The following is a 72,089-nucleotide window of genomic DNA, read 5'->3' on the forward strand; positions in this document are numbered from 1 at the left end:
TACATTTTCCTCACTTGCTATTGACATCTCTTATCAGTATCTCATACATTCATCTAACCTTTCGCTCGCTTCCTCTTTAGTCTTTAACAAGACTTAATCTCTTGTCTTCTTTATTTCTTAAGATTTGACTTCAATCATCATATTATTCATCTTAACACTCCACATGTTAATTTATTTTTATGTAGCCATCTTAAAAATTCTCTAACTTTTCTTTCTCTTACATGCCAATATATATAAGGCAATAATAAAAAAATAAAAAAAAAAACTTTGCAATTTCACTCATCATCTTTATCTTAATACCTCCCAATGCACTTAAGACTCCAAACAACAAAGCTTAGCATGAAAACCAATGATCATTCTTCAACTCGTGTGTTTCATCTTCATGCCACTCTCAATTTGCTCTGCTTTCTAGCCATTAGGGGTTCTTAACGTGACAGCGTTTGATAGTCAGTACTGTGGCGTTGCAACGGTTTGAATTCACTTTATCTTAGCAACTCTTCCACCTTTAAAGCTACTACCTCAATTATTCACAATCGTGTGGCTTCCCTTCGAGTCTATACCACAATTAGCAAGACTAACTTTCTATCACAAGTGTGAAATCAAAACATTGATTTAACGTTTTTTTTTTTTTTTTTTTTTGCCACTAGCATTCATATATCTTTACCATAACATTTAATACGAGTTTGTTTAAGCAAAGATCTCCAAATTTATTCATAGCCACATGTATCTCAAATTGCTCATCACTTATCATCAGTCAATAAATCCCACTCGAAAATACCCTTTCCATATTGTATAGTGATTTCACCATATAGCATCACTGCACGATGTTCCTCCATTCTACTATCATGGATACTCCATAGAAATTAATTAAAAGATTTACGTACCCTAACTAATGCTAATTCCATTTAATCATATCTTAAATACTTCAAACTTGTAAATTACAACTCCAAATGTATGTCCATATATTGATAATCTTTATATATTTCATGATCATGAAAACTACAACTTACAAACTAGCTTTCTATCATACGTACTTTATTAGAGCACTAATTTCAACTTATTTAATCTACCCTTGGTGGTATGTCAAAATCATCCCTGTCTCGGTTGCAATCCAGAGGAATCTCTCCTCTGTATATCCGTATGAGCTGGTGGAGATGGAGCAGCTACCGTAGCCCGTCCTAACTGTGGACAATCTCTCCTAATGTGACCCAGTTGATCACAATGAAAACATCGTGCAGGCCCTCTGCACGGCCCATCATGATAATTCCCACAATTTCTGCATCTACGTGAACTTCCTGAAACAGAAGAGTTTTTGCCCCTGTTTGGTGGCTGACTAGAAGATACACTTAGATTTCTCCTTTTTGCTAACTCAGCTCGCAGACTCTTATTTTCATTCGCAAGCTTCTCGGCTCTTAAAGCCATTCGCACCACCTCTTTAGCCACGGTTGCGTCCGACTCACCCATAAAAGAAACACAACTATGTTGCCTAGCCTCTTTAAGCTTCTTAGAATCAGAAACATCCAGCACCGGTGGTGGGACAGGAGGTGGGGATGGTGGTACTGAAGGAGCAGCCAGAGGAACTGTAGGAAGAGCTTGACCAGCCTGAGCCTAGCCAGCAATAGCAGTAAAGAAGGTTGCTAATGCCTGAACTGCCTCAAGAGGCATAGCAAGAATACTAGTAAGTGGCAGAGGAGGTGGACGAGTCTCGGTTTGTTCAGCAGCAGGTGCTGCCCGAATGGTGGATGCAGTCGATTCCTCCTCTATTGCACCTAACTGACGACGTTGAAAATAACCTCTTCCCCTCCCAGCTGATCTAGTGAAAGGTGGTTGTTTGCGTCGAGGAGACATAATAATCTATAAGAGGGAACAAAGTAAGTTTAGGCAACCTCAGGCTCTATATGCTTATGCATGTATTTTATTCAACCTAACCTAACTTAACTCGGGGCCACACTGACACTGTAAATTTTTAAAACAGCTTTAAAATAACTTTAAACCCTAAAACTCTAATCTTTAAAACAAAAAGCTCTGATACCAACTTAATTGTCACGACCCGGAACTCCCATCGAGCCCGTGACAACCGCCGCGACGTCTCAATTTACATTCATTACCCGGAATGTCAACCGAGACCCCGCAAGGCTTTAATATCAGCTTCTCATTTCCCCTGTGGGTAACTGTTTCCAAATACCACATTTTAAAAGATTTTAAACTGTTTCCAACTTAAACAAATGAAATAATAATTTTCGTCTCACAGGGGTATTTTTGTCATTTATCCCAAAAATCTCAAAAATCATCTAAAAATATAGTATGTAAGTGGAAAACACATATTTCTTAATCAAAAATAATTTTGGATGTCTAAAACATTCGTTTAAAATGGAATTATGACTGTTATAATAAAATAAAAATATTCAATAAAATATTCAATTTTCACATAAAACGATATTTTAAGAACACTGCATAAATAATTTTTATAGCGTAAAAGCAAAATAAATTCTTACATACCGTAATACAGATAACCAAAGTATAGAATTTAATTTACAGTGACACGTGGGCCCCCGAATGACCAAAAGTATAAAAAGAAATGAACCTACAGTCTTTGGATGTGGCAAGTTCAACTGTAATCCTCGCCGATATCAGTTATCTACAATCTATTCTGAACCTGAAATGGGTGGAAATGAGGGTGGTGAGATTATAAAATCCCAGTGAGTAAACAAACATCACTCAAAATATCTAAAGTCGAGTAAAAGGAGACTATTAAAATATTTTCATCAAACTGTAATTTATCATCTTTCAACTTATTTCAACCAAATGAAATCAATTTATTTAAAGCAAGTAATCAGTATGGCTTATGAATTTCTTAAAAAGCTTGGCTCATGCCAAAAATTATTATCATACTCAGTTATTTTGGATACCTTGGCCGAGGGCTATCCCAACTGAGTCCGCCAAGGCTATTAGAAAGTCATGTTTTTATTTTGAAAACATAGCCATTCCTTGACGTTGGCCGAGTTCCCCTTCACGAGGTGGTTTGGCGTGAAGTGAACTCTAAAAATTATACCTCAGGAGTTACCCTACTCGCCTCTCCAACCGAGGTAAAAATATAACAGGATTCCGTGCCCCTCTAATAGGCTAGTCCACAGAATCCAGCCCACTGCAGCAGGTCAAACCCACCATACAATAAAATTTTGACAGCATGACAGGGCTAATATATTACTACCCAGCCTGCAAGGGTAAAATAAAGCAATTCATATAATTCATAAAAACATAGCCCAGCCAGTCATGCCAATACAATAACATAAGCCATTAATTCAATTTTAAATTTACAACATATCAGTGGTCTCCAATTACTCTATTTTCAAAATCGTTATTTCGTTTCAAGACAATTTATAAAATATTTTCATTTAAACTCATTTTGTTTACAAAACATAAAAATTTACCATTTGAACTCATTTTCATAAAATTCACCAAAACCGAATAAAAACATACTTTAGATAATTAAAATGATGGTAAGGTTACTCACCGTGTCTAGAGTGAGGATTTTCGAAATACTCAGACTATTGGTCCTCGGGTGCAATTCCCTTGCCTTTATTAGAGGACTCACCACCTTGACACAGTACAAAATCGAGAAATTCATCACATTGGTACTAAATTGAAATTAAACTAATTTAGACTACTAATGCTTGATATGGAATGCAAAAATGTCTAAATTTTTGCCTAAATGCGGTGTTAGCCTATTTCGGTCTTTTACCCGATAAATTGATATACGCGTCCGTTTAAACTCCAAATTAATTTTTTTCAGTTTCTATACCTCAATTGCACCCAAATTGACTTAATGTCCCTCAGTGTGGTGCAAATTATCAGTCCCGATAATAAATTACGAAAATACCCCTAGTGGGTAAAAATTTGTATTTTTGCTCCGAAAATTTCCATTATTTTTCTAGGCTCATAATTCATCATTATTCATCATAATTCCTCAAATAACCATCAAGATCAGCAGCCAATATTCCCCTAGAAAATTCAGCATAATGGGTTTCAATGGGAGAAAATTATATTTCTAGCTTATTTTTGCTATATTTCAATATAACTTAACTAAAATCACTTAATTCAATTAAAATCAACCAAAAATCAAGCTCAAAACTCATCCATGGAGGTTTGGCCAGCATGGGTGTCCATACCCACTTTGTAATTTTGCATGGAAATGAGAAAAAAAATGCATGGGTAGTGAAAATCACAAGGAAAATCAATGAAATTTACCTTTTTAATGCTTGATTTCTTGATTTCTCTTGATTTTCCCCAAATTTTTCAGGTTGGATTCTTGTTTTTTTTTTCCCTTTTCTCCCCTGGTTTGGACAGCTGAAGAAGATGAGAATTCCGGAATTTTTACCTTTTTAAAGGCTAAAATAATATAATATTATTTTATTCATTTTTTTAATGTTTTATTAATTCCTTAAATTCTAGCCATCCATTTGTTTCCAAATTTTCACCATACACTTGTCCCACATATCCATAGCTTAGGTAAAATTCTCAGACTTATCCAAAGTCTTGGTGGAGTAATTTTTGAAATTTACACTTTTACCCCCGTAAAAGTCAAAAATTACATTTTTGCCCCAAAAATTGAAAAATTGCCCATAGACATATTTTTCATCCCTTATACTCATACCATTCTCCAATTTGTCAAATTTGATCTAAATTCTCTCAAAATCTCAAATTTTGTCCGCGGGTGGCAAAATTACGATTTTGCCCCTACACTCTAGAAATCACTGGAATTAAACTTTTTCACTGCCAAACCCTCAAATTATACTCCAATACTCAAATCATACTCCAATAAGTCAAATGGGGCTAAAAAAATTCTTTTCTAAAAATTCCCATTGTGTCCTTGGGTGGCAAATGACCATTTTGCCCCTGAACAGTAAAAATTCTAGTTTGACTTCAAATTGATCCTCGAACTCCAAATCACCATATTAAACCATTCTGGGACTTTAATATTCTTAATTTCATTTTAAATTCTCTATTTGATCTAGTTCGAGACTTAAATTAACTTAATTGTACCATTTGGTACATTGTCGTCTTTTAACGATTTTTCTTTCAGGGCTTTCCAAGTATGCAAGCATATTGTCAATCATATGAATGACATGGAAAGTATTTTATAAGATCGGGCTTGACAACACTATCCCCCTTAAAATAAAATTTTGACCTCAAAATTTTATGTACTGAACTCAGAGAAAATGTGGGGGTATTGTTTTCTCATATAATGCTCGACTTCTTATGTCCTCCCCTTTATAGGGAATTTCGATTTGTTCACCTCATTTACCTCCAATTCAACTCAAGTACGTCGTTTATGTCTATTATTATCCTTTAAAATCATATCAATAATAACCTTCGCAATTATGATCTCTTATATTGAGACATTAAGCATGCTTCTATTACTATCATTAAGCTTGAACCATAACTCCATCTCAATCATACCAATTTCGATCGCATTTTATTCTTATTTAGGTATACCAATCACTATCTTATTACTTCATTCCATATCAAACTTCTCGACTTTCATTCATTCATCCTATCCTCATACACTATTGTGTAGTTTACAACATCATTAACACGCCATACTCATTCCTGTACATATCCTCAGCGTTCAGGAAAATTAATGGCTTTAATTATTTCTACTTATTTCATGTTTACTTTGCATTTAGGAAATTTCAATCTTCTTAATCCTATTAATCCATCTCATATGGCTTAATCGTACTATAGATTATATTCCCTTAACTATTTCTCCAAAATTCCTTAGGTCACCATAAATCGTCTTCTGATAAGATTCTTAATCGTTACATTATCTATACAACTCATCACATATATTGAGTTCAAATCTTGAACCACTAAAACCATTATTCATTTAGTTGGGTACATCACTACTCCACACATACATATACATATACATTCAAATGTCTATATTCCTCATTATGTATACGAGTCTCTGTTTTCAAATGCCTTCAGACTAATTTCTCTTAATTCATTCCCATCCACAATCAAGATTCAATAGAATAAGCTTCATAATTCATACAAATTCTCATCATGCCTGTGTATAGTTCCTCATCATTTATATACTTATATTCTCTTCTTATCGTTTCCAATTATATGCTTAAGTTTCCTTGCACTGTATATCATTGCATCACAATGTCATCTCCATTGAATTATAATCTATTATGCGTGTATGTTTTATAATCCCATTGGTATCTCAAAAATTTATCTTGACTTGATCATTGCATCTTATGCAATACTACAATTCCTAAAAGTCATCCTTATTCCTCGATTATCCTTCATGTCTCCTATATATTGTATCCTTATTGCATTTCGATATTGATTTGTCACTTAAAACTCAGATTCATTTGAATCATGTATGCCTCACGCATTTTCGAATTCCAATTCCCATAATATATTAAGAAAGTTTCATTATCTGACTTCATTATCAAGGTTAACTTCTATCATCCTTTATTCCACTCTTTCATATGAATATAACATCATTCTTCCTTAACTAATTTACAAATTGTACTTGAAATTACAAGACTTGAAACTAAATTCTCCTCAAGTACTTTTTAATGTTAATACTTATACCACTCTCAGCTTATAGCTTCCTTTTTATAACTACATAACTTAGTGCTTGCTTTCACAAGATCCATGGCAGAACTTCTCTTGAGTATTTCCTTAGGGATATTTATTTTAAATTTATGTCTCACAACATATGATCATTTAACCCATAACTTAGCCATTTGGCTCCTTAGCAAGTTTCAAAGTCACGCATCTTATGCCCATCATGTATAACTTATAATTCTTTCTCAAGGGCGTTTAAACATTCTTGAAACACTTAATCACTTATTTACTCTTTTATACACCAAGTATATCATTTCCATAAAGGCATGCCCAACTACTCATGCTTCAATTTATCTCCATGGGTTTCTAGCATGTCACCTAGTTTACTTGTGTTGTTACTAATCCTTTCCTTTCAACAAGGTCAAGACAAGATCAGTATATTCTCATAACAATATTCTATATAAACTCATTTGCTATATCATTATTGAAATCTTTATTTACATTTTCCTCACTTGCTATTGACATCTCTTATCAGTATCTCATACATTCATCTAACCTTTCGCTCGCTTCCTCTTTAGTCTTTAACAAGACTTAATCTCTTGTCTTCTTTATTTCTTAAGATTTGACTTCAATCATCATATTATTCATCTTAACACTCCACATGTTAATTTATTTTTATGTAGCCATCTTAAAAATTCTCTAACTTTTCTTTCTCTTACATGCCAATATATATAAGGCAATAATAAAAAAATAAAAAAAAAAACTTTGCAATTTCACTCATCATCTTTATCTTAATACCTCCCAATGCACTTAAGACTCCAAACAACAAAGCTTAGCATGAAAACCAATGATCATTCTTCAACTCGTGTGTTTCATCTTCATGCCACTCTCAATTTGCTCTGCTTTCTAGCCATTAGGGGTTCTTAACGTGACAGCGTTTGATAGTCAGTACTGTGGCGTTGCAACGGTTTGAATTCACTTTATCTTAGCAACTCTTCCACCTTTAAAGCTACTACCTCAATTATTCACAATCGTGTGGCTTCCCTTCGAGTCTATACCACAATTAGCAAGACTAACTTTCTATCACAAGTGTGAAATCAAAACATTGATTTAACGTTTTTTTTTTTTTTTTTTTTGCCACTAGCATTCATATATCTTTACCATAACATTTAATACGAGTTTGTTTAAGCAAAGATCTCCAAATTTATTCATAGCCACATGTATCTCAAATTGCTCATCACTTATCATCAGTCAATAAATCCCACTCGAAAATACCCTTTCCATATTGTATAGTGATTTCACCATATAGCATCACTGCACGATGTTCCTCCATTCTACTATCATGGATACTCCATAGAAATTAATTAAAAGATTTACGTACCCTAACTAATGCTAATTCCATTTAATCATATCTTAAATACTTCAAACTTGTAAATTACAACTCCAAATGTATGTCCATATATTGATAATCTTTATATATTTCATGATCATGAAAACTACAACTTACAAACTAGCTTTCTATCATACGTACTTTATTAGAGCACTAATTTCAACTTATTTAATCTACCCTTGGTGGTATGTCAAAATCATCCCTGTCTCGGTTGCAATCCAGAGGAATCTCTCCTCTGTATATCCGTATGAGCTGGTGGAGATGGAGCAGCTACCGTAGCCCGTCCTAACTGTGGACAATCTCTCCTAATGTGACCCAGTTGATCACAATGAAAACATCGTGCAGGCCCTCTGCACGGCCCATCATGATAATTCCCACAATTTCTGCATCTACGTGAACTTCCTGAAACAGAAGAGTTTTTGCCCCTGTTTGGTGGCTGACTAGAAGATACACTTAGATTTCTCCTTTTTGCTAACTCAGCTCGCAGACTCTTATTTTCATTCGCAAGCTTCTCGGCTCTTAAAGCCATTCGCACCACCTCTTTAGCCACGGTTGCGTCCGACTCACCCATAAAAGAAACACAACTATGTTGCCTAGCCTCTTTAAGCTTCTTAGAATCAGAAACATCCAGCACCGGTGGTGGGACAGGAGGTGGGGATGGTGGTACTGAAGGAGCAGCCAGAGGAACTGTAGGAAGAGCTTGACCAGCCTGAGCCTAGCCAGCAATAGCAGTAAAGAAGGTTGCTAATGCCTGAACTGCCTCAAGAGGCATAGCAAGAATACTAGTAAGTGGCAGAGGAGGTGGACGAGTCTCGGTTTGTTCAGCAGCAGGTGCTGCCCGAATGGTGGATGCAGTCGATTCCTCCTCTATTGCACCTAACTGACGACGTTGAAAATAACCTCTTCCCCTCCCAGCTGATCTAGTGAAAGGTGGTTGTTTGCGTCGAGGAGACATAATAATCTATAAGAGGGAACAAAGTAAGTTTAGGCAACCTCAGGCTCTATATGCTTATGCATGTATTTTATTCAACCTAACCTAACTTAACTCGGGGCCACACTGACACTGTAAATTTTTAAAACAGCTTTAAAATAACTTTAAACCCTAAAACTCTAATCTTTAAAACAAAAAGCTCTGATACCAACTTAATTGTCACGACCCGGAACTCCCATCGAGCCCGTGACAACCGCCGCGACGTCTCAATTTACATTCATTACCCGGAATGTCAACCGAGACCCCGCAAGGCTTTAATATCAGCTTCTCATTTCCCCTGTGGGTAACTGTTTCCAAATACCACATTTTAAAAGATTTTAAACTGTTTCCAACTTAAACAAATGAAATAATAATTTTCGTCTCACAGGGGTATTTTTGTCATTTATCCCAAAAATCTCAAAAATCATCTAAAAATATAGTATGTAAGTGGAAAACACATATTTCTTAATCAAAAATAATTTTGGATGTCTAAAACATTCGTTTAAAATGGAATTATGACTGTTATAATAAAATAAAAATATTCAATAAAATATTCAATTTTCACATAAAACGATATTTTAAGAACACTGCATAAATAATTTTTATAGCGTAAAAGCAAAATAAATTCTTACATACCGTAATACAGATAACCAAAGTATAGAATTTAATTTACAGTGACACGTGGGCCCCCGAATGACCAAAAGTATAAAAAGAAATGAACCTACAGTCTTTGGATGTGGCAAGTTCAACTGTAATCCTCGCCGATATCAGTTATCTACAATCTATTCTGAACCTGAAATGGGTGGAAATGAGGGTGGTGAGATTATAAAATCCCAGTGAGTAAACAAACATCACTCAAAATATCTAAAGTCGAGTAAAAGGAGACTATTAAAATATTTTCATCAAACTGTAATTTATCATCTTTCAACTTATTTCAACCAAATGAAATCAATTTATTTAAAGCAAGTAATCAGTATGGCTTATGAATTTCTTAAAAAGCTTGGCTCATGCCAAAAATTATTATCATACTCAGTTATTTTGGATACCTTGGCCGAGGGCTATCCCAACTGAGTCCGCCAAGGCTATTAGAAAGTCATGTTTTTATTTTGAAAACATAGCCATTCCTTGACGTTGGCCGAGTTCCCCTTCACGAGGTGGTTTGGCGTGAAGTGAACTCTAAAAATTATACCTCAGGAGTTACCCTACTCGCCTCTCCAACCGAGGTAAAAATATAACAGGATTCCGTGCCCCTCTAATAGGCTAGTCCACAGAATCCAGCCCACTGCAGCAGGTCAAACCCACCATACAATAAAATTTTGACAGCATGACAGGGCTAATATATTACTACCCAGCCTGCAAGGGTAAAATAAAGCAATTCATATAATTCATAAAAACATAGCCCAGCCAGTCATGCCAATACAATAACATAAGCCATTAATTCAATTTTAAATTTACAACATATCAGTGGTCTCCAATTACTCTATTTTCAAAATCGTTATTTCGTTTCAAGACAATTTATAAAATATTTTCATTTAAACTCATTTTGTTTACAAAACATAAAAATTTACCATTTGAACTCATTTTCATAAAATTCACCAAAACCGAATAAAAACATACTTTAGATAATTAAAATGATGGTAAGGTTACTCACCGTGTCTAGAGTGAGGATTTTCGAAATACTCAGACTATTGGTCCTCGGGTGCAATTCCCTTGCCTTTATTAGAGGACTCACCACCTTGACACAGTACAAAATCGAGAAATTCATCACATTGGTACTAAATTGAAATTAAACTAATTTAGACTACTAATGCTTGATATGGAATGCAAAAATGTCTAAATTTTTGCCTAAATGCGGTGTTAGCCTATTTCGGTCTTTTACCCGATAAATTGATATACGCGTCCGTTTAAACTCCAAATTAATTTTTTTCAGTTTCTATACCTCAATTGCACCCAAATTGACTTAATGTCCCTCAGTGTGGTGCAAATTATCAGTCCCGATAATAAATTACGAAAATACCCCTAGTGGGTAAAAATTTGTATTTTTGCTCCGAAAATTTCCATTATTTTTCTAGGCTCATAATTCATCATTATTCATCATAATTCCTCAAATAACCATCAAGATCAGCAGCCAATATTCCCCTAGAAAATTCAGCATAATGGGTTTCAATGGGAGAAAATTATATTTCTAGCTTATTTTTGCTATATTTCAATATAACTTAACTAAAATCACTTAATTCAATTAAAATCAACCAAAAATCAAGCTCAAAACTCATCCATGGAGGTTTGGCCAGCATGGGTGTCCATACCCACTTTGTAATTTTGCATGGAAATGAGAAAAAAAATGCATGGGTAGTGAAAATCACAAGGAAAATCAATGAAATTTACCTTTTTAATGCTTGATTTCTTGATTTCTCTTGATTTTCCCCAAATTTTTCAGGTTGGATTCTTGTTTTTTTTTTCCCTTTTCTCCCCTGGTTTGGACAGCTGAAGAAGATGAGAATTCCGGAATTTTTACCTTTTTAAAGGCTAAAATAATATAATATTATTTTATTCATTTTTTTAATGTTTTATTAATTCCTTAAATTCTAGCCATCCATTTGTTTCCAAATTTTCACCATACACTTGTCCCACATATCCATAGCTTAGGTAAAATTCTCAGACTTATCCAAAGTCTTGGTGGAGTAATTTTTGAAATTTACACTTTTACCCCCGTAAAAGTCAAAAATTACATTTTTGCCCCAAAAATTGAAAAATTGCCCATAGACATATTTTTCATCCCTTATACTCATACCATTCTCCAATTTGTCAAATTTGATCTAAATTCTCTCAAAATCTCAAATTTTGTCCGCGGGTGGCAAAATTACGATTTTGCCCCTACACTCTAGAAATCACTGGAATTAAACTTTTTCACTGCCAAACCCTCAAATTATACTCCAATACTCAAATCATACTCCAATAAGTCAAATGGGGCTAAAAAAATTCTTTTCTAAAAATTCCCATTGTGTCCTTGGGTGGCAAATGACCATTTTGCCCCTGAACAGTAAAAATTCTAGTTTGACTTCAAATTGATCCTCGAACTCCAAATCACCATATTAAACCATTCTGGGACTTTAATATTCTTAATTTCATTTTAAATTCTCTATTTGATCTAGTTCGAGACTTAAATTAACTTAATTGTACCATTTGGTACATTGTCGTCTTTTAACGATTTTTCTTTCAGGGCTTTCCAAGTATGCAAGCATATTGTCAATCATATGAATGACATGGAAAGTATTTTATAAGATCGGGCTTGACAACACTATCCCCCTTAAAATAAAATTTTGACCTCAAAATTTTATGTACTGAACTCAGAGAAAATGTGGGGGTATTGTTTTCTCATATAATGCTCGACTTCTTATGTCCTCCCCTTTATAGGGAATTTCGATTTGTTCACCTCATTTACCTCCAATTCAACTCAAGTACGTCGTTTATGTCTATTATTATCCTTTAAAATCATATCAATAATAACCTTCGCAATTATGATCTCTTATATTGAGACATTAAGCATGCTTCTATTACTATCATTAAGCTTGAACCATAACTCCATCTCAATCATACCAATTTCGATCGCATTTTATTCTTATTTAGGTATACCAATCACTATCTTATTACTTCATTCCATATCAAACTTCTCGACTTTCATTCATTCATCCTATCCTCATACACTATTGTGTAGTTTACAACATCATTAACACGCCATACTCATTCCTGTACATATCCTCAGCGTTCAGGAAAATTAATGGCTTTAATTATTTCTACTTATTTCATGTTTACTTTGCATTTAGGAAATTTCAATCTTCTTAATCCTATTAATCCATCTCATATGGCTTAATCGTACTATAGATTATATTCCCTTAACTATTTCTCCAAAATTCCTTAGGTCACCATAAATCGTCTTCTGATAAGATTCTTAATCGTTACATTATCTATACAACTCATCACATATATTGAGTTCAAATCTTGAACCACTAAAACCATTATTCATTTAGTTGGGTACATCACTACTCCACACATACATATACATATACATTCAAATGTCTATATTCCTCATTATGTATACGAGTCTCTGTTTTCAAATGCCTTCAGACTAATTTCTCTTAATTCATTCCCATCCACAATCAAGATTCAATAGAATAAGCTTCATAATTCATACAAATTCTCATCATGCCTGTGTATAGTTCCTCATCATTTATATACTTATATTCTCTTCTTATCGTTTCCAATTATATGCTTAAGTTTCCTTGCACTGTATATCATTGCATCACAATGTCATCTCCATTGAATTATAATCTATTATGCGTGTATGTTTTATAATCCCATTGGTATCTCAAAAATTTATCTTGACTTGATCATTGCATCTTATGCAATACTACAATTCCTAAAAGTCATCCTTATTCCTCGATTATCCTTCATGTCTCCTATATATTGTATCCTTATTGCATTTCGATATTGATTTGTCACTTAAAACTCAGATTCATTTGAATCATGTATGCCTCACGCATTTTCGAATTCCAATTCCCATAATATATTAAGAAAGTTTCATTATCTGACTTCATTATCAAGGTTAACTTCTATCATCCTTTATTCCACTCTTTCATATGAATATAACATCATTCTTCCTTAACTAATTTACAAATTGTACTTGAAATTACAAGACTTGAAACTAAATTCTCCTCAAGTACTTTTTAATGTTAATACTTATACCACTCTCAGCTTATAGCTTCCTTTTTATAACTACATAACTTAGTGCTTGCTTTCACAAGATCCATGGCAGAACTTCTCTTGAGTATTTCCTTAGGGATATTTATTTTAAATTTATGTCTCACAACATATGATCATTTAACCCATAACTTAGCCATTTGGCTCCTTAGCAAGTTTCAAAGTCACGCATCTTATGCCCATCATGTATAACTTATAATTCTTTCTCAAGGGCGTTTAAACATTCTTGAAACACTTAATCACTTATTTACTCTTTTATACACCAAGTATATCATTTCCATAAAGGCATGCCCAACTACTCATGCTTCAATTTATCTCCATGGGTTTCTAGCATGTCACCTAGTTTACTTGTGTTGTTACTAATCCTTTCCTTTCAACAAGGTCAAGACAAGATCAGTATATTCTCATAACAATATTCTATATAAACTCATTTGCTATATCATTATTGAAATCTTTATTTACATTTTCCTCACTTGCTATTGACATCTCTTATCAGTATCTCATACATTCATCTAACCTTTCGCTCGCTTCCTCTTTAGTCTTTAACAAGACTTAATCTCTTGTCTTCTTTATTTCTTAAGATTTGACTTCAATCATCATATTATTCATCTTAACACTCCACATGTTAATTTATTTTTATGTAGCCATCTTAAAAATTCTCTAACTTTTCTTTCTCTTACATGCCAATATATATAAGGCAATAATAAAAAAATAAAAAAAAAAACTTTGCAATTTCACTCATCATCTTTATCTTAATACCTCCCAATGCACTTAAGACTCCAAACAACAAAGCTTAGCATGAAAACCAATGATCATTCTTCAACTCGTGTGTTTCATCTTCATGCCACTCTCAATTTGCTCTGCTTTCTAGCCATTAGGGGTTCTTAACGTGACAGCGTTTGATAGTCAGTACTGTGGCGTTGCAACGGTTTGAATTCACTTTATCTTAGCAACTCTTCCACCTTTAAAGCTACTACCTCAATTATTCACAATCGTGTGGCTTCCCTTCGAGTCTATACCACAATTAGCAAGACTAACTTTCTATCACAAGTGTGAAATCAAAACATTGATTTAACGTTTTTTTTTTTTTTTTTTTTTGCCACTAGCATTCATATATCTTTACCATAACATTTAATACGAGTTTGTTTAAGCAAAGATCTCCAAATTTATTCATAGCCACATGTATCTCAAATTGCTCATCACTTATCATCAGTCAATAAATCCCACTCGAAAATACCCTTTCCATATTGTATAGTGATTTCACCATATAGCATCACTACACGATGTTCCTCCATTCTACTATCATGGATACTCCATAGAAATTAATTAAAAGATTTACGTACCCTAACTAATGCTAATTCCATTTAATCATATCTTAAATACTTCAAACTTGTAAATTACAACTCCAAATGTATGTCCATATATTGATAATCTTTATATATTTCATGATCATGAAAACTACAACTTACAAACTAGCTTTCTATCATACGTACTTTATTAGAGCACTAATTTCAACTTATTTAATCTACCCTTGGTGGTATGTCAAAATCATCCCTGTCTCGGTTGCAATCCAGAGGAATCTCTCCTCTGTATATCCGTATGAGCTGGTGGAGATGGAGCAGCTACCGTAGCCCGTCCTAACTGTGGACAATCTCTCCTAATGTGACCCAGTTGATCACAATGAAAACATCGTGCAGGCCCTCTGCACGGCCCATCATGATAATTCCCACAATTTCTGCATCTACGTGAACTTCCTGAAACAGAAGAGTTTTTGCCCCTGTTTGGTGGCTGACTAGAAGATACACTTAGATTTCTCCTTTTTGCTAACTCAGCTCGCAGACTCTTATTTTCATTCGCAAGCTTCTCGGCTCTTAAAGCCATTCGCACCACCTCTTTAGCCACGGTTGCGTCCGACTCACCCATAAAAGAAACACAACTATGTTGCCTAGCCTCTTTAAGCTTCTTAGAATCAGAAACATCCAGCACCGGTGGTGGGACAGGAGGTGGGGATGGTGGTACTGAAGGAGCAGCCAGAGGAACTGTAGGAAGAGCTTGACCAGCCTGAGCCTAGCCAGCAATAGCAGTAAAGAAGGTTGCTAATGCCTGAACTGCCTCAAGAGGCATAGCAAGAATACTAGTAAGTGGCAGAGGAGGTGGACGAGTCTCGGTTTGTTCAGCAGCAGGTGCTGCCCGAATGGTGGATGCAGTCGATTCCTCCTCTATTGCACCTAACTGACGACGTTGAAAATAACCTCTTCCCCTCCCAGCTGATCTAGTGAAAGGTGGTTGTTTGCGTCGAGGAGACATAATAATCTATAAGAGGGAACAAAGTAAGTTTAGGCAACCTCAGGCTCTATATGCTTATGCATGTATTTTATTCAACCTAACCTAACTTAACTCGGGGCCACACTGACACTGTAAATTTTTAAAACAGCTTTAAAATAACTTTAAACCCTAAAACTCTAATCTTTAAAACAAAAAGCTCTGATACCAACTTAATTGTCACGACCCGGAACTCCCATCGAGCCCGTGACAACCGCCGCGACGTCTCAATTTACATTCATTACCCGGAATGTCAACCGAGACCCCGCAAGGCTTTAATATCAGCTTCTCATTTCCCCTGTGGGTAACTGTTTCCAAATACCACATTTTAAAAGATTTTAAACTGTTTCCAACTTAAACAAATGAAATAATAATTTTCGTCTCACAGGGGTATTTTTGTCATTTATCCCAAAAATCTCAAAAATCATCTAAAAATATAGTATGTAAGTGGAAAACACATATTTCTTAATCAAAAATAATTTTGGATGTCTAAAACATTCGTTTAAAATGGAATTATGACTGTTATAATAAAATAAAAATATTCAATAAAATATTCAATTTTCACATAAAACGATATTTTAAGAACACTGCATAAATAATTTTCATAGCGTAAAAGCAAAATAAATTCTTACATACCGTAATACAGATAACCAAAGTATAGAATTTAATTTACAGTGACACGTGGGCCCCCGAATGACCAAAAGTATAAAAAGAAATGAACCTACAGTCTTTGGATGTGGCAAGTTCAACTGTAATCCTCGCCGATATCAGTTATCTACAATCTATTCTGAACCTGAAATGGGTGGAAATGAGGGTGGTGAGATTATAAAATCCCAGTGAGTAAACAAACATCACTCAAAATATCTAAAGTCGAGTAAAAGGAGACTATTAAAATATTTTCATCAAACTGTAATTTATCATCTTTCAACTTATTTCAACCAAATGAAATCAATTTATTTAAAGCAAGTAATCAGTATGGCTTATGAATTTCTTAAAAAGCTTGGCTCATGCCAAAAATTATTATCATACTCAGTTATTTTGGATACCTTGGCCGAGGGCTATCCCAACTGAGTCCGCCAAGGCTATTAGAAAGTCATGTTTTTATTTTGAAAACATAGTCATTCCTTGACGTTGGCCGAGTTCCCCTTCACGAGGTGGTTTGGCGTGAAGTGAACTCTAAAAATTATACCTCAGGAGTTACCCTACTCGCCTCTCCAACCGAGGTAAAAATATAACAGGATTCCGTGCCCCTCTAATAGGCTAGTCCACAGAATCCAGCCCACTGCAGCAGGTCAAACCCACCATACAATAAAATTTTGACAGCATGACAGGGCTAATATATTACTACCCAGCCTGCAAGGGTAAAATAAAGCAATTCATATAATTCATAAAAACATAGCCCAGCCAGTCATGCCAATACAATAACATAAGCCATTAATTCAATTTTAAATTTACAACATATCAGTGGTCTCCAATTACTCTATTTTCAAAATCGTTATTTCGTTTCAAGACAATTTATAAAATATTTTCATTTAAACTCATTTTGTTTACAAAACATAAAAATTTACCATTTGAACTCATTTTCATAAAATTCACCAAAACCGAATAAAAACATACTTTAGATAATTAAAATGATGGTAAGGTTACTCACCGTGTCTAGAGTGAGGATTTTCGAAATACTCAGACTATTGGTCCTCGGGTGCAATTCCCTTGCCTTTATTAGAGGACTCACCACCTTGACACAGTACAAAATCGAGAAATTCATCACATTGGTACTAAATTGAAATTAAACTAATTTAGACTACTAATGCTTGATATGGAATGCAAAAATGTCTAAATTTTTGCCTAAATGCGGTGTTAGCCTATTTCGGTCTTTTACCCGATAAATTGATATACGCGTCCGTTTAAACTCCAAATTAATTTTTTTCAGTTTCTATACCTCAATTGCACCCAAATTGACTTAATGTCCCTCAGTGTGGTGCAAATTATCAGTCCCGATAATAAATTACGAAAATACCCCTAGTGGGTAAAAATTTGTATTTTTGCTCCGAAAATTTCCATTATTTTTCTAGGCTCATAATTCATCATTATTCATCATAATTCCTCAAATAACCATCAAGATCAGCAGCCAATATTCCCCTAGAAAATTCAGCATAATGGGTTTCAATGGGAGAAAATTATATTTCTAGCTTATTTTTGCTATATTTCAATATAACTTAACTAAAATCACTTAATTCAATTAAAATCAACCAAAAATCAAGCTCAAAACTCATCCATGGAGGTTTGGCCAGCATGGGTGTCCATACCCACTTTGTAATTTTGCATGGAAATGAGAAAAAAAATGCATGGGTAGTGAAAATCACAAGGAAAATCAATGAAATTTACCTTTTTAATGCTTGATTTCTTGATTTCTCTTGATTTTCCCCAAATTTTTCAGGTTGGATTCTTGTTTTTTTTTTCCCTTTTCTCCCCTGGTTTGGACAGCTGAAGAAGATGAGAATTCCGGAATTTTTACCTTTTTAAAGGCTAAAATAATATAATATTATTTTATTCATTTTTTTAATGTTTTATTAATTCCTTAAATTCTAGCCATCCATTTGTTTCCAAATTTTCACCATACACTTGTCCCACATATCCATAGCTTAGGTAAAATTCTCAGACTTATCCAAAGTCTTGGTGGAGTAATTTTTGAAATTTACACTTTTACCCCCGTAAAAGTCAAAAATTACATTTTTGCCCCAAAAATTGAAAAATTGCCCATAGACATATTTTTCATCCCTTATACTCATACCATTCTCCAATTTGTCAAATTTGATCTAAATTCTCTCAAAATCTCAAATTTTGTCTGCGGGTGGCAAAATTACGATTTTGCCCCTACACTCTAGAAATCACTGGAATTAAACTTTTTCACTGCCAAACCCTCAAATTATACTCCAATACTCAAATCATACTCCAATAAGTCAAATGGGGCTAAAAAAATTCTTTTCTAAAAATTCCCATTGTGTCCTTGGGTGGCAAATGACCATTTTGCCCCTGGACAGTAAAAATTCTAGTTTGACTTCAAATTGATCCTCGAACTCCAAATCACCATATTAAACCATTCTGGGACTTTAATATTCTTAATTTCATTTTAAATTCTCTATTTGATTTAGTTCGAGACTTAAATTAACTTAATTGTACCATTTGGTACATTGTCGTCTTTTAACGATTTTTCTTTCAGGGCTTTCCAAGTATGCAAGCATATTGTCAATCATATGAATGACATGGAAAGTATTTTATAAGATCGGGCTTGACAGAATACGTATTCTGAGTGAGAATAGGCTAGACAAAGAAGCTCTGAGTGAGGGTTAGGTAGTTCTGAAAGTGAAAAGTCCCTTCAATGAATTGTGAAGGTTCTATATATAGTGCCAAAAGTAATAGTTAAAAGAAAATGATTTAATACATGTAATGAATGATATTATTAAGGAGAGTTCTAATATTTGGTAACCATTATTGAGAGTTAATGTCGAGTAATGGTTAGAAACTCATTATGTGACTATTGAAGTAATTATATGTAATAAGACTTATTCTCGAGCATGAGTTACTAAATAAGAGCTGTACGTGAATAGGTACAAGAGAAGAAGCTATACATGAACAAGTACAAGAGAATAAGGTAAAAGTGGAAAACACTTGTACTTCAAGAAAAGGTTAAGAGAGAGACCTCTTAACTACCTCCACATTTGAGCTACCAAGCCAAACTCTTTGAAACATCCCAATATGAAAGTAGCCCATGAACCCTACCACTTATTCCAGATTACTTTCACTGTCATCTGTATGAAGTTGTTATTCTATGTGAAGTAGTTTTTCTACTTGTATTAATTGTTCCACGTGGAGTAATGCTCCACTTATTCTAGTTGTTTCATGTGAAGTAATAATTCACTTCTTTTAGTTGTCTTGCGTAAAGTAGTGCTTCACTTGTAATGGTTGTTCTCATTATTCTCTATATAATGTTACGCAATAAAATAGGTTCTTTAAAGAATGGGTATTAACCAAAATCGATTATCTACATTTTGCCACCTGCATAAGAATTATTTGTTAAAAATAATTATTATGTATTAATTTAGAGTGTAAAGGTTTTATTTTGTACTGTAATGCATTGTACTGTATCACTTTGAGTAGTAACACCTTGGGCAGTACCGCCTTAGATAGTAACACCTTAACTAGTAATGTTTTAGGTAGTAACATGTTACTGTCTTGTGTAAGGTGTGATGCCAATATTTTGTGTAATATTTGATTGATTATGTAATAATTTTTTTTTCATATAAAATAAGATTTTCAAGATACAAATGGTAAAAAGAAAGTTAATATTTTTCATAAAAACCTTGATTCTGTGTGCCTTATAAATATAAAGCTACTATGAATAATTTTCCTCATTCAGATTCAAAGTAAAGCAAAACAAAGTTTAGAGTAAAGTCAGTTTTTTTGAGAATTTTTTCAAGCAAGTAAGTTTTTCTTCTTCTTCTTCTTTGATTTTTTTTATTTTTCAAAAAAAATTGAATTGCTCTTACTTTTCCCCCCTGCATGAAATTTTTTTAAAAACAAAATTAAAATATGAGAAAAGAAAATTTTTCATGCATGAGATGAAGAGATTTTTTTTTGTTCATGTAGATAAACAAATTGTTTGATTTTAGATATAATTATTAGACAAGTGAAGTTAGGTATATTGTCTTCTTATTAGATACAATTAGGATCTTTATGAAATTGGATTATTATTGTAGGGTATCAGATAAATCTTAATTGAGTTTAACAGTTTAAAACTCTTTTTTTTTATATATTTATCTCAAGCATATTCTAAACTCAACAGTAGTGTCTATCAAATAAAAGTTATTAAGAAATATATTTTTATGTGTATATTTTGATAGGAGCCTTTTAATATATTAGAGAAGAGAAAAATAAAAGAGACTTTGCATTTGATGGGAGCTTTTTAATACGTCAGAAGACAAAAAGATGAAGAAGACTTAGCTAGTCAAGCTAGAGTTGAAAAAAACAAATAAAAAGCTGGCCTAGTTTCAAAGAACATTTAAGTGTGTCTATTCTTTTGTTTGCTTACCATACAAACTTGTGATATTTTTTTTAATTGATATTTTTCTTACCTTGAAACTCACAACTGCAGTTCTGTTTTTTTTTTTTTTTAACATATCTAATAGGCTTTTGTTTCAAAGTTGGCAGCTTTGTGCCGCAAGCTCTTTCGATTGAAGCTCGCGACATGTGTCACAAGTTTTTTACTTTGGCCGCCAACTCCTTCAATTACATGCTATGAGCTCTTTTAAATGGGGCTCGCGGGTTGTGCTACAAGCTCTTTAAATTTTATTTATTTATTTAATTGGTTTATATATATATACTATATATAATTTTTTTTAGTTTTTTTTATTATTTATTATATATTAATAATAAAATCTATAATTTTGATCAATTTTGTTGGTTTTTTTATAATTAATTTAATTAATTTATTATTTTTTGCGCTTGACAATACATAAAAATCATTGCTTATGTATACTTATCTCTTTTTCCATAATCATGTTTGTAAGTTCTTTTTTCCATCATCCTTTATGCTTAAGACGCGCATCCCTCCGAAGATCAATTATGGTGAGCCTGGAAGGGCTACAACAAGGAAAAAGACCATTGCACATAGAAGGAAGAAAAATGATTCCAAATTAGTTGCTCCTAAGAAAATTAGAGTAAGAAAAAATGGTGAAGTTCCTCTTGTTCTTGAAAATTAGGAAGATGAAATTATTAAAGAAAAAGGAGAAGATCACTTTTAGGAATAAGTTCGTGCCAGACAGGTTGACGAACATCCCTCTAAACCTGTTGAATATGATTGGAATCATCTATGCCTAGAAGCATCTCCTCATAAAAGAAGTGGTATTCCAAGACTATCCATTCTGAAGTTCAAGTTTGAGTGTAATGAGTTTCCACTTTCCACTACTAAGTTAGGCTTTAATTCTCAATTTGTTCATGGTTGGGATGAGTGGGTGAATAAGGTGTTGAAAAATCATATTTATGTTAAACTTCTCTTATCTGCTAGAATACTTGATTCTGTACATATCACTTCCAAGTTCAATATTCATAGGAAAAAAAAAAGGATGGATGTGTGGTATGCTATTCTTGCAAGGTGGAGTACTTTTTCTCATACTATGATTACAGCATAGGGGGAGTTTACTTTCACTCTAAAAGATGTGTGCTCTCTTGGAACTTCTTTGTATGAGGAAGCATGATGTCATGACCCGGAACTCCCCATCGGGCCCGTGACAACCCTCGCGAAGCCTCGATAGACATTCTTCACCCCGAATGCCGATCGAAACCTCGCAAGGCTCTCATATCAACTTTCGCACTTCCCCGGTGAGCAATAGTTATCAAATATCGTAATTCGAAGGATTATAAGTCATTTCCAAATCAGAACATAACATATTATTTTTTGGCTCTCAGGGGCATTTTCGTCATTTTTTGTTGAAAATCTCAAAACTTGTTAAAAATATAGTAGGTAAGCAAAAAAAATATATTTAGTGATTTAAAAATAGATTAAGTATCTAAAACGTTCATTTGAAGTGAAAATTTGACCATTTGAATATAATAAAAATATTCAATAAAATAACTATTTTCTTGTAAAATAATTTTTATAAAGCTATCGGTAAATATTCTTCTAGCATAAAAGTTAATTATATTCATATATACTATAAAGCAAATAACCAAAGTATAAAATTACTTTTATGATGACACGTGGGCCCACATCTAACCAAAATGCATCAGAAGCTAAAAACCTACAGCTTTTGCCGATTCAAGTCCAAATGAAGGTCCTTGTCAAAGTCAGCTAACTACGGAATTCCCTGAGCCTGAAATGTGAGGAAATGAAGGTGGTGTGATTATAAAATCCCAGTGAGTAAATAGACACCATCTAAACTATCTAAAGGCGAGTAAGTGGAGACAGATAAAATAGTTTAACATATTGAAATTCATCACTTTTCAACTTGTTTCAACCAAATAAAATCAATTTATATAAATCGAGTGATTAACATGGCTTATGAATTTCTTAAAACTTTGGCTAATGCCAAAAATTATTCTCATATTTAGTTATCAGGGATACCTTGGCCGAGGGCTATCCCAAACAGAGTCCGCCAAGCCTATGAAAAAGTTATATACTCATTAATCATGTTTTTATTTAGAAAACACAGTCGTTCCTTGGCGTTGGCTGAGTTCCCCCTCATGTGGTGGTTTAGCGTGAAGTGAACTCTAAAGTTATACCTCAGGAGTTACCCTACTCACCTCTCCAACCGAGGTAAAATATGTCAGGATTCCGTGCTCCTCTAATAGGCTAGTCCACGGAACCCAGCCCACTGCAGCAAGTAATACCCACCATACAATAAAATTTTGCCAGCATGATAGGGCTAATATTTTACTACCCAGTCTGCAAGGGTAAAATAAAATAATTCATACAATTCATAAAATACAGCCTATTCAATCATGCCAACACTATAACAATATAACATAAGCCATCAATTTCCAATCATAAATTTACAACATACCGATGGTCTCCAATTACTCTATTTTCAAAATCGTTATTTTGTTTCAAGACAATTTATAAAATCTTTTCATTTAAACACATTTTTGTTAATAAAACCTAAAATTTGCCATTTAACTCATTTTCATAAAATTTCACCAAAATCGAGTTAAAAGATACTTTAGATAATAAAAATGATGATAAGTTACTCACAATTCTAGGAGTCGATGTACTCTTAATCCCAGTCTTCAAGTACAATCTTTGTACTTTTACCAATGTAATTTGCTCACCACCTATCCACAATGTATAATACATAATTCACCACATTAATACTTGACCATTATAAAATCAATTCAGGCTCGGTGTATATGCATGATATGATATGCAACTTATCCGACTACCGCTTAAATGTGGTGTTGACCTAATTCAGCTTATTACCCGATTAAATGATACTTGTGTCCGATTTGGCTCCAAATTGCTCCATTTCATTTCTAATATTTCAATTCACTAAATACAATTCCAATAATTTAAAATTCAGCCTAACAACCCTCACAATTTTTCTTGAAAATTTCAGCCATTGTGGTGCACTATCACTAAAAATTTTCTCATTCCATTTTCTCACCATAAATCATCATTTCATCCATTTTTCAACCAATTCACTTGATCACAAAATCAATTCATTACTTCTACACTTCACATAGGGTTCGGCCATCGAAGGTTCATGAAGAAAATGGATTCTTTTCTTGTTGTTTTGTTTCTAAACATGCTTAACTAACTCTAAACACCAACAAAACTCAAAATCAAATCAATCTAACATCGTTCCCTCTCCATACCCATTCCGACCAGCCATGAATTCATCATGAAAACATGTAATTTAACCATGAAAAATGAGGAGAAATGCATGGGAAAGAAAGATCTCAAGCTTAATTGAAAAATTTTATCTTTTTTTCACTTGTTTCCTTGAATTTTCACACTTTTCCCTTGAATTTTTCCACCTAGGGTTTGTTCTCTTCCTTTTCTTCTTTTGTTCTTCTTTGGTCTTGGTTTGGCCAGCCATATGAAAGAAAATAGGTTGATTTTATACTTATTTTAAAGCTAAATAAATAATGGCTATAAACTTGACACATGTCACCACATTATTAGTCCATTTGTAATTTCTTAACTATTAAGCTTTCTCTCTCCACCATTTAAATTTTTTTAATTATCCATGATAATATTGGATAAAATCCATGTGCTGGACAAGTGTCGGTGGTGTAAAATTACAATTTTGCCACTAGAGTGGCAAAATGACCATTTTACCCCTATGCTTCAAAAAAATGTCGAAATTAAAATTTTTCACTTCTTAACCTTAAATCATACTCCAATAAGTCAAATGTGATCAAAATCTTTCAAAAAATTTCCCATTTTGTTCTCGAGTGGCAAAATTACCATTTTACCCCTATATAGTGAAATTTTCTATTTGACTCCAAATTGATCCTCGAACTCCAAATCACCATTTTAAATCATTCCTGGATTGTAAAATTTTTAATTTCACCCTAAAATCTCTATTTGATCTAGTTCGAGGCTTAAATCAACTTTATTGTACCTCTAGGTACAATACCTACTTTTGTAAATTTTTCGGAACTCTCCTAGCATGCAAACATGCTATCCATCACATGTATGTCATGACAAGTATTTTTAAGGTCAGGCTTTACACATGGTTTTCACTTTATCAAGCTTTTCTGAAGAAGAAGTATGTATTAGTGACTTTTTCTTTGATCTACTCAAGAGTTTGACTAAAACTTTGAAGGTTGCATAGTTCTCCAATTGGATAGGAGTTTTTTTTATAAAAAGGTCAATGTTAAGGGGATTGAAATTGGTTCTCTTGAGTACCCAAACCATGAGCATGAGCAAGTGGCTTTAATAATCTTTTGGTTGGCATGACATATACTCCCAAGTTATCCAAATGATGGTATCTCTTCAGCAATTGTTCCTTTAGTAATAAAAATTGTCAAGGGAGTATGTTCTCCTGTTGCTCCATTGTATTTAGGATCTTTATGTAAAAGACTTGACTTGTACCAACTCAAAAATGTCGAGTCAGCTGGGTATTATAAAATTTTTACTTATGTAAATGCTTCCTTCATTTAGATGTGCCTATAGAAAAGGTTTGGTACTTGTGCTCTTGTGCCCAATGCTTGGGTGTGGCATGATCGACTACCGAGGGGTAATGTTCTTGAAGTGATGGATGTTACAAAATAATTCAATCCCAGACCTTAAGTATAGTCTATAAATGGATTTGGTGATCTTGAAATTTATTATGACCTTCATCCTCTACAGTTTAGAAAGATAAGCTCACGAGGTATTAACTTTTGTATATGGGTTCATAGTTCCCAATTGCTTTTTATGATTGAGAGTTCTAGTTCTAGTGGAGATAGAGATTTTCTTTTTATCGAGGTGTATTCTTTTTATAGAGCGGCACGCCAAATTAGATTAGACCAGCTTCGCTTGACTCTTCTTTATCTATAAGCTTTTCTTCTTGTGTTTCTTCATTTCTCATGGCAAGACTTCAACTCCGTTTAGATAAACTAAAGGGTTGTATTGTCCCGGTTTTTGATTGAGTTGGTATCCATATTTCTGGATGATTTGCTTATTGGAGAAAGTGTCTTGAAGAATAGAGATCTTTTACTATGCCATTAACTAATCCCAAGGCTCGTCTTTACACTCCTCATGTAAGTAACACTGATGTGTCCTTTCGCTCGATTCCTCTTAAAAAGAAGAAAAATGTAACTGAAAAAGAAGACACTACTCCTTATGCTTATACTCGCCGAACAAAAGATAAACATGCCTATTAAAAAGTAAGTTTGTCTTTTGTTTTCTTTCTGCATTTTTTTTTCATTTTCTCATTTTGATTATTTTTTGTAGGGAGAATCAACTACAAGAATATCACTTAATTCAATTGAAGAAGAAAAAACCTATAAAGTAGAGATTGAGAAAGAATCACGTGACTCTAAACATAGTGATGAATCTAGTGATGAGTCTATTGATGTTGATGAAAATAAAGTTGAGGGTGAGATAGCTTCTTGTGATGATTTCATTGCTTTAGATGTTCTATTTCCTTTTCATGTTCGGAGCTCCACTATAAACTAGGTATAAATACATTACTATATTACTTCAATTGACGTTGTTCCATTTTGTTTTTTTTTTTTAAATTAAGATCATTCTTACTCCCCAAACTATTCAAGATGAGGTTGTTCCTAACACTGAAGCCATTCTTACTGTTGAAGTTGTCCTTGAAGATACTCCAAATATTGAGGTTATTCATGATATTGAAGTTGATATTGATGATGCTAAAGTTACTCTAATTAATCATCGTGCTTCTTTCTCCCCAATGCTAGAACACAGAGATGCTAATAGTGCTTTTGGCACTCAAGTAGCACGTACTGAACAAAGTGGTAGGAAAGTTGACTTCTATGGTTTTCAAGTCTCATTGAAGTACGTGGAATACTTGGAGCATGTTTTCAGTATAGAGGGAGAGTTTTGAAGTACCTTCTTTGTAAAGAACGTAGATGTCATTTGCTTAATGATGGAAGTGTTACGTAAAGCTTTAACCATTTTCCATGCTTCGTTAATGAGTACTTCACCAAAGGAATTGCAATAAATGTTACGAGATTTCGATGATGCTTGTAACGTTGGATTCAAACTTGAATGCGTCAATGATTGTAGATTTAGAGCTAAAGTTTTTCTCAACAAGTCTTCCTTAGAAAAAAAGTTAGAAGACATTGTAACAAAGATAACTTCACTGAGAAAAAGTGAAGTTGAAGTACGAGAACAATTAGATCTTTGTTAATAGTAGCTCTTCTCTATGGAATATGTAATTGGCAAGTCTTTTGAAATCTCATTTACCTTTTTTTTTTAAAAGCTCGTTTGAGCTAGTACATTGCTATTGATATATCGTATCTCCTTTTCTTTTTGCAATAATAATATTATCATACGCATGTTGCGTACTTATTCCCATTTCGCTTTATTGTATGTGGCCAAAAAGAGAACTCTCAACTTTACATCAAGAAGATTAACTCTAACTTGATGCAAAGGAGATTAATTCAACCCTTTAAATAAGTAAGCATAAGAGCTACGACCAATTTGTGAGTAATAGGCTATGGTCAAGAAATAAGTGATAAAGCTTGCGGCCAATAACATAACATCATTACAGCTAAATTATGAGTGACAAAGCTAACGAAAAAAATATGAATGATAAATTATGGTCAAAGAATGAGTGATAAAACTTACGACCAATAGAAAAATATCACAGCCAAAATATGAGTGGTAAAGCTTGCAGCTAAAGTAAAAGCAATGAATTATGGTTAAAGAATGAGCAATAAAGCTTGCGACTAATAGTATAATATAATTACAGCAAAAATATAAGTGATAAAGCTAGCAACTAAATATGAATTTTTTTAAAGAAAAATGTCAAATTGCAATTTATTAAGCAACGAAGGGTTAAAGTCATAAAAATAGCAAACATGAGCGAGAAATGAATTGTTCCGGACCTTATTGTTCTCAATCAGTAATTCTCTTACTTGCATCTTCTTATGGAATATTCTACAGAAGCTTCTACATTCAAGAAGTGATGTGGAGCTGTCCATCTCTTTCGATAATACAAATTTCCTAATAAGCTTTAACATAATGCAATCACTCATTCCTAATGGAGTCGCCAAAATGTAAAGAGGGTTCTTGTGATAAGAAGAGGAAGCGTTGCAAACAAGTAAGGGATATATTGGAGATGGCAGAGAGGAAGATTGGAGTAGTTCTTGAAGTACTGAGCGTCCTGGTAGGTGGAAGAGAACAAGAAAAGAATAGGTGTTTGGAGTGATAATATGCTAGAGAGAGAAGCTTTGAGTGAGAGTCAAGTAGTTCTGAAAGTGAAAAGTCCCTTCAATGAATTGTGAAGGTTCTATATATAGTGTCACAAGTAACGGTTACAAGAAAAGGCATTAATGCATGTAATGAATAATATTATTAAGGAAAGTTTTAATGTTAGGTAACTGTTACTAAGAGTTAATATCGAGTAACGGTTAGAAACCTATTATGTGACTGTTGAAGTAATTATATGTAATAAGACTTGTTCTCGAGTAAGACTTAACAAAGAAGAGTTGTACGTGAACAGGTATAAGAGAAGAAGTTGTAGATGAATAGGTATAAGAGAAGAAGCTGTATGTAAACAGGTACAAGAAAACAAGGTAAAAGTGGGAAACACTTGTACTTAAGAAATATGTTAAGAGAGAGACCTTTTAACTACCTTCACATTGGAGCCACCAAGCCAAACTCTTTGAAACATACCATATAAAAGTAACCCATGAATCCTGCCACTTATTCCGGATTACTTTCACTGTCGTCTGTGTGAAGTTGTTATTCTATGCGAAGTAGTTGTTCTAGTTGTATTAATTGTTCTGCATGGAGTAATGCTCCACATATTCTAGTTGTTTTATGTGAAGTAGTAATTCACTTTATTTAGTTATTTTGCGTGAAGTAGTGCTTCACTTGTAATGGTTGTTTTCATTATTCTGTATATAATGTTACATGATAAAATAGGTTCTTTAGAGAATAGATATTAACCAAAATTGACTATCTACAATAGTATAACATGTCTAGATTGATTTCCTTTTCTAAGCCAATTTCAAATGCATTTGATCCATAAAAAAATACAATTTACGAAAACAATATAGAATACAAATTATAACTCAAGCAACTACAACCATCAAACACTTTCATCATCGTTTTTTTTTAAATGCTTTAGGCATTCTTTCTATCCATATTTAAAACTTGCTTAATTACCATTTATCAATATGTTTATTGGCATATGCTACATCGCCTTCATACATATATTGAACCCTTGCTTGACTGCAACAAAGTATATTAATACATGTTTAACTATTATGGTAAAATAGCAATATCATTGCCCAGCGCAACGCACGGGTCTTCTGTTAGTCAATTGTTAATTTGCTTCTTGTGGCAATGGTTTGTGGGTATTTGCTGGTGCATCAAAAACTATAGAGAATCAAAGGATCGGCAGACGTGAGGGAATGCTTGGTGTTTCGAATGATGGAGTTTTAGAGTATAAGATAAGACGCAAATGAGTTTATTAAAACAAAGACGACGTGGTTGCATCAGACATTGATTTAATTGAGGTGGCTTGATTAGGACCATGAACTGGTTTCTTTCCATCTTCCTTTTTTAATTTTTTTATGGAAGGGGAGTTACTCAGAGGGAGATTAAACTTCAGTGTAAATTGATTAAAATTAGTTAACTGGTAGATTAAGCATAATTTAAAAAGTTCCGAACTTATTGAGACATCTGCAAATTGATGAAATTCCTAGACAAGAGCTTTCGCTTAAGGTTATTACAAGAGATAAAAATACAATCCTGCAAAGTTGATTGACTTGCCTGTGAAGAGGGTGGGTGTTGTGATTACTAGATAAAATCACTTCCTTTAAAAATTAAAATTTTTTGTCCAATTTAGAGTTTGAAGTGATGGTAAATAGCATCATCAGACATCGAAGAACGATACTCCCTGGACATTTGATTCCTATGATCCCACTTAGCTAATTCAAAAAGAAGATATTGTTCCTCTGCAATAATATAAAATCATATAAAATCACGGCATATTACTGAGACACCACTAAGGTCTGAAAGTTCTTTTCTTGCTTGGTGGTATCCAGCTCCAATATCTCTGTTTATTTACCTCGGATCTTAACTTGAAGAGTCCAATGAACTTTACCTTCTGGGAGAGGTATGGATTTTGGCAACCGTAATGGCACCTCAAACTCTCCAAATGTTGACAAAGGTGTTGGTAGGTATAGGTTTTCAGGTTCAATGTGCACACATAGCTGCCTTGCAACCTGAGAGAATATGAAGGATTTATCAACCATGGAATACATGGAAATAACAACTTAGAGACAAAAACTTCCGTAGTCTCACTCTCTGCAATTATAAGAGCAATTTTTTTTTCTTTTTGCAAAAACATGGGCTGATATATAACACTAAAAACAGATATAACCCACTGTCTATCAAAGAGATGTGAGAGAAATTATTACTTGTGATAAAGAAGACAAGCCATACCTCAGCAACAAGTTCATCTTTTGTCACAGGTGAGCGCAATTCGACTGGGTCATCTTTCGTAGCACGAGCACGGAACTTCTCAACATCGATGAATCTCCTCAATACCTATAAAATGCAATATAAGTTGTACTCTAGATCCAAACAGAAGGCCAACATAACTGCAATTATTGTTTCCAAGCTTCAACAAAATTTTGAAAAGATAATTGTTCACAAATAACAAGTTGATTCAATTATCACTTTCTAGCATCTTTCAGAATTTAAACAAGTCCTATTTCAAATTTTTAACACCATTTTTTTAATGACACATGCTTACTTTGGCTTTTGTTACCCCAGCAGTAAAGGGTCAAAGATCCAACGTTTCAGTCCCCCACCCTTGACCTTGTTTAGTTGTACATCCCCTAAAACGCGTTTTTTTCCCTAAACAACATATGAACCTGAAGGGAAAAAAGAAAGGGAAAGTTCCTGGATTAAGGGCTTTACAGATAGGGCACTAACCAGCCGGGCATTAACTAGACGGTTTGCTGCCTTCTCATATTCTTTTGTCTTATCTTCCACAGTCTTTGCAACTACTTGAACCTCCTCTTCCTCTGGTTGATAAATCTGATGTGCAAGCAGAACACACTGGTAAGTTATGTATCAGAAGTGACTCCAGTGAATCAGGTCACTTCAATTGGCAAACTAGATAAGCAGAATGAGCATAATTATCTAAAATAAATAATGGATTTTTTCCTTCAGCAATATTATACATCCATAAGCTACATATGAATCCTAAAAAGGAGTGAGAGAGCAAAAGAGTAAGCAAGCACTAATATAATCACATCAGGGGATGTATTTCATCCTTTAGGCTATATATAGCAGATGATTAGCATCTAAAAAGTGGCACTACTTGAATCATAATACTAACTAAAACCAGCAGCTACATTTGTTTTTCCTTGAATGTGTCATGACAAAAGGTTTATATGAAACTTTGGTATGCATATAGATGTGTGTGTCTAATGAAGAGCACATTGATGTATGAAAATAAGTTCCAAGCATCAAAGGTAGATTTTGCCTCGAAAGTGAACAGAGTCAATTAAACAGGGAAGAAAACCGACCTTACGCTGCTCCCTAATGAGATGAACAAACTTATCAATATTAGGGACTGCAAGCAATTTCGGCATCAGGTGGTTGCGAAAATAACCAGGAGCAACTCTGACAGTTTCACCTGCTTTGCCAAGCTTCTCGATGCTCTAAAAGCAAATAGAAGTAAAGCAGAACTGAGAAAAATATTTAAGCGTAAATTGCAGCGAACCAATTGCGAAATTTACTGATTGAAAGTTATTCACCGTTGTAAGAATGACTTCCAACTTCCTGTATCTAACTCCTTGGCAAGCAAACAAGAGAGGTTGCATCAAGCGATCCTGGTTCTGAACATTCGTGTCTCTGATGATTTGCCGGAGGGCATTTCTGCCATGCTGGAGATAAGCCATCCAATTCCTCTCTCAAGATTACTTCTACGTAAATACAAAGAATTTAGTGCCTGCCAAAGTAAAACTAAAATAACTACAAAGATTTCCAAATGAGTTAACCTTAACTCTATTAATCCAATGCTCTAATGATGGACATTACCAAATGCAAACCTATCTTCAAGTAACAAACTCACAATCAGAATCGTGCATTTACTTACAGGCAAATTTGAAAATCTTGATGTTCAATTTATTCAGGAAAGTCTAACCGAAAAACTGAAAGGAATGAGAGAGGGAAAGGAAGAAGATATAGATGCGAGGGAGCTAAAGCGGGTACCTCAGTATGGCGTTCGGGAGGGAAAATGGCTCGCCGGCGAGGGAGGGAGGGTTGAGAGGAGAAACGGAGCTCAGCTGGGTTAGGTTTTCAGTGGGAAGGGAATAGTCGTTCTATATGGACCCTACAGCAGCCCACTTACTCTGTAGCCTCTCCCTACATTTTTTCTTTAAATAAACTCACACTTGTCAAACGGCGCCGTTTGGGAACTTCTAACACTGTTGCCCGTCTTTTCGTTGCCTCCCTCATTCCCCTTTCTTCCATTTCTTCTCACCGAATCCCTTTCGCTTGGTACTGACTTTTGTGAAGGTTGTTTATGGAGTCCTCCCGATTCCACCGTTCAAAATCTGTACTTTGTTGAGCATGTCCTAGGGTTTTTGGTTTCCATCGAATTCTCCATCATGGCCTTGAAAATCGTTTTCCTCCTTTTGCTCTTCAGTTTCCAGTCTCGTCTCTCTTTGTCTGGTAAGCTTCTCTTTTGCATACGCGATTTCTAACTCTTACTGTTTTTTTTCTTAATTTACAATCTCTTAAATTCGAAGATGCCTTTTGATTTGATTGCTTATAAAATGGAAATCGAGTGAGATTATTTCGGCAGCATTAACTCAGTCGTTTTACTTGTATTAGGTTCGGTAGAGTCGTCGCTTCGTTGCTTCTTTTCTCTTCTGACTTTTGTTTTACGATTATTCCAGTTTGATAGAAGTTATAAATAAAAAAAAAATTACACTATATTTGGTTGTAATGTAATTGCAATATCTAGTTTGCTATCTTTTGGTCTTAATTCAGTGTTCTTTTTTATTATTATTCTTTAACATTAATGAATTGGAGTTTTGAATTGAATTTAGCTTTTCTTATTGATTTGGAAATTTTAGATCAGACGAACTCAATGGAGTCAGTTCCTGATCTTCAAAAGTCAATGTACATGGTTGTTGATGGATACCCTTGTGTTCGACTTGTCAATCTTTCGGGAGAGATTGGTTGCTCAAGTAAGACTCTTGGAGGATTTTTTAATTTGTTGCACCATACTTATTTGTATCTAAATATTTCCCAAGATTAATTCTTTTGTCTACTGTTTGTCAAATTTTGGTTTTCCTTCCAATGTTTTGTTTCCAGATCCTGGACGAGACAAGGTTGTAGCTCCAATTGTAAAATACAAGGACACCAAGGAGTTGGGTCAGCCATCTGCAATTTTGTTGTCAATGGATGATGTGCAAGGTTTTTTTAGTAGGTATGCCAATCAGTTTTTTTTTTTTGAGCCTGCTTGGGAATGTGTCTTGTGTATATGCACGAATATATCATTTCTTCTTTCTGGATCTTTGTTCTAGGCATGGTTTTCTTTTATTTATTTTTATTACAGAGGAAAATGCATATTCCTTTTACTTTAGAGATTAGTTTCCTCACTAACTGGGATTGTTTACCAAAGTGTCATTTCAATTTTCTTTCCTTGCATGTGTATGCATAGTAATTCCTATTAATCTTCATTTTGGCTCATTGGTATTATACACGCTTTGAATTATGATATTAAGCCTGTCATAGAACTTTATTATGCATTAAATATTCCATTAAATGAAAAACTGTATTATTATCTATACCCCTTCAATTACATTTCTTTTTTGAATTCAGTACATAATCCATTAGATAGACTCTCGAAAGGGCCCTAATGTTATGATACTTAAAGAGTGTGTGTCTCTGATTTTGGTTTCATAAGAACAGGCAATATACTTCAGAGAAATGAAGGTTAAAGGAGGCTATTTTGACAGTGACTAGCATCTGATAATTAGGATGTGCTGAAACAAAAAATGCTGCAACTAAGATGAGAAATGTATGTTGAGAAGACTAGGCCAAGGCCAAGAATTGATGTAGGACTACTAGGTGGTTAGGATTTATGACTTTTCTGATTTACATGCTTGAGTAGAAAAAGACAAATTAAATAAATAAAAGGAAAAGGAAAAGGAAAAGAAATCCCTGAGCTCCACACTAAGGTTCCTTAGGAGTCACACCTAAGGTTGATTGCATCATACAATCACAAAGCAATTATGCTGGAAATTTCTCTGATAGTAAACTATATTTCACTGAATGAGTGTTGATTTATATAGATTCCTAGCATTCCTAATCCTAGAAAAAATAGAACTCTGATTCCTATTATGACTTTAACAAATTCTTAGACTCCAAATAGAAAATTAATAAACTTACCCAAACTAAGATTCTAGACTCAAAATCTGAAATTTCTAGCATACCAAAAACTAAGAAAGTGCCCTGTGAACTTAACACTCAAGAAGACAGAAAATGAAATAAGAACCAATGACTTCAACTTAGAGAAACATAAACCTAAGACTTAAATGAACTAATAAAGCCTGCTCAAGTTCCTAGCTCAACATTTCATGGCCATTTGCCAAATTAAGGCTTGGGCATCACAATTAGCCTTAGTGCTGCTTAATCACCTTTGGAGGCTGCTGCCAGTGTGCTACATCAAGAATAGAGATATGCTTCTTTTCTTATTATTATTTCTTTTTCTTTTTGGTTTTAAATTTGAGAAGAATGATCTAAAGTATATGGATGAAAGTAGGTTTAATTTGATTGAGGATTGGGCTTTGTTTTGGTGAATTTGGAATTAAGTTTTCTTAAAGTTAGAAAGCTATTAAAGATCAGTATTCTTGGGGTTAATTGGGAGCAAAAAGATAAGAATGTACTGTTTCTATGTTTTACATTAGTATGTGGAAATGGAAGGCTATTGTAGCAACATTGGATACTTTTTGTGGTAATTTGTGTACATTTTGGGTTATATCATAGCTTATGAGAAAGAGGAAGCCTATTGCAGCAATGCTGGATGGGTTTTGAGGTTATCTCTCTATGTTCACAATCATATTCAAAGCTCATGCGAACAATTCATTTAAGCATAGATGTAAAAACCTGTTTCTCTACTCTAATCACTACACTATAATAAGTGTAGAGAATGTTCATAGTTGCAGCAATAGTGCCATAGTAACTGTTTTGGGGCCAAAGGTATTTGTCATATGAGCTTGATCGTTGGCTGATATTCGCTGATTAGATGTTTCTAAGTTGAAACATTCGGAGAAGGTTTCTATTAAAGAGCTACTAACCCTGTTTTGCTATTTATTGCTAAGTTGCTGACTTTTAGCTTTCAATAAGATTATGAAGATTGCAACTTTGGAATGAATGCTGCATACAGATGGTCTTCTGATGATTTTGCTTGTGTAAGCTATGATTCTCTTTGATAATCTTATCATCAAGTACCTGCTTCTGTTTCAGAGTATCAAATGATTCAAGCTTTGCCAGGAATGTTGGTGGTGTTTTAGTTGAATCAGGGATTGAAATCCAAAATAAGCTAAAAGGTAAATGCAGATCGTACTTATTACTATAAATCTTCTATCTACAGAGCTAGGGTGGGTCAAGGAACTATGCTTATTTTGCTAACAGTTGAATCTTCTTTTTCTTTCAGGATTCTCTCCTGCTCAGAAGTTTCCTCAAGCTGAATTTGCACCTTATCATAACACCAGTTATGAGTGGAACCCAATTGTATGTCACTAGTTTATATTAGGATAAGATTTTTTGAGTTTTGAAGTATCTTTGTTAGCTAGTTATTGTTGCCCAAACAATTTCTGTTTTTTCTTTTGTCATTAATACTTGTTGTCATGGGCCTTCATGGTCTTTCCATTACATGTGACATGCTATAGAACCCTGGTTTTTGTGCATTTGCAGGGAAATGGAGATATGTGGAAATCTTATAATTTTCCTGTGTTTTTACTTTCTGAAAGTAGCACGTCAACCTTGCAAGAGGTAAATGAAAGAAACTTCTTAGGTTTTTTCTTCTAGCCTCCTATGATGGTTAACAATTAATGATTTTTTGATTTAGTCTGGTTGCAGTTGTTTTTGTGGAAATAGATTAAGTGATTGTGTTAAATTTCTCAGATAGATTACATTTTCTGATTTTGATAGAATGTTGATACCTGCTTGGGTTATTTCTGGGCATGGTTTATATAAAATAAAACCAATATGCAATGTATTTATTCAAGCTATATTGATGCCATGATGTAAGAATTCAACAGAATAGAAGTACGAAAGCAAGCATATGAAATATACCAAAATAAAAGGCAAAAGATGAAAATATGAGTCTAAAACTACAACATGACACTAACTAGACATTTAAGAGACTATTTATCATAGACTTATGGTTGCTCTACAATCATGGCCCTTGATCTCACAAGTTAGTTTAATTTACTCCGTCTAAGCCATATACAAATCACATGTTATTTATGTGACTCTTTAATAAGACAACAACAATAGTGCAAGGAAATATGAAGACTCGAATAGAGACTAATAAAACTGAAGAAATTGAACTGTCCTATTGGCTTTAGATTGGTGTTTGGATGCTCCTACATCACAAACTGTGTCAAAGTAATCGTCTGCGAGGTGTAGTCAGTACAATTTAAATACCCCGGAACTAGAAATGTATTTGTGCTATAAGATTTTAGGGAACTGAAGTATCTTGCCAAACTAGTAAGATTGTCTGGTAGTTTCACATATTTGGTTAGATTGTAGTCCTGGTCTGATGCAAATTTCGTAATGATTTCACTTACTATGCAGGTTACCATGAAGAACGAGAAAACAGAGAAAGCTTATACTACTAATGTGGCAGAATTTGATCTGGTGATGCAGGTATAATGTTACTACTGATTCAATATAATTATGGTCTTGCACATTTTGATGATTATGTAACTTCTTGTATCATTTTTATGACTTACTTTCTAGTTTTTTGTACATTTGCCTTGGATTAGACAACTAAGGTTGGGACTCATGATTCAGAATCTTGTTTGAAAGAGGAGACTTGCCTTCCATTAGGTGGATACAGGTGAAGTTTCTCTGTTTCTTAGGAAATTACTACTTCCAAAATGCTATCTGTTAGTTCAGTTTTAATAAATTTGGGTTCACGGCACTATAATCTTTTCTATCTGGTATGTATTCAAAGCATGCAATTTGTCAGTTCCTTTTCCATTCTTGTTTTTGTGGAATTATAAACCTCATAAAGTAAAAATCTGATTATTATGTTGAGAGTAAGAGTGTGAAGCACCATTTAATCAGTAATTTGCCTAATTAACACTTGCTTCCTTATTTATTTGTTTTATCTGTGTTTGCAATTTGGCTGGTAGAAAAAGATTGACCTTTGCGTATACAAGATGGAGTGATGTTTATTCTTATGGTGACATAACTTTTTTACTTCAAGGTGGAATGCTCAGAGGGGTGAGCATTGCGCTGCATTAGATCTCTATGCTTCCATTTGTGAATTCCAGCTTACAGAATCGGCTCTGAAAAACTTTTGCAGTGTTAGTTTTGACCCAAATACCCCTTTCCTTTATGCAAAATTCAGCTTCCATTTTCTCTGTAACATCCTACCCTTTGTCATGAGATGGGACACAACCAAAAAAGACTAGCCTACTAGATGAGGAAATTATTCCACTTTGAGATCTCCATGAATTTCTTTCCTATCCAATGTGGAATTGTTGCATCTTGCCTACAACTCCTTGAGTGCCTGGCTTGACATTTTTTTTCTCCTGAACATGTGACAACCTTGTCATAGTTGGACCATCCTGCCTTCAGGTAGGATCTTAGAGATGTTGCACAATAATTGTGAAACGGAATTTGTAGGATATTCTACAAATAAATAAAGTATATGTTAAACCTAGAATATCATATCGGGTTTCTTGTGGATTCACACCAATGGAGAAGGCAATCACCCTGTCATAAGAAATCAACATTGCAAACGCATATAAGTAGACTTGGGACATGACCGAACCCTAACATACTTTGGGCTACATGTAAGGTGCAACAACATTGTTAGACTGATGTGAGTCCCATGACACAAAAATAAGACTTGTTTCTAGCCAAGCTGGAAGTTACATAAGACACTTGACTTAATGAAAACTATAACTGAAACAGCTATAAAAGTAACGAAACAGCACAAAACTAAATTAAACTCAACATGTCATTTCTAAATCTTAAAAGGATATTTCAAACTAGAAATTGTATCGTGGAGCCAAATTTCCCTTGTCTTCTATGCACCTCAAGTAAATTCTGCCAGTTTTAGTTTTCAGATGCCTTTCCTGCCCCTCAAAGTACTTAGCATGAAATTTGATCAGGGAATGGGTCAATTTAGTACCACATTGCACAGGATGGCCTCAACCCAAAAGACTAGCCTATCAGGACCATCCTTCTTTGTAAGCCCCACAAGATTCTTCACCTCTTCATAATTGTGTACGCTTGATTCAGCTTCCTCTGCCTCTAAGCACCTTGCATGCCACCTTGTGCTCCTTGGAATTTCTAAATACCTCTTTATTCAGTTTATCTAAATTAGTTGGCATTAATCAGTTCTGAGAAGTAGATAATGGAACTTGTGGTTAGCTTGTTCTTTGATTCTGAATATTGGGTGAAATTATAGCCCTTCTCTGTGTTGTAGTAGTATGTGATCATTTTCCAGTTTTATGGTCCAAAAGGGATTGCTAGGTCATGTGCTGGAAATCATGTCTTTCCTGAAAGATATATATCACAAAGAAAAGTAATTAATTACCCGATGAAACAAAATTTAAACAAAAAGAAATGTTATATCATGTTTCCACATGAGCTAAAACTTGTTTGTGGCTGAATGCTGAATCATGGGTCAAGGATTCTTATGTTTTCTGATGTTTTACATCAATGTTTAATTTTATGCATCTTAATCATGAAGGGCAGTGTTTGGTCAGCAGTCCCACCAATTAACAGCTCATCCTCAAATCAGTCCAAGCCCATTATAATAACCGTGGCTTCGATGGATGCTGCATCATTTTTCCGGGACAAAAGCCTTGGTGCAGATTCCCCTATATCTGTAAGTTCATATTTTTCATAGTAAGATTCATTTCATTTATATGTTCTGTTTTCTGCCTGATTGAGTCCAAAATTTTTTTTCAAATACTTTCCAGGGAGTGATATCATTGCTGGCAGCAGTTGATGCTCTTTCTCGTGTAGATGGTTTAGATGACCTTAATAAACAGGTTTTCTTAGACTTTCATTCTTCCTTGCTACATTGGAGGTGGTAAACCTCCAAGAAATTTTTTTTGTCGTCTAATGTTTCCATAAATTTGGTGCAGCTTGTATTTCTTGTTTTCACTGGCGAGGCCTGGGGTTACCTTGGTAGCAGGAGATTTTTACTTGAACTTGATCAGCAGTCAGATGCTGTTCGTGGCCTCAATAGCACATTGGTTGAGTTGGTATGCTTCGCCCTTGGTTGAACTTGATTAGGATCATGTAAACTGGAAGGGGTTTTTTTACCTACCATGGCCTACTGTTGCTTTGTTACTTTGATCAATTAAGATTGTGTGTGTGTGTGTGTGTGTGTATGCTTGTGTATATGTATGAAGTAATGGATACTTCATTTGTGTTTTCTATGATAAGTAGTTGACTTATCACTCATGTCAAGCTTGTTCTCTCCCACATATTAATGTATCTATTAATTAATTTGTTTCTTTGTGGTTTGGAAAAGGTCATGGAAATTGGATCGACTGGAAAGGGCTTCAGTCAAGGGAACAAAACCTTTTTTGCTCACACAGAGGTAGTGAATGACTTGTTTATTTTATGAATTTTAATAATGCACCTGTCATATATTACTTTAAACATCCTGCACATGGTTGTTTTGCATTCTTTTATATTTAAGCATTCTACACAGGGTTGTTTGAGGTACACTAGACAACCATATGATGCGATACGTTAAAAAAGTAAAAGTGATGGTAGAGGGAATTGTTGATTTGAATGTTTAATGCAGCAGTGTGTTGAGGCATTAATGCTGTTTGGTAGTGGATTTTATGGGTGAGGGCTAAGTTGATCTGCTGGTGATGGTGGATCATTTACAATTGGGGCCAATGAATGATTTTGGCCCATTTGCTCCCCTTTTGATTTTTCTGTTGAAAGGTGGCAATGGTTAAATCTTGCCTCCCATGCTGGGTCAAAACTACCACAAAGCAATCATAGTGTAGAATGTTTGCTCTATTTTAAATGAGCACGTTAATCATTATTATAAGGAGAATAGTAGTTTCCATGATAGTTGCTCTTAGTTTGTGCCATCCACCAGTTTCTTTTGATTGAGATAGTTTATGATATGTTTTGCTAGCATGATTAGGAATTGGACACTATGCCTTCTATGCTTTCATGTGAATGTTCTTGTACGCCTTAAATTAATTATTGAGTATTTATCAACCATTGATGACTAATATATCACTATTTCTTAAGTCTTGGTGGTTATTAATGTAGGTTTCATCTGGTGCAAATGAAGCTTTGGATGCCTTAAAACTTGCTCAGGAGTCCCTTAAATCTGAAGGTGTTACAATTTCAACTGCTAACTCTTCAAATCCTGGAATCCCTCCGTCATCATTGATGGCATTTCTAAGAAAGGTTTCAGTATTAAACTTGAACTCTTATGTTTGCTTTGACTATTCCTAGTTCTTTTTCATTTCATTTTATAGTCAAGTATGTGTACTCATGCAAAATATACCGTTGTTTCCTACTTGAGCTATGTCATTTTAATCTTACGAAACTTTTATAAATTGGGACTTGATTTAGAGAATTAACAATTTGAACTGTTCCATGTTAGACAATAACAATTTGGGGATTTCACCTGTGGTGCAAAATAGGTTCTATTTGGATTAAAGTTAGTGTCTATTAAATTTTGGGGATGTCAACCTTCGTGCAAAATGGGTTCTATTAGGGTTAGGGTTCAAGTTTGGGTTATAACCCTAAACCCTAACTCTAACCCTAAACAATTCAAATTTGAGGATTTAGAGCTTAGTGTGAAATTGGTGGTATTAGGGTTAGAGTTTTGGGAACCCTAATTGGTTCAAATTTGAGGATTTCACCTCATGTGAATTGGTGGTGTTTTGGTAGGTTTCAGGATTGAGAACCCTGATCGATTGTAATTTGGGGATTTCACCCTTAGTGCGAAATTGATTGTATTTGGTTAGGGTTCGAGATTGAGGTTATGGTTGTAATTTGGGTTCAGCTAAGTAATTTGTTGTAATAGGTCTTGACGTGGCTGACGATTTCTACAACTTGATGGTTCACCATTATAGTGAAGTGATGATCCTAGGAAATGTTGATCCCAATTGATACTCTTACATAGAGTTTACCAATGGCATATTTGAAGGTTTAGTTGATGTTTCTACTACTGGCATAGGAATGAGTGTATCCATTAACTCACGACATCCAAAATTTAAGGAGTTATTTGAGTTGAGACCTTATGAGGATGTTTTCAAATTCAAAATTAATCAAGGTGTCAAGAAGAGTGACCTATACTTGGATCTTATACCTGCAATTCCTCTACAAACAATGAATCCTATATCAAGTATTCTATTAATGTTAATAATGTTAATTGCTCTATTGAAAATATGCATGTTACTAGAAATTGTGATAATATTGTAAGGGATAAAATACACCCATTTCTCTAAGTTTTGATCGAAATTACACGAGGGGTTCATTAGTTTTCAAAATAGACACTGCCCCAAAAAAATATTTTTCGCTGGACATGTAGGTTTAGCCGTTAGTCAACCATTAGTGTTTCCGTCAGTTTGATGATGTGGCAAGTGTAAAAATATAATTTTACCCTTGATTAATTTTTAGAATTATTATTATATAATTTTATTAATTTTATTAATAAAGAAAAAACTCCCCAAATGGGGAGCCCGATTTGGGGCTCCTTAAGGGAGCATTGATGCCTTGGGTGCTCCCCTTTCTTGGGAAGCTCCTATATTTTTTTTTAAAAATATAATAATAAATTTTTAAATTAATAAAGAAAGGGCATTTTAGTACTTTCATAATTTTTGTTAACGGTGTTTGCATTCTTGGAGTGGAGTATCCATTTTGAAAACTAATGAACCTGCTTGGAATTTTGATTAAAATTTAGGAAGATGGGGGTATTTTACCCTCTTGTAAATGTTGATGTAAATGTAGATGACAATGTAAATACTTATGATGCTATATATGGTACTAGTATAAGGAGAAGTTCTGATTTAGGAAGAGGGATAGGTAGAGGCAGAGGTAGAGGTTGGGTTAGTTCAGATAGTTTTAACGGTAGAGGTTCAGTAGTTGTTGGTGGTTATCTTGGTGCTAGTACTTCAGTTAGTAGTTTAGGCAATTTATGTTCAAGTTCTAACGTAAATAGAAGTGATTCAAGGGACAATAATGTGGAAGAATGAATTAATGTTTCAAGTGAGGATATTGATTGGATGTTTGAGATTGAGAGTGAAGAACCAAAAAGTTAGTTTAAAGGCAATGGGGAGAAGAATGTTAAGGATAGAGCAGTAGATAGTAATATTAATAGTCTTTGACTAATGTTAGAAGTGATGTTGAAGAGGTTAATCAAACAAGTTTTGATTCTAATAAGGAGGGGATAGCTATTGATAGGTTTATGGTAAGCATCTCTTATGCGCTTGATGAATGTTAAAAGATGAGGCTAGTTGATAATATGTTATTTAACAATTTTAGTCATTTTGGAGAGGTCATGGCAAATTATATGAATAAAAAGGGATTGAGGTAGCTTGCAAAAAAAAAAAAAAAAGGGATTGAGGTGCTTTATACTTTATCTTCTCATTTTTAGCCCTTTACAACTCAATCCCTTCTTGAATCATATAGTTTGTCATGACTTTTTTAAATTGACTAACTTTTTTAAAGAACATGTTCTCTACCAATCTCACGTTTTCACACTCATCATGTGCATAAAAGATGCGTACTATAGACTTATCAATAGCTCTCCCATCTCTATCAAAATCAAAACTTGCTTGATTATCTTTCTCAACATTACTTCCAATATTAGAGAGACCATCAACATCACTATCTACTACCTTATCTTTAATATTCTTCTCGTCGTTGCCTTCAGATTGACTTTTTTCTTCTTCACTCTCAATCTCAAGCATCCAATCAATATCTTTTCTCGAGGTATCAGTTCCTTCTTTCACATTAGTGTCCCTTGAATCACTACTATTCATATTAGAACTGGAACACAAATTGATTAAACCACTAGTTAAAATACAAGCACTAAGATCAATAGACCTTTTGCCTACACAACCACTAGCAACAGCAGTTGAACCTCTACTACTAAAACCTACTTGAACCAACTCTACTTTTGCCCTTACTTATCCCTCTCGCTGTACCAGATTATCAACATCACAATTTCCATCAACATCAAAATTTACTTATCACAATTTTCAGTAGTATGCATGTTTCCAACAAAGCAATTAACATTATTAACATTGGTAGAATATTTACCTGCTACAAGATTTATTGTTTGTAGAGGAATTGCTGTTGTCAATTTTGTACACGCAAGTATACGTATCGAACAAGTAATATAGATAGTAAGTCCAGAATCGTATCTTACAAGGATTTGCTCCTAATTATTTACTAAGTACTAAAATTATGACATTAATCTTATTCAAGCAACTTGATGTTTTAGAAAGTTAATTAAAACTAAATTAAAACAACCACTAAATTAATTAATAGAAACTAATAATTCACTTGAGAAAGGCAATATTTTAAAATCTAGGATTATGAGTTCATTCAACACTTCATCTGATACTAGTTTTTCTCGTTATTTATCTTTCTTGGATGGTTTTACTAAACTAGAATCTAAAACTATGGACAAGTCTCTGTCGAGTTGCTTGTACAAATAATTAACGTAATTAGTTCACTATGTGTCTACAGGAATCAGTTAAATTGAGTTCATTAAGCAAGTGTCCTAATGTGGCTATGTATGACAATTGGCGTATGTCTACCCCGAATCGCGAATCAGATCACATAAGTGACGTGAACATATACTATTCAAAACTTAGGTCAATCTAAAATTTCTCTGTCTAGTCTCAATTAGATTCACAAATCAGTTAATTGTTGGCCAAGCAATTAAAAACATTAAGAACATATTTGAATAAGCAAAATTACGTCCATTCATGATAAATAAAACAGAAACTAATATTCAAACTATATGTTGAAATCCACCACAATTTTAGAAAAATAATTTAGCTCATAATAACAAATAACATCCAAAGAAATTTTGCCATGAATCCAACTCAAAGAAAATAAAAGAAACACAAAAGTAAAGAAAGAAACTAAGTGTTGGAGCTTTATGATCTCAATTCGCTCTCAAATTCTTTTGTTTTTTTGCTTTGTTCTTAGCTCCAAATCTCCATAATAGTTGGTTGCTACCTTCCCTTTAAAACCTTTGAAAAAGGTCTTCTAAATAGGCTCCAAGTAACCTAATTTCCAAAATCTTGTTAAATTTTTATTTTTGAAAAATTGCCCAGCGTTGCGGCTTTGATTTCTTGGCACTGCAATGTTGGTTTTTTGCTACAGTAGTGCTGTAGCGCTACTTCTCTAGTGCTGTAGCATTGAGCTCTCGAGAAAATTGTATGGTGAGCTTCCTTTCACTAGCGTTGTAGCGTTGTTCTTCTAGTGTTGCGGCAGTCTATCAACTTCGAATGTAATTTTCATCCTGATTTGATCCAAACTGGGAAAAGTGAAAAACATAAAAGTTGTAGCCTTGTTTCTTAACCTTGCAATGGATTGAGGATCATGTCAATTGGACTTTTGGATTGAAAGATATGCTTCGAATATTGCATCATGTTCAGTCCATGAGTACTACTGCAATGTTTTGACTTAGACATATTTTGAGCACGATCCAATCTGAACTGGGTGAAGTGGTAAACATAAAAGTTGTAACCCTTCTTCTTATAAGTCTAGTGGTTGAAGAATCACTTCATTTGGAGTTTTGTAGACAGATATATGGTCAAAATACCGCAACATATACGAATGAAGTCATCACCATACTTGCACAGATTTTCATCAAATGAGCCTTTATCATTAAACTTCATACAAAAGCAATTAGAGAAATTATCAATACTATTCTTAAAGTAATTTAAAACAAAATAACATAAAATTTAACTAAAATAACTTAAATTAACTATTCAACATGTAATCAAACTTAAATTTAAAAAACACCTAAAATGCTACAATAAATCTCAGATTTAATTCCTTAAGCCCTCAAAATGTATCAAAATAACTTTATATAATAGAGTTATCAATTGCAGGTATAAGATACAAGAACAGGTGGATTTTCTTGTCAGCTCGAAATATTTTGAACAACTTGAGAACATTCTCATCAATTCTCAACTCAAATAACTACTTGGACTTTGAATGCTGTGTGTTAATAGATACACTCATTCTTATGCCAACAATGGAGTCATCAGCTAAACCTCTAAATGTCATTGGTCAACTCTACAAAAGAGTATTGGATGGTTAGCCAATAAAAAAAAAAAAATTATGTAAGAGTATCAATTAGGATAAACATTATTTATGATCATCACCTCACTGTTTTAGTGAACCACAAAGTCGTTAAAAACGTTAGTTATGTTGAGACCCCGTTATAACAAATTACAATAGTATGTAAGTTGAACTCAATTTACAACCATAACCCAAAGAACCCTAACACCAATATCCAATTTCACACTAGTAGTGTAATCTCCAAATTAGAATCGATCAGGGTTCTCAATCTTGAACGTTAACCTAAATATCACCAATTTTGCACCAAGGGTGAAATCTCAAAATTCAAATCTGTTAGGGATTTCAGAACCCTAATGCCACAAATTTTGCACCAGGCCTTAATTCCTCAAATTTGAATCGTTTAAGGTTAGGGTTCTGGGTTACAACATGAATCTTAATCCAAATAGAACCCATTTTGCACTAAGGATGAAATCCTCAAATTTTTAATTGGAACCCTAAACTTAACCCAAATGGAACCCATTTTGCATTAGGGTTGAAATCCCCAAACCTTAACCCTCCACTCAAACTCCAACTGAAAATACGCACAAATGTTTATCACAGATGCACAACAACAACACTTAATTGATGCACAACGACGGTGTTTCCTCAAGCTTTCATTCCTATTCACTTCCAATTTGAAAGACGCTCTAAGGGTTTCAAAAATATCAAACAAATTAAAGGCAATCAATGAACCAACGGTTTTTTTGTGCTTTACGAGTTATTAATCTGGAAAGCTTAAAAAATCCTAACCCTAACCAATTGGTGGCTAGAAAGGATGAAGAGCTGCAAAGGGAGTCTATAGTGGTTAGTGATGAATGAATTTGCTTCCAAATGATGCTATTATGGGTTATTTATCTTATGGACTAAAAATTCATTAACAGCGTTTGCACTTTTTGAGGTAGAGTGTCCATTTCCAATCTAATAAACTAAGAATAAATTATGATCAAAACCTAAGGGTAGGGGTATTTATCCTTTTATTTTTGATACATATGCATATTCGTGAGGTCTTGGGCTGCACAATAAGAGGTAACTCTTTCTCTTCCTATAAACCTCTTCTTCATCCTTTCGTATTTTAGGTGCTAACTCATGACCTCTAAGTTGGGGTCTCAAGTTCTAATTGTTGGGAGTTCTGTTGGAAACATATATTACATTACTTTACTATAAAATTTTGATTTATGGTATGGTGAAAAATGTTTTGTCAATTAGAATGGTTTTATAGCAACCTATGATTGGCCTAGCAGTTGTGACTACTCTTGAGAAGGGTTAAGGTCTAAGGTTGTTCCCTCTTCCCTCTTGGACTCTCACATGTCGCCCCTAAAAATAGATTTTTTTTAGAAATAAAAACTATAGCTTTATTATTGGTCCCAAATATATATTTAGCTCTATTGTAATTGTTGTAACTTAACCCCAAAGATAAATTTTTGGCTTCACCTTGAGTTAGAAAGTCTTGAAAATATAGAACACAAATTTTCAGGCCATTCTTTGTTGGCTAAGTGCTATTGTTCATATGAAGTTTTTTTAATTTATAAGATCTTCCACTACGCACTTGTCTATTTCAAGCTTTTCTGTTATGTTGGTTCGTTTTGTAGTAGAACAACAAAGTAGAATTATATCTTATTATTGGTTTGTTGATCTTGTAGTAGAACTCTTCAACTTCTGGGATTGTGTTAGAGGATTTTGATTCCATTTTTGTGAACAAGTTCTACCATAGTCATCTTGATGATTCATGTGAGTTGATTCACATTCTTGATTGTTTTTCTCTGCCCTCTCTTCATTTGTGTTTAATGTTTTGCAGAAGTTGTAACTTTGTCTTGGCACCATCTATTTTGCAGCAAATATAAACTCTTCAGCAATTGTTGCAGCTGCTTCTCTTGTTGCCCGGACCCTCTATATTCTTGCAAGTAATAACAAGGATTTAACCAGTTCAGCTATAAGTACAATCAGTGTGAATGCCTCTCTAGTAGAAGAACTGATTAGTTGCATGTTGGACTGTAATCCTGGTCTGTCTTGTGAGTTGGTTAAGAGCTATATTTCAAGCACCAACACATGCCCAAGCCATTATGTTGGTGTTGTTCTTGGAGAACCTTCCTCGACACCTTACCCCAGTCAGGTGGATGATGTTTCCAGGTTTTTGTGGAACTTTCTGGCAGATAGAACATCAATTCCAAAGGGCAATACTTCTGTTTGCTCACATGATTGTGGCAAAAATGGTGGAATGTGCATTAGAGCAGAAACAGATGGGAAGGGAGTGTGTGTTATCTCCACAACCAGGTAACTTAGCAGCTCAAAGATTCTAAAAGTGTGTTATTTTAGTACAGACTTTAAGTAGATAGTATCAGGCCAGCATTAGGAGGAGCACTGCATATACTACTGCTCATTGTATGTGTGGTCTTACCTCATCCCATCTTTCATACTCTGGTTTTCCACCTGTCCAGCCCATGATGGATCATAAAGTTGGTAAATTCCATTCTGCTGAAATCTGTCCTAAATCTGACTTATGTTTGATAATTTCAACCTGATGTTATTGTTACTGCTTTTATTCCACCAAAGATTGTTTCCTTGGTTATTTTCAGTTGATCATACTGATATCCACTTTAGAGCGATAATTGTTAGCATTGCAGGCTAGCGTATTTACCTGATCTTGATGCATTGTCACTCTGTCAAACAGGTCATTAATACTTTATATTTTTGAAACCTTGGATGATTAGATCTATCTTCATGTGCTTGGACTGAAGTAGATAATTCATGGTTGAGTGTTCTCTACTGCAGGAAGATCATTTGTCCAGTTGATACAAAGCCCTATGTACTGTATTACTACCCTATTATCAGTATATTGTTGGTACTCTTCTTAGCAGTTTGAATTGTTAAAAAGTGACAATTTAGCTATGTGACTTGCAAAATGACTGATATAATATGTTTAATTACAGTTAGACAATGTGATCGTTATATTTCTAGAATCATGAAGGCATGTGATTCTGCATTATAGGTATGTCCCTGCCTATTCAACTCGCTTGAAGTTTGACTCTGGAACTTGGAAGGTGTTGCCACCAAACTCCACTGATCCCATGGGGATGCTGGACCCTGTTTGGACAGAGAGCAATTGGAATACGATTGGTCTGCGGGTCTACACTGTTCAGGATCCTGCTTATGACCGGCTGGTTTTGCTTGGGGGTGTCGCTGTTACAGTCTTGTCTTATTTTGCAATTGTACTTACAAGAGCCTACATAACAAAGGCCTTGAAGCAGGATTGACAACTCAGTCTTGAAAATTTTTGAGACATGCAAAATTGTTAGGAGCAAAGGCTATATGCGGTAATTGATTTTTTTGTGTTATATTATTAGTTAGATTGCTAAAATTTTTAAATTGTGTTTGTGGCTGTGCTGTAGAGGATGAAAGTTGATTTAAGTTTTTATTATTCTTCTCAAGCGAAGCTGAAAGTTTGCCAGCTTAAGTTCCATTTTGAACGTCATTTTAGCAGATGTGCAGTTTTTAGTTCTGCTCAGAGCCAACGAAGCTTGTCTTTGTCTTTGTGACATTCATTTTGCTTCTGCAGTCAGCTCCCTATGGTGAGCGCTTCTTAGTGGCCTTAATTTTGGTAGAATTTGGAATCTTAAATTTTAGATGACTAATATAATTTTAATTTATATTGAATTGAGACTAAATACAACTAATTCATATATGTGAGATCTAACAAAAACAAAAACAAAAAAAAAATCCTAAATAACTGTATGGGATAGGAATATTGTTACCTTCAAGATTAAAGAATTGTGGACAAGATTTTGCTTCCACAACAATATTTTCTTTGACCTTGTCTTCTCATAAGTGATTTTTTTTAAAGAAAAAGATAAATAAGGTTTTGAATTATATAAAAAAAATCAAAGAAGTCTTTGTCTTTTTATTATGTTTAATTAAATTCTTGAATTTTTATTTGGATCAATTAAGTCCCTTTCACTAATGGTGATGGTATAGTTAGCACTTTGATATCACAACATATATCATGTGATACATGTCATTTTGATGATGTCACTACCATGTACTAAATGACATAGCATTAAATGTTATTGATTAAGAAATATGTCTTTTATCCTTTTGTCTCTCCACATATCAAAAAATGATTGGTGTAAAGAATTAAAACAAAAAAATAAAAAAAAAACTAATTGCTTTTTGATAAAACAAATGTTTTATGCCTAAACAAATTAAATCATTTGATCTGGGGTGTAAACTCAAAAATTACTAAATCATCTTAAAAAACCAAAAATCAAATAAATCCTAGAGACTTAAATATAATATTCAATAGGTTTTTTCAATTTCAGAGATGATGAATGTAACACCCCAATTTAAGCAAAGGGACTATAGCATGAAAACTAAGTTGCCTAGTAAGTTAGGTAAAATGATGTGCCTAATTGATCAATAAATTGTTCCATGCCGTTAGAAACATTAGTTTAATAGATAAGTAACAGTATGTCTAAGAGGGGAGTAAATTGGGTTTTAAAAATTTTAGTTACCTTTGACCGAAAATAGATTTATGTGAAATTACAACCATGCACATAATAGTGAATTTGAGTATGTATGAATATGCATGATAAAATGTGGATATATTGATGAGAATTGGTTTTCAATTATAAACTGAGGCATAGGCTAGCAGAGCTAAATGTCATGTGGTTTTGATTTCATTATAGACAATAATTTTGTGATTTATGTTTTTAGTGGAATAAGTAATGTGGTTTTCTATATGATGTATATACATTTGAGGTTGATGTTGGAATAGATTTGCTAAGATATGTATATAAGCATATATGATAAAGGAAATGATGGATAAATGAATGAAAATGAAGTTGGAAAATGGCTTAAATTTAAATTTTGCTTAGGGAGAATCGATTCGAATGGAAAAAGAGGTTGATTCTCAACCTCCAAAAGCGAAAGGAAGCATTTTGTGTTCAGAAGAATCAATCTTTTGAAGAAAAGAGATTGATTTTCAGCTTCCAAAAGCAAAAAGAAGCATTTTGTGTTATGAAGAATCAATCTCTTGAAGAGAAGAGATTGATTCTCGACCTCCAAAAGCAAAAAAGAAGCATTCTGCATTAAGAAGAATAAATCTTTTAAAGAGAAGAGATCAATTCTCAAATGTGAGGACTTAATTGAAAGGAAAGAAAAGGTTGGGAGAAGGACTAAATTGAAAAGAAGAAAAAACTGGAAGACTAAATGGAAAAGAAAATAAATAAATATTTAAGGGACTAAATTGAAAGGAAAAATAACGAAAGAGGTGAATTATGTAAATAAAGTATAATGAAAGGATTAATAGGCAATTAGCCTACTGAGTTTATCCAAGTGGGGGCTATTACATTTTATCCTTGGTTTGTCTGCCCATTTCTCATTTCTTTGAAAAAGTTTTGAGTTCTCTCTTTGCAAAAGGTTCCAAGCTTTCCTCTTTTGATTTTTAAGTACTCCTACTTGTGAATTAGAGCTAGGAAAGTGGGAGATGAGGTAAGAACAAGCTTTTTTAATGCTTGAACTTCAAATTGATTAATTATAATTCAAAATATGGTGATGTTCCAACACTATTTTCTCTCTTCTAGCTTGAAGGTTTTTGGAGATTTTTAGTGGTTTTAATCTAATAATTAATGTAAGGATTTGATGTTTAATTGATTAAGATACTTAGGGTTGTTGTTGAAGCATGGAAAGAAAATAACTGTATAGTTAGGGGGTTGGAAAAATTGTATATTCGTCTACAAATGCTAGAAAGTTTGAAGAAATTTTAAATTGGAGTTTTATGGGTTTTCAATATAATGAACATGTAGAATTCAATCAAGAAAGGTTTTCTAAGGGCTATTGTGTTGGAAATGGGTTGATTCAAGGTGAGTTTACTTGACTTACCTCAATTACAAATAAGTTAGTTAAAATTGTGATAAAACTACTTTGGATTATGTTAGGTAGAACCTAGTTAGAAAGAATGATAATGAATTAAGTACATTATTGATATTTATGCATTGATTCAATGATAGACTTGTTAGGGATTCAAATCATGCTAAGATGAATCATACACAACGGAATATTATTAAAATTTTAATCCCCTAAGACGTGATTCACTTTAATTGAAATTAATCTAGAAAAACCACAAGAGAAAGTTTTCGACATACCTAAAAGTTTGATGTCTGCTTTCTTTGGTGGAGTCCTCCTTGGCTTTTCATTGTTGAGTTTTGTACGCCAGCTAAGACTTATCAAACCATAGCAGCATAATTGTCCTGCCTTTAATGATGATCCGCATATTGATTTGTCGAAATCTCTTCACTAAGAATGTGTGAATCCTAAGCCAAAGTTTGTACTAGCAAACTCTCAACTTTGAGCTCCCTTATATTTCTTTCTTCTTAGTTGTGACCCTATCTCCAACACATGAGAAAATAAAATAGAACTCTTTTGTACTTTTAATAGGTGGCTAAAGGATTCTTTTATAGAGTAAATTGACCTACTTCATATCCAACAAGCATTAGATAATGTCTTGGGCTACTTGTGCCTATGTTTAATACTCCATCAAATCATATTTGATTTAGCCCACTATTTAATTGGATTAAACCTCTATAAAATCAATGAGATCACATCCAATTGAACTCAAATTAATTTCAACGATTCATCTTATGTGTGTGACCCATTAGGTTCCTAACATGTTGGCAATAAATATAAGTTAATTCAATTAAGAATTTATATTTATATTTACAAATAATAAACGACATTTAGCAATATATCATGGCCACCCCAAGTATCAGGAGAGTCAAATCGTTTGACTACCCTTTCAGTGTACAGTATCTTTGTAATGACCACTCCTCGATCGACGTCCGAGTTTTGCGAGATAACCCGCCAAGTCTCGAACAAGCCTTATTTGAAACTTTAGTTATTACTTCATATTTATGCTGTCAATATAGGAAATTACTTTAAACCATATAACTCTTTGTAATAAGAATTAAACATAAATCGTAATAAGCCATTTTATCCTTTTTTCACCATAATCGTAAAAATACATTAAAGTGTATAGTATCCAACTGCACATTTACATTGGCATTGTTTACAAATACTTCATGCTATGAACAACTCGACCTCTAGCAGCGGAGCGACTTGGAATAAAGTGCTATGAGATGCCTTTACCTATCCGCGATGGACTATAAATGTTGATAATGCACATTAGGCTGATCACTATCTGCAAAAAGGAGATAAGGGGATGAGTCTCACAGACTCAATAATCATCGGCTCTATGAGCAGGGCGTAGATGGGAAACAAGCTTAATACAGATCATTTGAATAATAAAACCAGAATATTAAATAATAATCTTGTTAAACCAAATCACAAGTAAGGTATTTGTGCCTTGTAAAAAAAATAATGTCATAAAATCACAATGCAATACTTCTGTTGGTAGAACAATGCCGAAAACAATCGTAGCAAAATAAGTTTCAATCATCGAAATCATCTTTTTTCATCAAATATACAATTAATAGTATAAAAGTATGCATGCTCCCAAAATGTGTGGCGTGTAAAAATCAACGTGCACATCCACATAAATCAACTCATGCTCATCAAGTAAGCACTGAAAGCTTTTAATCAAGTAGGGGAGTTGTGAAAAAACATTAACTCTCCACCATGCAAAAGAGTACAAGTCTAAAAACTCTCAAGGCTCTTGAGTAGGTAATCATAATAATCAACCCGTGGACCCACTTCCACGTAATAACAATCCGAAAGGCCCCCCTCCATCGAATTCCCATAGCCATGGCAGTCTCAACAATGTTGGCCGACATTAGAGAAATCAAGTGGTCGCAACCACGTATATCAACTTGTGGCCTAGCCATATATATCATCCCGTGGCCTTGCCACGTATAATCACAGACCGTGACCTAGCCACATCTAACAGCTCATCGGTGACCCAAAGGTTCTCTAGCTAGAGCTCACTTGTGCACAAGGGTTATACTATTTCGATGTGACATTCGACCTACTCTCGACGCTCTCGGTTTTTCAAAACCAAATCGAGGTTTCCAAGTCTTTTGCTTTAAATCATTTGAAAACAAGGTTTGATAACCTTTTAAATTGCTTTTCACATTAAAATGCATGGTGTAAAAATTTGTATAAAGATTGGACTAAAATCGACTCTCAAAAACTTGCGTTTAAACCATTTAACAAATGCATTTAACTATGCATGTCACACAAAAATACAGGGCACAGATTTGATGCAATACATTGCAAAAAGGCTTGTTTCCCGATTTCTAAAACACTTTACATATATAGCATATATATATATATATATATATATATATATATATATATATATATATATATATCTAAAACAATTGCAAAAGTCATGGCATCCACCATTGCCTATCATTGCTACCAGCTCAAGCTTTCCACAATAACAGTTTATAAATTTTTCACGAATAGGTATTTAAAACTACCTATCGCTTTTTAGCAACTCATGCTTTCCACAATGACATTGAATAAGTCATAATCAAATAGTAGTATATGAAACATCATTCTATATGTTACGGAATCTTTTTGAAATAGACACCCCCTACTCACCTTTCAATGGTGGGATATTACTTCATCACTAGTATTTCCTCGAGTACTCACTTTATGCTTGTAGCAATAATCCTTGCCTTGTCACTTATTAACACCATTTTAATCCAATACTGTTAATAAGCTTTGCTGCCGATATCTTCTACATTTTCTATTTGCATTTAATTCTATATTCTCATATTTTATTCTTAAGAAATAGCCATTTACACTTAATCCTTAGTGTAAACTTTGATTTACATAAACCCAACAATTTGTTTATGACTCCAAACGCCCATATCAATCTTTCTAATGACATATATCATGTTCAAACTATCATTTTCATACCATTATCATGCATATGGCAACAATTATAGATCCAATTTCACCAAGCAAGTTCTAAGCTTATACGCACCATTATTTACATGTAACATGCTACCACTAAGCACAACATCAATTTCCATTCATGTTACACCAACATTATTAACCTTTTAAATCTTTCAAAACAACATATGTTCACAATTTCATTTTCAAGCTTTCAACTAGCATAATTGTTTCCTAACCGTACTCAAGACATCACACAATCATTTCACATTGCATGCCTTACCTTTGTGATGGATTAGATTGTGCATGCAACCTCAATATTCTTCCAATGTTCCAATCACCAAGCTACCAACATTATGCACAATTATTTCTTCAAAAATTTTACCAATCGTAGGCCTTAAAACATAGTATAATGCTTACCATTTCTCTTTCACTTTGAATCCATCATGCATCGATGGGTTTGATGGCTTGCATGTCACTAGATCCTTTCCAATCAAGCCAATCTTTGCTGCCACAAAACATTTCTTATAGTTACCAACCCATTTTCAAAGATCATTCAAGCTAAAACCACAATCCTTACCTTATTTCTCTTGTATCTTGAAACCAAGCTTTATGCCTCCATCAACACTCCACAGCTTCTCTCTTGAGTATTGAAGACTCTTTTGGTGGTAAAATGTCAAGACTCTACAAGATTAAGGGAGGAAACCTCACGGTTTCTCTTGAATCTTCACAACCCGAGCCTTTCCCACTTTTCTCTCTTTTTCTTTCTCTTTTTCTTCCTCTCGGGTGGAACTTCTTAAAGCTTTCTCTTCTTTCTTTTCTTCTCTAAATGGCTGACTCTCAAGTCTCACCAAGGCCTATTCACCTTTCTCTTTTACCCTTGAATTTTGATATTTATATGGCCACCCATTTAACCAATCACAATACATGCACACATCCACCTTTTATTTTCATTTGGCCATTTTTCCAACCAATGGGTTTTCATGCACCAATTTCCTTTCCTCCACATTTGTTAAATATCCACCTTTCATTATCCTTCCATTCTTTAATCTATCTTCTTGAATTCTTAATGCATTTCCATTTCATCCATCTTACTTTTGTTCAATAGTCTTTCATGCATTCTCCCACATTATTTCTCATTTCGCCTCCCATTTAGCCAATAACATTACATGCATATACATTTTCTTTTCTCTTAGTCCAACATTGCCACCAAGTGTCCATCATGCATAAATCCTCCATGCATTCCTTTAACTTAAAAAACCACATGCATGTGTCATTTTATTCATTTGTCTCATACCTATTTATTTGTCACATGGTGGGGGTCCCATATGTTCCCCACTACAAATACATCCTTGCATGCATATCTTTGCATGTAATAGTATTTGTTACATACATATTTCATCCTCCCACACAATCTAATTTTTCTTGGTTAGTTAGTTTCCATTTAAATGTAAATGTTGAAATTGCACATAAGTCCTCAAATTTACCCTTATTCACCATTGACCCTCTAAACTTTTCGTCCTTTACAATTTGGTCATTTAAACATTTCTTTAATTCTAATTTCCTTCTATCTTTCTTCCTTTACACTTGTACAAATATAATATCCCATTTACACTTCACCAAGGTGTCATCATAATATTTAAATATATACTTACTATCTCTTCCTTTATTTAATAAAGGCACGCGGGCCCCACTTACATCATCTTTTTTTGAAATTCTTTCTTACTTTTTCTCCCCCATTTAGATTAGCCATATAGTCCTTCTTCATGACTAATTTCAACATTAGATAAAATATTAATATTTTAATATTATTTTATTAATAAGATATTATTTTGTTCCAAAATTTTCTACTTGTCTCCCCGGGTCCCAAAGTGTCTCACTTTATCTCGGTTCACTTTTAAATTGCCTTTTAACTCGATAATTCATCCTCGATAAAATATTATTATTTTATTATTATTTTCTTATGTACGGAATATTTTATTTCAAAATATTCTTTTCACCCGTTGCCACTCTTTGGCACTTAAATTAGCATCTATTGACCCTTCGTCTTGTCGATAAGGTTATATTGTCTTCTATATGAGGGTACATGGTGTTACAATCTTAATATAATTCAATCTTTTCATCATATATCCCAATTAGATAGAAAGTCTGGCTAGGTGTCTACTTTTTAACTTATCCATATTAGTCCTATAGCTTTCATGTTGACCTATCAAGATTGCCTTGGGCAAGGACTTTTAGTCAATATAAGCCAGGAGCAAATGAGATATGTCCCCTTCAAATCACTTGGGATGATGAATCCTTTCTAGACAACTCATTCGTCTTCGCACGTTTCATGCCATACCCAAAAGCATCCTATCTTGGCATCTGGTCATATCCAGACCCGTAGAGGTGAAATCAAAGCATGACAATTCACACACAAGATGACATGGTATCACAAGTCTAAGGATTACTTACACTATTGACATATTAGAGTATTTTCATAGATGTAACACCCTGTACACTTGTATAAAAGCTAATATGACCTTATCAATAGGACGAGGGTCAATTGAAGCTAAATTAAGTGCGAAATAGTGGAGATAGGTGGAAGAAATATTTTGGAATAAAATATTTTACATGCAAGAAAATAATAATAACATAATAATATTTTATCGATGATGAGTTAGCGGAGTTAAAAGGCGATTTGGAAGTGAACCGAGGCAAAGTGAGACACTTTGGGACCCGAAGAGACAAATGGAGAATTTTGAAATAAAATAATATTTTATTAATAAAATAATATTAAAATAAATCCAATGCCGGAACGGGTCGCATTTTGAAAGAGATAGGTTAAGTTTAAGTGGGGAAGACCAAAAATAAAATTTTTGGATGACATGAATAAAATAATATTTTGTTCATTTATATTATATTATATTATTTAGATAGAGAAATTATTAGTCACATGCAAAATTGGATGAAAAGAAAATAATTAGTCACGAAAAATGAGGTTATGTGGAAGATTAGCATATGCATGTGACAATACTATTACATGCAAAAGATGACATATGAAGGTGTAATCTTAGTGGGGAACATGTGGGCCCCCTATCATGTGACAAATAAAAGGAAGGAGATAAATGCACAAGGTGAAATATGCATGTGATTTTACTAGTTAAAGAAAGCATAGAGAATTTTTGCATGGAGGACACTTGGGGGCAATGTTGGACTAAAAGAAAGGAAATATATATGCATGTAATGTTATTGGCTAAATGGGAGACCAAATGAGAAATAATGTAGGAGAATGCATGAAAGGCTATTGGATATAAGTAAGGTGGATGAAATGGAAATGGATTAAGAATGCATGAAGATAGATTAAATAATGAATATGGATAATAAAGTAAGATATTTGACCAATGTGGAAGAAAGGAAATTGGTGCATGAAATCTTATAGGTTGGCAAGGTGGCCTAATAGAATTAAAAAAAGAGGCAAATGTGTGCATGCAATTTGATTGGCTAAGTAGGTGGCCATAAAAATACCAAATTCCAAAGAGTAAAAGAGAACAAAGAAATTGGCCTTGAGAAGCTTGAGAGAACAGACCATTGAGAGAGGAAAAGAAAGAAGAAATTCTTCTTGAGAGCTCTACTCGAGAAGAAGAAAAGAGAAAGAAAGAGAGAAAATGGAGGAAGGCTTGGGTTTGCGAGGATTCAAGAGAAACTGTGGGTTTCGTACTTCTTCCTTGTTGAGTCTTGATGCTCACTTACCATTCAAAGTGTAGATTTGAAGCTTGAAGGAGATTAGTGTTTTGGTTTGACTATTTAAGAGAGAGGAAGGTAAGAGTTGTGATTTTGCTTACATGCATGTTTTGAAAACCGGTTGTAACTATAAGAAACATTTTGTGGTAGCAAGATTTTCAAAGAATCAAAGGACCGAATGCTTGCATGTTGATGGTACACGGGGTATATAGTGGATTTGAAGTATAAAGAAAAGGGGTAAGTATAATCTTGCATTTTTTGGGAATTTATTTGTGAGTTATTATGGCAGCTTGATGATTAAAGCTTTGGATGAATATCGAAGTTGCATGCAAGATCCAAGCCATCACAAAGGTAAGGCATGCAATGCGAAATGGTTGTGTGATGCCTTAAGTACCATTAGGAAAAAATTATGCTAGTTGAAAGCTTCAAAAAGAAATTGTGGACATATGTTGTTTTAAAAGATTTAAAAAAGGTTAAGAATGTTGGTGCAATATGAATAATATTGGTGCAACATGAATGGAAATTGATATTGTGCTTAGTAGTAGCATGTTAAATGTGAATAATGGTGCATATAAGCTTAGAAATTACTTGGTGAAATCGGATTTATAGTTGCAGCCCTATATGTGATTAATAGTGTGGAAATAACGGTTTGAACATGACAAATGTTATTAGAAAGATTGACATGGGCATTTGAAGTCATAAACAAGTTGCCGGGTATATGTAATTCAAACGTTTACACTAAGGATCTAGTGCAAAAGGTTATCTCTTAAGAATAAGAGAAGAAAGTATAGAATTAAATGCAAACATCAAGTGTTGAATATAATGGCAGCAAAGCTTATTAAATGTATTGGATTGAAATGGCATCAGGAAGTTGACAAAGCAAGGATTATTGCTGCAGGCATGAAGTAAGCATTTGAGGAAATATTAGTGGTGAAGTAACATCCTGCCATTGTAAGGTGAGTAAGGGGTGTCAATTTTAAAAGATTTTATGCTATATCAAAGTATATGTATGGTATTACTCAATGCCTTTGAGGAAAGCATGAGTTGCTAGAAAATGATAAGTGGTTTGAATACATGGTTTGGAATGATTTACACACTGCTTTTGTGGAAGGCATAAGTTGGTAGAAACAATAAGCAATTGTGGATGCAAATTGATTTGGAAAATGTTTGTGTATACTATATATATATATATATATGTAAAGTATTTTAGAAACTAGGAACCAAGCCCTTTTTGCAATGTTATGCATCAAAACCATGCCTTGTATCTTTGTGTGGCATGCATAGTTAATTGCACTTGATAAATGGCTTAAATGCAAGTTCTTGTGAGCCGATTTTAGTCCGAACTTTATGCAAATGTTTACAGCATGCATTTTAATGTGAAAAACAATTTTGAAAGGTTGCCAAACCTTGTTTTCAAATGATTTAAAGAAAAACTTTGAAAACCTTGATTTGGTTTTGAAAACGGTTTGACAAACCAAGAGCATAAAGAGCAGGCTGAAGGTCACATCGTGTCAAGACCCGGTATTCTTCTCGAGCTCGTGACAACCGTGGCGACGTCCCGGTAGACATTCTCTACCCGGAGTGCCAACCGCAACCCCGCAAGGCTTTAGTACCATTTTTTTTCATCTCCCTTATGAGTAACCATCGCCAAACCTTGTTTTTAAAGAATTTTAAGCTTTTTCCCTTTCAAAATCGTGGAAAAATAATTTTTGCCTCACAAGGGTGTTTTCGTCATTTTTCCTCAAAATTTTTCGAACCTGGCTAAAAATGTAGTAGATGAGTGGAAAACACATATTTCATGATTTAAAATAAATTTGGGTGTCTAAAACATTTATTAAAAATGATATTGCAACTATTTGAATAAAATAAAAATATTCAATAAAATATTCTAATTTCTTGTAAAACAATATTTATAGAGTCATCGGTAAATAAATTTTATAATGTAAAAGCTAAATAAATTCATACGTACTATAATACAGATAACCAGGATATGAAATTTACTTTACAGTGACTCGTGGGCCCACAAGAAACAAAAGTGCACAAAGGCAGTAAACCTACAGTTCTTGGAGTAGTAAAGCCGACTATAATCCTTGACGATATCTGCTATCCATAGGCTACCTCGGGCCTGAAATGGTTGGAAAGGAGGGTGGTGAAATTATAAAATCCCAGTGAGTAAACAGATACCATCTAAACGATCTAAAATCGAGTAAATAGAGACAGATAAAACAGTTTAACATACTGAAATTCATCACCTTTCAACTTGTTTCAACCAAATAAAATCAATTCATATAAATTGAGTAATTAACATGGCTTATGAATTTCTTAAAACTTTGGCTCGTGCCAAAATCATTATCATACTCAGTCATCAGGGATACCTTGATCGAGGGCTATCCCAAATCGAGTCCACCAAGGCTGTTAAAAAGTCATGTGCGCATAAATCATGTTTTTGTTTTGGAAATATAGCCGTTCCTTGGCGTTGCCTGAGTTCCCCTCGCGTGGTGGTTGGGAGTGAAGTGAACTGTAAAGTTTGACCTCGGGAGTTACCCTACGTGCCTCTCCAATTGAGGTACATATATATGACCAAGTTCTGTGCCCCTCTAATAGGTTGGTCCACAGAACCAGCCCACTGCAGCAAGCTAAACCCACCATACAATAAAAATTCAACAGCATGATATGGCAATTTTATCATTATTTAGCATATCAAGGCAAACAACAGTTTATACATTTCAACACAAATACCAATTTAGCCATTCATGCCAATATTGTCATAAGCCAATCAATTAGAACCATAAATTCATATTACGTCAAATGGTCTCCAATTACTGTATTTTCAAAGTCATCTTTCAATTTCAAAACAATTTTATGAAATCATTTCACTAAATCACATTTTGTTTATAAAACCAAAAAATTAATCATTTAATTCATTTTCCATGAAATTCACAAAATCAGATAAAAACCACTCTAGATAATTAAGACGATAGTAAGGTTACTCACAGTTCTAGGAGTTCGATATACTCCTATTCTCGGTGTTCGGGCATAATCTCTTTACCCTTGTTAGAGGGCTCACCACCTATACATCATACGTGACACGAATTTCAATAAATTTTGTTAATTTGTTATAAACTATTTCAGGCTCTATAAATCTATATGAATGCACGAAATGTGATGCAAAATGTCCGAATAGCCGTTTAAATACGGTATTCGACCTAATTCGCACTATTCTCTGTGTAATTGGCTAAAACCTCCAATTTAACTCCAAATCTATTTCTTTCACTTTCTACACTCCAATTATACTTAAAATACCTCAATGACTGTGAATATGATTAAATTTATCAGTTCGAACCATAAATCGCACATGTCTATACATTAGGTAAAAATTTAGATTTTCATGCCAAAATTTCTCATTAAATTTCTAGCCTCACCAATCATTAAATACCACCAAAATATCATGAAATATCATCAATTTCAGCCTCAATATCCTCCCTAGAAAATTTGGCCTCTTGTGGGTTTTTGAAGAACAAAGTGATTCCTTGCTAGATTTTCATACTTTCCATTACCAAACAACCAAAAACACTTAATTAGCTTGAAATCTAGCAAAATCAATGCTCAAAACCTCTCCTCTCAAATTCGGCTAGCATGGGTTCATCATGCAAACTTGTGTTCTAAGCATGGAAAATAAAAAAGAAAGCATGGGTAGTGTAAATCACAAGATAAAATTACAAAATTTTACCTTTATTAGCTTAATCCCTTGAAATCCCACACTTTTTCTTCAATTTTCCCACCTAAGGTTTGTGTTCTTTCCTTTCCTCTTCACTTCATGCTTTGGCCGGCCATATGGGTGAGACTAAGAGAGTTTTAAATAGATTTTACAAGGAAATTCTAGAATAATCCAAGCTTGACCCATGGCATGTTTCCATTGATCCATGTGTAATACTTATCCATTAAGCAATCTTTCTCCACCACATAAAATGTTTCAATTATCCACAATGTAAAATGTTAATGGCTGAAATCCATGGGCATGAGAAGTGTTAGGTGGTGTAAAATTCTCAAATTCCAACTTTGCCCTCGTAAACTCGTAAAATTATCGTTTTGCCCCTAGGACTCCAAAAATGTTAGAATTTAAATTTTTCACCTCTCAAACTCAAATCATACTCCAATGAGTCAAATGTGATTAAAATATTTTTTAAAAATTCCCATTTTGTCCTCGAGTGACAAAATTACCATTTTGCCTCTAGAACATGAAAATTCCAAATTGACTTCAATTCAGCCCTCGAACTCCAAATCATTATTTTAAGTTATTCTGGGGTTTTAAAATTCTCAATTTCATCTTAAGATCTCTATTTAGACTAGTTCGAGGCTTTATTCAACTTAATAGTACCATTTGGTACAATATTGACTTTTGATGATTTTTCGAGGCGTTCCAAGTATGCAAGCATATTGTCAATCACCTGAAGGACATGGCAAGTACTTTATAAGGTCGGGCTTGACACATCGGGATATTGTGACCCTTGTGCACAAGTGAGCTCTATCTAGAGAACCTTGTGGGTCACCAACAGGCTATTAGACGTGGCTAAGCCACGATTTGTGATTATACGTAGCAAGGCCACTGCTTATTATACGTGGTTAGGCCACGAGTTGATATACGTGGTTGCGACCACATGATTTCTTCGATGTCGGCCAACATCATTGAGACTGCCATGGCTGTGGGAACCCAGTGGAGGAGGCTTTCCCAGATGTTATTACGTGGAAGAGGGTCCACATGTTGATTATCGATGATTACCTACTCGAGAGTCTCGAGAGTTTTTAGACTCGTACTCTTTCGCATGGTGGAGAGATATTGTTTTCGCATAACTCCCTTTTTTAATTGAAAGCTTTCAGTACTTTATATGTTGATCATGAATTATGCATGTGGATGTACTCGGTTATTTTTACATGCCACACAGTTTGGGAGCGTGCGTGTTTTTATACGGCCATGTGTATTTATGAAAGAAATAAATGATTTCAACGATTGAAATCAATTTTACTTTGCTTTGATTTCGACACTGTTTGCGAAGGAAAGTATTACACTATGATTTTCACAACATTATTTTTACAAGGCACAAATACCATATTTGTTGTTTGGTTTTATAAGGTTATCATTTTATACTCTGGTTTTATCCTTCAAATTATCTACTCTAAGCTTATTTCCCATCTACGTTCTGCTCACAGAGTTGATAATCAGTGAGTCCGTGAGACTCACCCCTTTATCTCCTCTTTTGCAGATAAGTGATCAGCCTAGCGTGTATTCATCGGCACTTATTGTCCACTGCGGATAGGTAAAGGCATCTCATAACACTTTATTCTTGTAACGACCTTTTTCTCAATCGTTACCCGCGTTCGAGACTTACGAGTGAACCCGCCAAATCCCAAACAAGGCTTAGTTGAGATTGCTGATAATTAAATCGAACATTCTAGTGCGTAAGTAAATCGACTTGTAATATTAATACTATCGTTTACTTAAACCAAATAAACAACTGTAATTAAGGTATAGCAACTAGATAACAATATCCACGTTTAACCAACTTCAGGATAGTTTCAACATCACACTTAGAATCTATTACACAACCTCAAGGTTTAGCAAATGGATTTTTGATAAACTAATAATTTTTATAAGTCTAACTATTTTACACACACGAACCCTATGCAGGAGAGTGACTCAGAGTGGAAGTCTAAGAGATGCCATTACATATGTCGCAGCAAATCTCAATATGTTGGGCAATACACTTGAGCTGATCACTTATTTGCAAAAGGAAGATAAAGGGGTGAGTCTCACAGACTCAGTGATCATCGGTTTTGTCAGCAGGGTGTAGATGGGAAGTAAGCCAAGGATAGATAATTTGAACATTAAAAACATATGAATATATATAAACAATTTAAAATCAAATGAGGCATTTATGCCATATATGTAAACGCAAAAGTTGTGTTGCGAAATAATCACTTCAAGTAATATAATAAAATCAGTGCAAGTAAAAGATTTCTACCGTCGAAATCATTTGTTATCCTTTACTTAAAATTAGGTTAACATAAGCACGCGCGCTCCCGTAAAATCAAGCAATATCGATGCTTATACATAAGTTTATAAATGATCTCATCCTCGAGATATTAAACATAAAACCTATGAGACCTTGACCTTTATAGACTCGTGATAGAAATATATGTGATATCCCTAATCAGGGGTAATTTCGTCATTTTCTCAATAAGCCCATAAAAGTAAGTTTTAAACAATATTATGGCTTAAGTAGGCATAAAGCATAAATGAATGATGAAACTATGGGTGAAATGACAAGGAAATAAAAATTTTGATGATTTTCATGTTTTAGGGGCAACATGGTAATTTTGTCACCCGAGGACAAAATGGGAATTTTTGTAATTTTACACCACCTGACACTTGTCATGCCCATGGATTTTAGCCATTAACATTTTACATTGTGGATAATTGAAACATTTTATGTGGTGGAGAGAGATTGCTTAATGGATAAGTATTACACATGGACCAATGGAAACATGCCATGTGTCAAGCTTGGATTATTCTAGAATTTCCTTGTAAAATCTATTTAAAACTCTCTTAGTCTCACCCATATGGCGGCCAAAGCATGAAGTGAAGAAGAAAGGAAAGAACACAAACCCTAGGTGGGAAAATTGAATAAAAAGTGTGGGATTTCAAGGACTAAGCTAATTTTTGGAGGGGCATTTTAGTAATTTCTAAGGGAGTGGATAAGCTTGGGGCATAAATATCCTCTCCTTCCAGCAGCTTCTTGGGATTTCCAGCAGTTTCCTCTTCTTGTTCTCTTCCCTCTCTTATTTCTTCAATTTCTCCATGGAAGCTTGATGTGAAGCTTTCATAACTTTCTCTCTCTAGCTCTAATTTTCATACCCTGGTGCCCTTTTGACTAGAACCCTTGTATTCTTCCACTCTCTCACTTTAAAACCCTTGAAAATGATGAAAATCTTGTTTACATAATCTCTCACTAGTTAGGTGTTTTAGAGAGAGAAAGATGAAGCTTTATTAATAGCTTGAGAGCTTTTGGAAAGAAGTTCAAAGTTACAAAGCTATCAAAGTGAGTAGTAAACTAGTTTTGGGTTTTAAGTGTTGAGAATAACTAGAGATTTGATTTGTGAATATTTTGTAGTTGAGATTGTTAATTACTTTGGAGTGATAGGAAAGTGAAAATGGATGGCCATTTAAATGGCAATTGAAAGTTAGCTAAAAGATAAATTTTAGGGTTTATAGTATGTAATTGACATTATGGAAATGTTAATTTGATGGTAGGTGCTAACGAAGCTCCATCACCCCAATTGGATCATTAGGGGAATTAAGAGTCTATTAAAGGCTCAACGAATACTAGTGAGTGGACTGGCATTTAAACTTATTTTGGGGAATATGAAAGATTCTATCCAACTTGTCTTAGAAAATGTACCTTGGGAACAAGCTTTTAGTAAAATGATTTTATATTGTGAAAATGTGTTATACAATGGTTTATGTGTTATCACAATATGGTAAAATACATGATATGCATTGGATGCTTCTTTGCATGCTGATGTGGACTTGGCTATGTGCGAGTAGGAGTGCACATAAGCCATTATTGACCCGGCTATGTGCGAGTAGGAGTGCACATAAGCCGTTGCTGACCCGGCTATGTGTGAGTGGGAGTGCACATAAGCCGTTGTTGACCCGACTATATGCGAGTGGGAGTACGCATAAGGCGTTGCATATGAGATGATGATGATGGGAGGGTGTACATGATGATTGATATATATATATATATATATATATATATATATATATATATATATACATATATATATATATATACATATATGGTATATGGTTGTAAATGGAAATATGTGAGCATTTGATTTGTTGAAATTTGGGAGTTTACATGTGTTACATGTTGCTATTGTTATTTTAGCAGGATGGTTTGTTTTAAAGGAAAATGAGACATTTTCCTTGATGTTCTGACTCTCGCTGCAGCGAGAATGAAGTTCGCTGTAGCGAGAAACTTTTTGTTCATTTTGGCTAACTTGTGGGTTTTGCTATATTTTTCGATTCTTTGGTACCATAGTTGAGTATGGATCTTTTAAGTGATTTACTCATGAGGGGTTTACATGAGGGGTTCTACTAAGAACTAGAACAAATTGCATTGTTTTGAGAAAATGAGTGCATCATGATTTCGATAAACATTCCTTATGGTATGCTTGTTCCCTTCTTGTTCACTCATTGAGTTTATGCTCACCGCTTTCAACTTCATGTTTTTAGATTAAGAGACAGTCGGTAACTAGGACGAGGTGTCCTTGTGGACTTGTATCCATCTTTTGGTAGGTGTCTTGGCATTTAGTAGCTGTACATTCATCCTAGTCTCTCCGCTGGACATCGAGTCTCCTTTTGTTGTGTATAGACGAACCTAATGTGAATTATTAAGATACATGTGTAAACAATGTATATACACTTGTTTGGTATGCCAGTATGAAGTGGCAATGCTTAATATTATTTTGATTCTAAGTTATGATACATGACTTAGTAGTTTATGATGGAATGATGAACATGTTAGATTAATAGGCTTGCTCGGGCTTAGTGGACTAAGTCCATTGGGCCCATGCACCGGTCATGGCCTGAAATTTGGGTCATGACAAAACCATTGTATAAATAAGGGAATTGGGAAAAAACTTATATTTCTCACCATGTGAAAGAATACGTATTTGAAAACCCAAAGAGATATCACTCTTGAGTAGGTAATAGTAATAATGAACTCGTGGAGCCGGTTCCACGTAATAACATCCAAGAGGCCCCACTCCACAGAATTCCCACAACCATGATAGTCTTGATGATGTTGGCCAACATCGGAGTAATCAGGTGGTCGCAACCACGTATATCAACTTGTGGCCTAGCCACATATATCAACCTGTGGCCTTGCCACGTGTATATCACAAATTGTGGTCTAGCCACGTTTAACAGCCCTTCGGTGACCCAAAGGTTCTCTAGCTAGAGCTCACTTGTGCACAAGGGTCACACTATCCCGATGTGACATTCGACTTACTCTCGAATCTGGTTTGACAAAACCATTTAAAAGCAAATTGGGTTCTCGAAAGCTCATTTTAAATCTATTTCCAAAATACCAATCATGGAAACATGATAAAGTCGTTTGTAAGACTTTATAATGTAAAACCTTTGCAGGAGGTTTAAATATCAAATCAACATGGTGAATATATGTAATTTATTCATGAATGCACATCACAAAAGCAAATAAGGCACATTTTGAGATAAACTGTGGTAAAGAGCTTGTTTCTCGATTTCTAAAAGCCTTTACATATATAGCTTATATATATATATATATATATATATATATATATATATATATATATATATATATATTCAAAACAATTTCAAAAGTCATGGCATCCACAATTGCCTAGCATTTCTACCAGCTCATGCTTTTCACAATAATAGTGTATAAATCTTAATCATATAGTTATATATGAAACATCATTCTATATAATACGGAATTTTTTTGAAATAGACACCCCATACTCACCTCACAATAGCGGGACACTACGTCGTTATCGGTTCAGGTGCGTCTCTACTAATTCTACTTGTCGGTCACCCGTTATCTCATCCGGTACACCACCACAGCAAACCCTCCTCACTTACACACTTCCGAGCAACAAATTAAACCTAAAATACTTAATTATACATATATATGGGCAGCACCTTGATTAATGAATCCTTAATCAAATTTCATATTTTTCATCCTCATCATTCACAATAATCTAACATGCAATCTATGAACTTTCAACCAACTAAATCCAATGCAACATAATGTACTCACATTGCATGTTCACCTTGAATCCCTCACATAAGTCACAAATTCCTCACATCCTTGGTCACCATTGCTGCCACAAGCACAAGTAATTAATATCCATCTTACTTTTCTTTCCACCCATGATCTCAAGGTTTCAAGCACTTACCCATTATTTGTCTTGCTTTAACTCACCATACTTTCAAGAACAAGCCGCATGCATGCACTCGGTTCTTTGAATCCTTGTAGATCCATTCTACCACAAGCACAATCTCACATTAAAATCAGTTTACAAAGCATACATTCAAACAAAATGACAACATTTACCTTCCTTACCTGAGAATCACTAGGTCGAAACCCCATTTCCTCCTTCAAGCTCCAACAATGGCATGCAAAAGAAAACCTTTCGATTTTTTTCTCCAATCTTCCCTAAAACCGAGCCTCCTCCAAGCCTTTTTCTTCTTCCTTCTTTCTCTTTTCTTCTTTCTCCTTTCTTCCCTCCTTTTGCTTTCAAGGTCTATTCTCTTTCTTTTCTCTCAAAGGTACAGTTTTTCCAAGCCTTTCCACACCTTTCCTTTCTTTATATATTCCTTAACTCCCATTGGACCAATTCATCCCCCACTCAAATTTCATGCACCAATTTCCTCCCTTGCTTATTGGTCCATTATCTACCTGTCACAACCTAAATCCTAGGCTATGAATGACGCATGGGCCCAATAGGCATAGCCCACTAGGCCCAAGCAAGCCTCTCTATGTAAACCTGTTCAATAGTCCATCTATCACATCTCTTTCTTCAAGATCTAAAACTCATAATTTCTAATAAGAATTCCTTCAAAATTAAATCATAAAAACCAAGTATATACCATTCTCAAAATAAAGTTATCATTTGTCAACCCTAAACGACATTATTAATCAAACCAAAAATATAGAGTTCACAACAATCTCATAATTTACATAAAACCATCACATATAAACATACAACAGACCCTTGACTACCAATGGAGTGACTGTGGGCGTGGGTACTATCATGAAGTGACATGGTAAACCTACTGAAGGATGAATAGGAGGTAGCACCTCGACCTAGGAATCCAACTACCTTCGGACCTAAAAACTAAAACATGAAGTTGAAAAGAATGAGTATAAACCCAGTGAGTAAACATAGGAAGGGAACAAGTAGACGATACGAAAGATTTTTAGGAAACATGATGCACTTGTGTTAAAACAATGCAATTTGTATATCATAAACAAACTCGATGCCATGTTGACTTTTAATTCATTTTAAAAGGTTTAGGAAATTCAACTTTCAACCTTCAAAGCAATCACATTTCATTTTAGAATCATCTCTATCCTACGAGAAGGGCACACATGCGTATAAGAACTTATGTATATGTATTATATATATATATATACATAAGTATATATATAGACATTTCAAACATACATTCAACACATCAAGGTCATTCCCAAACTAGTCAACATGGCTCAACGCACACAACCACCATTCGTAACTCATCTCATGTGCACTCGCACACCGCACATAGCTAATACCATCATGTGCACTCCCACACCACACATGGAAAATATCATCATGTGCACTCCCACACCGCACATGGCAAATATCATCATCGTGTGCATTCCCACACTACACCCACCATCACCATCATGTGCACTCCCACACCGCACACGCACGGTTATAATTATCATTCAATATTATCTTTTAAAGCATAGCACATATAACAACATATAACAAGAATCTTTGCATAATAATACATTCCACAAAGTTTATTATTTTATTGGGCATACACATGGTTGCATAGTCCGACATTCAAAGAAATGAATATTAACTGCTATGCCACTAGATTAAAACATCACAAATTTCCAATGCATCACTCACCACAATTTCAATTGACAATTCAACATAATATTTCAAACATGTGATTCGTCACATTTCACGTTTAACAGCATAGAAACATTACTCTTGAAAAGCTTGTTCCCATGCAAGATTTTTAAAAGAGTTAACCAAGGATATTTAAATACTTTATTCAAACACATGCACATTTGTTTAAAACGTTTTAAATGCAAGTTCAAACACCTTAATAATGGCACCTTACAAAACTAGCTTCCACAAGATCCTAATCCAAGTAACTTCTAAAGTACCATTAGAACCTATATTTACCAATAAACCATAACAATCTCAAATATGTCATAAATTTGAATTTAATAATTCTAATAAATTTACACCAGATAATCTACACTCCAACTTAACATTTACCCTAGAATTCTAGTCTAATTCACAAACCTATTGGACCAACTATTCTTATTTAAAGTTTCTTTACTTGGATGAGCTTGGAGGTATACAGATCAATAGAAACCTAATATTTCCAAGAAAAGAAATTTGAAGAAAATTAGGAAATAAAATCTGAAAATATAAACCCATAAATCTTAAAATCTAAGAGTTAAAAATGTATACCTTTTAGCTTTAAAAAAGCATATCTGAAGCTAAAAAAGCTTGGGTAGTGATGAAAGTGGTGTATAATGGAAAATGAGGAAAAGAAAAGAAAAAAAAAGAAATTTTTTTTCTCTCTCCTAAAGTCCATTTGTTATGAGAATGGGGTGGAGGATGGTGGATTTGGTGAACAAAAGGGAAATAGAAGAATGAAGAATCAAGAGAAGAAAGAAAAGGAAAATAAAGGAAGGAAAAGAAAAAGGAATTGATTTTGGTTGCAAGGAGGAAAGTGGCGTCAGGTGGGTGAAGAAGAAGAAGAAAAATGATGTTTGCTAGAGACTGAGGGCTGGTCATGGGGAAGAAAGAAAAGAGTCAAAGCTTTCTTTTAATTTCGTCCAAGGTTTAGGGTGACTATTTAGCCCTCCAAGTTCTCACCTTTTTAATTTTGTCCTTCCAACAATCTTTTAATTCCAATTTCTTTTATTTTTCTTCCTTTATACTTGTACAAAGAAAATATAAAGTTTGTATTTCAACGCGATATTACCATAATATTTAAATATGTACTTACCCATGCTAGTTTTATTTAATAAAGACACGCGGGCCCCACTAACGTCATTTTTCTCTGAAATTCCCTCATTCTTCTTCTCTCCCACTTAAATTGACCATATACGCCACTTTCATCACTAATTTCAACATCAAATAAAATATTATTATTTTAATATTATTTTATTAATAAAATATTATTTTTTAAAAAGATTTTTCACTTATCTCCTTGGAACCCAAAGTGTCTTTGTATGCCTCGATTTAATTCTGAATCACCTTTTATCTCACTAATTCATCCTCAACAAAAATATTATTATTTAATTATTATTTCCTTGTGTGCGAAATATTTTACTCTAGAATATTCCTTTCACCCGTCACCGCTCTTTGACACTTTTATCCACGTCAATTGACCATTTATCTTGTAGATAAGCCCTTATTGACTTTTGTATGAGGTATGGGGTATCACACTACCCTCACTTTACTTCTCCATCCGTTACTTTCACCATCCCATTTTTTCTTCCTTTATTATTTATTTCATGCACCACCTTATTCCTCCAATCCTATTTCATGCACTGTTGGCTCCATTAGTTTTTGATGATAATAAAACATTTCCATTCCTTTGTGTCTAATATCTTTACTTGAGTGTGCAGGAAAATTAATATATGAAATTAATCATTTAACTCCTCAAAGAGTATATCAAAAGAAAAAGAGGAATAAAAATGACAAGATGTAACTATCTAACAAGGAGGAAGCCTATTGATGAAACAAAGAAGAATATTGGTTGACCAAGTTTCAAATTAAAGGAATGGCGGGCTGAAGAGTTTGAGAAACAGAATCAACTTAGTGGACCAAGTCAGTCGACTAACTGCTATCTGCCAAAATCTGCAACCAGAAACAAAACCAACTTAGTCGACCAAGTC

At 34.1% G+C, this 72,089-nt stretch overlaps 2 protein-coding genes across 6 annotated transcripts; one reads left to right on the top strand and one right to left on the bottom strand.

Moving 5' to 3' along the window:
• Positions 1-29,874: 29,874 nt before the first annotated feature.
• On the bottom strand, positions 29,875-32,587 carry LOC18586725 (Ribosomal protein L9/RNase H1). 4 transcript variants are annotated; one of them, XM_007010249.3, is made up of 6 exons: positions 32,434-32,587; positions 31,977-32,144; positions 31,746-31,880; positions 31,147-31,251; positions 30,652-30,756; positions 29,875-30,431 (listed from the first exon to the last, which is right to left on the bottom strand). In XM_007010249.3, the coding sequence occupies exons 2-6, from the start codon at positions 32,118-32,120 to the stop codon at positions 30,267-30,269; spliced, it is 654 nt and encodes a 217-aa protein (XP_007010311.3). In that variant the 5' UTR covers positions 32,121-32,144; positions 32,434-32,587; the 3' UTR covers positions 29,875-30,266. The 4 variants fall into 4 exon arrangements, with proteins under 4 accessions (XP_007010311.3, XP_017984451.2, XP_088666862.1 ...); XM_018128962.2 differs by having other exon boundaries at positions 31,977-32,141; positions 32,434-32,582; XM_088810736.1 differs by having other exon boundaries at positions 31,977-32,170; positions 32,434-32,582.
• A 41-nt stretch (positions 32,588-32,628) lies between these two features.
• On the top strand, positions 32,629-49,231 carry LOC18586724 (Zn-dependent exopeptidases superfamily protein). 2 transcript variants are annotated; one of them, XM_088810735.1, is made up of 16 exons: positions 32,629-32,895; positions 33,303-33,416; positions 33,544-33,658; positions 35,701-35,783; positions 35,891-35,967; positions 36,151-36,228; positions 37,036-37,107; positions 37,227-37,300; positions 39,175-39,307; positions 39,402-39,473; positions 39,570-39,689; positions 39,962-40,030; positions 40,726-40,866; positions 47,418-47,502; positions 47,607-48,045; positions 48,702-48,838. In XM_088810735.1, the coding sequence occupies exons 1-16, from the start codon at positions 32,832-32,834 to the stop codon at positions 48,703-48,705; spliced, it is 1,740 nt and encodes a 579-aa protein (XP_088666861.1). In that variant the 5' UTR covers positions 32,629-32,831; the 3' UTR covers positions 48,706-48,838. The 2 variants fall into 2 exon arrangements, with proteins under 2 accessions (XP_088666861.1, XP_007010305.3); XM_007010243.3 differs by having other exon boundaries at positions 32,631-32,895; positions 48,761-49,231.
• Positions 49,232-72,089: the final 22,858 nt, after the last annotated feature.

Source organism: Theobroma cacao, chromosome 10, assembly GCF_053813885.1.
Source record: "Theobroma cacao isolate CCN51 chromosome 10, ASM5381388v1, whole genome shotgun sequence".
Lineage (NCBI taxonomy): Eukaryota > Viridiplantae > Streptophyta > Magnoliopsida > Malvales > Malvaceae > Theobroma > Theobroma cacao.

Excerpts from the sequence above, each read along its gene's own strand:
- LOC18586725 (XM_007010249.3), bottom strand. The coding sequence starts at position 32,120 with ATGGCTTATCTCCAGCATGGCAGAAATGCCCTCCGGCAAATCATCAGA. Across the intron at positions 30,757-31,146 it reads GTCTAGTTAATGCCCGGCTG|GTATTGAGGAGATTCATCGA; the intron begins GTTAGTGCCCTA and ends TGCATTTTATAG. Across the intron at positions 30,432-30,651 it reads AAGATGAACTTGTTGCTGAG|GTTGCAAGGCAGCTATGTGT; the intron begins GTATGGCTTGTC and ends ATATTCTCTCAG.
- LOC18586724 (XM_007010243.3), top strand. The coding sequence starts at position 32,832 with ATGGCCTTGAAAATCGTTTTCCTCCTTTTGCTCTTCAGTTTCCAGTCT. Across the intron at positions 33,659-35,700 it reads GTGCAAGGTTTTTTTAGTAG|AGTATCAAATGATTCAAGCT; the intron begins GTATGCCAATCA and ends CTTCTGTTTCAG. Across the intron at positions 48,046-48,760 it reads TGTGTTATCTCCACAACCAG|GTATGTCCCTGCCTATTCAA; the intron begins GTAACTTAGCAG and ends TCTGCATTATAG.